We start from the raw sequence: 67,996 nt of genomic DNA, 5'->3' as shown, positions 1-67,996 counted from the left end.
TGTTCTTGGCACACAAACACTAACATCCTCTACCAAAAGCAAATGCATCAATACTTATAAAACTCTACTAAATTTCTGAAGTTCATTGTAGCAACCTTCTTGAAAGCCTGAGAATTACAAGTTAGTGAGCTTTTGGCATTCAAGATCAACAGGAAAAATTTTGATATAATACTGGATTAGTTCAACACCTATATTAACTCAGAAATTAAGCAAGAAATGTCAAGTCCATTCTTAACTTTCTTAAAAAAATTCTTTTTGGCTCAAAGCAAATTAAACTGTCTCAAAATGAAGGTGACCATTTTGGAAGTTTTGAACAAAATCCATTTAGCCTTTTTCAGAGGAGTAGAAAAGTTTCCGTAAGAAAAACAAAACATGTTTGCACTTAATTTGAAAACTGCTTCAGTTTAAAGCATCAGACTCTTAGCTCTACTCAGTTATAGATCTGTCCTTTTGAAAAGACAGGGAAATTCAAAAAAGTTAACGGTTTCCACAGCAGTATTGGTTCAGCCAAACTGCAGTTAAGAATGTACATCTCTGGCCTCAGATACAATGCTGCTCTGCATATATCCATTCAGAATGCTGCTGCAAATATTTTCCTAGCCCTTCACTTTGACCCTCCCACGCATCACCTCTCTACATGGCTCCTCTGCCCCGCTTCTCTGACGCATCAATCACCACCTATTTATCTTAATTTTCAAGGCCCTTCAGAGCCTATCCCCACTCTACCCATCATCTCTCATTCACTAGCAAGATGCCAGTTCCTGCTTCTGATGAGTCCATGCTGCCAGCCTCCATTAGCTACTTGTTAAAATTCTCAAACTCAAATTATGTGTTCTCTCCCATACTGCCCCACGTTTGGAAGGAGCTCCAAGTAAACGCCTGCAAAACTCACTCACTACCCTTCTTCAAATCCCTCACTAAACAACTCCTTTTCCATACACTCTACCCAGATATAACGCGACCTGATATAATACAAATTTGAATATAATGCGGTAAAGCAGTGCTCCGGGGAGCGAGGCTGCGCAGTCCAGTGGATCAAAGCAAGTTCAATATAATGCAGTTTCACCTATAACATGGTAAGATTTTTTGGCTCCCCAAGGACAGTGTTATATCGGGGTATAGGTGTACTTACAAAAAAAACTTGACAGCAATTAGGCAACTGGTGTGCTGAGACCACTGTGCATCATGCCAACCTCTGATGTCTCACCGTTTCCTCGTACTCCTCATCTGCAGGTATTTGTTGGCTCTTATCTTCTATATTCAGCCAATATTTGCTTGGCATTAGCTGGTAATCTTAAGACTGTAAGCTCTCTGTGTTTGAACAGCACCGAGCACAATGGGGTCCTGGTCCATGACTGGTGCTCCTAGGTGTTAGAGCGATACAAATAATTAGCAGCAACAACATTTAACAGCATGAATACTATGTGGCACTTAACTCACATGTTTAAAGCACAGTGCAAACCTTAAAACTCTCTCAAAATCAACTGTAAGATTACCTGTGCAGCTAAATTTCTAACTCAATGCTACATTAATGTAGAGGTCTGCATTTAGAATTTTTACTTACTAATGTTACGAACCTTGAAGTTTTACATTTTTATACTACAAGTATGCTATTGATTGTTTGCTGCTTGAATTTCGAGAGATATAAAACAAATTCATAACAGGAAAAATGTTTCACATAGCTGGAAATCTTAGTGAAAGCAAATGCCAAGCAAATATTGGGTTCAAATCGCTATAAAACGCAATGTACCTAAAATCAAGTAAATTTATTTATTCACTACTGTACATTTTATTCTCCAACCTGCATGACAGTAAAAAGTATATTGGAAGATTTTGTTCTGCTACTACTTTCCCACATATAAAAATTATTTTAATATTCTCTGCTGGGCCCTATCAAAGGGTACATCTACACTACCTGCCAGATCGGGGGGTAGTGATCGGTCTATTGGAGATGGATTTATCACATCTAGTGTGGACGCGGATAAATCAATCCCCAATCGCTCTGTTGTCGACTCCGGAACTCCACGATAGCGAGAGGCGGAAGTGGAGTTGACGGGGGAGCAGTGGCTGTCAATCCGGCGCCGTGAAGATGCAAAGTAAGTGATTCTAAGTCGATCTAAGATATATGTCGACTTCAGCTATGCTATTCTCACAGCTGAAGTTGCGCATCTTCAATCAATTCCCCCTCCAGTGTAGACCAGGCCAAAGAGTGCTACTGTGGTCTTCAAAAGTACTCCTCTCTTCATATGAGTGCCAAGTTTTTTTCTACCTTGAACTTATCAGGACCCCAGACTTCTGTCAAACTCCTATTGCCTTTATTACAAAGACACAGGTTTGGAAACAAAATTCTGTATGCTAGAGCCAAACTCCTTAACTATTTTTATTTAGTACACTGATATCTAATCTTGATCAAGTTTTCTGTAGCACCAAACGTACAGAAGACCGTCTCAGTCCCAAACAGCATATAATCTTGTTAAAAAGGAGGCAATAGAAAGAAATAATATAGTAAAGGAAAAAGTGCTGTTTTTTTTAAATGAGCTAATAGGATACCATGAGAGACTACAATACATAGTAACTAACAAAACACAATTGACAGTGCACTTCAACAAAGTTTGAGCCCACCTCCCAGGATTGAAAAAATGTAGTAGATTTTTGGGGTTTTCCAGAGTGGTATCACCAAGTTGTTAGTCTTAAACCCAGTAAACCGGCCAATATATTCAAGAGGAGAGCTTCCACACAAAAAGGTCTTCATCACAAGAGGTATTCAACTATTCCACAAATCCAGCTGCCTTTTCACCATACCATTACTGCCCCCATTGGTTGATTTATCAGGTTCTCTTCTCTTCATTTCCTCATAGCACAAGAAAGCTCTCAAAGAAGATAACCAGTTTATCCCATATTTATTTCTCATCAGATTTCCAATGTCAAACTTCCCAAGCCTTTTAAAAATAATAAAATGATTAACCAAAAACTGACTATTCTTACAAAATGAGAAATGCTACTTGTTTGCACAGTGCTCAATACCATGAGGCCCTAACTCCCTCTCTGAGGTCCCTAGGCACCACACTAGAACATATTTAGGTAAGATGGGAGACCTATTTGCTAACCAACGTACCCCTTACGCTAACAAGGTAGGACAAAACCCATAAGCTTAACTACTTCAGAAGTTTTAAGATTTTGGTTAAAAGGTTTCTTAACACCTCAACTATTGGATGTCTTTACTATTAGTCACTGTCAGGGGTAATACAGAGGCCATATCTACTCTACAAACCATGGTCAATGCAAATTCCATTAGCATACAGAGGTCAAAGTTTGTAGATCACTTGGGCATGTACAGACCTGGCTGCTTGCATTGGTGCTGAAGACACTCAATAGGAGCAGTTGTGTCTACATAGAAGTGCTGTGCACAGGGGTAGATGCACCAGACAATGGTATGTGGCAAACTGGGTAATTCTTTTTGGGAAGTTCTTGAATGTGTTGGATAAAAAAAAAAAATAGTTGCCTAGTGATCTCTGGGAGCTAGGCATCAAGTTCCTAGCATGCAACTTTCTCCATCCCATAAATCCATCCATATCCCATAAATTTTCATGCCTTTTAAAAAAAATTCCACAAACCCATGCAGCACTTTTCCATCTCCACTATCTCTGACAGAAGCATGGAACTTGCAGAGCTCTGCACTATTCTTATGAACGTTGCAAATACAGGACACATGATCCTCCTGCATTTGCAGACCTGCAGGAAATACTACAACCATGGAGAACATGACAATTTCTTCAAAGGACAGTCTGCCAAAGAATATAGCCAAAAAAAATTAAGGCTATTGGGGGCTTTTCCAGGGCAGCTGCAAATGGTGCATTGCTGCTTCTGAGACCAAGAAAGTAGCATGGATTGGTGGACTTGCATTGTAATGTAGGATTAGGACAAGTAGTGGCTGCAGAACTTTTGGATGCAAAAAGCCACATTCCTCCATCTGTGCGCCGAGGTTTCCCTAGAGCTCCAGCAAAGGATCAGCAGAATGAGAGCTGTGTTGACAGTGGAGAAATGAGTGGGCAATCGCACTGTGGAAGCTTGCAACACCAAATTGCTACTGGTCAGCAGGAAATAATTTTGGAGCTGAAAAATCTGCAGTGGGGGCAGTTGTCATGCGAGTGTATAGGGCTATGCAGGACTGACTCAGCAACGTGCAAGACCACCGGATGGATTATTGTGGGGCAGCAGGCGGCTCCGGTGGACCTGCCGCAGGAATGCCTGCAGAGGGTCTCCTGGTCCCGCGGCTCAAGTGGACCTCCTGCAGGTCCACTGGAGCCGTGGGACCAGCATGCGGGGCGGCGAAATGGCCGTGCGCCTAGGGTGCTAAAAACACTAGTGCCGGTCCTGCCAATGGGGGGACAAGATACTTTCAAATCTTGGTGGAGGGAAGTCTTTGTTTGTGCTCTTTGTTTTGGGTGTTGTTCACTCTTGGGACTAAGAGGGACCAGACGTCAAATCCAGGCTATCCAAATCTTTCTGAATCAGTCTCTCATGTTTCAAAATTGTAAGTAACAGCCGGCAAGGGGATTGTTCTATTTTTGTTTCTCAACTTGTGATGTTCCTTTTTTTGCTGAGAGGATTTTTACCTCGCTTGCTGTAACTTGGCCTAAGGCAAGAGGGGGTTCCTCTGGGCTATATGAATCTGAGTATCCTGTAAAGTATTTTTCCATCCTGATTTTACAGAGATGATATTTTTACTTTTCCTCCTTTAATTAAAAGCTTTCAGAACCTGATTGATTTTTCCTTGTTTTAACGATCCAAGGGAATTGGAGCTGGACTCACCAGGGATTGGTGGGGGAAAAAGGAAGGGGGATGGTAATTTCTCCATGTTTTAAGATCCAAGGGGTTTGATCTGTGTTCACCAGGGAATTGGTGAAGCCTCTCAAGGCTGCCCAGGGAGGGGAAGGTTTTTGGGTGGGGACAAGAGTGATCCAGACACTGAAATTTCTGGATGGTGGCAGAGTTACCAGATCTAAGTTAGTAATTAAACTTAGAAGTGTCCATGCAGGTCTCCACATTTGTACCCTAAAGTTCAGAGTAGGGGAGGAACCTTGACATGGTGAGCAGCAGTGTGTGATTTTTCTCTCTTTCTTGCTGCTTGGAAAGCAGCCTGAGGGCAGAGGTGTTAAGTTTTTTAACAAGGGTCTTTGTCAAGAGGAGGCTTCAAGCTGTGAGCAAGCAGCCAGCAAAAGGAATTTACAAGCTGAATAGTTTTCTTTCTACCTCTCGGGTATCACTAGTTAGAAAGTCTCCGTTAACCAAGCAGCCCTGAGCTGAATATATCCTAGCTTCAGTGAACTGCAGAGGGGTGTGGCCAGCACCAGAAAGCAGGAAAATGAGTACCAGTGGAGCAGCTAACAAACTAGAACTGGTTAAGCTGGAAGCAGAGAAAGACAACAAACATAAGACAGATGGAACTAAAACAATTAGAAATAGCCAGAGAAGAGGCTGCCCACAAAAGAGCTATAGAGAAGAAAGAAAAAGAAAGAGAAAGAGGAGAGAAAGCCAAAGAGGCTGACAACCGGAGAGCTATAGAGATGAAAGAAAAAGAGATGGCGATCCAGAGGGAGGCCCACCAGCAGGCCCTGGAATTAGCAAGGGCAAAGCCGGATGCACCAGCCAACCCTAACAACCCTTCTCCAGGTACTGTTTCCCATCCCAGAAAATTCCCCATCTACAAGGCAGGTGATGATACGGAGGCCTTCTTAGAAAATTTGGAAAGAGCCTGCCTTGAGTACAGCATCTCTACAAACCAATACATGATTGAGCTGTGGCCACAGCTCAGTGGACCCTTAGCAGAGGTGGCAGCTGAAATGTCTAAGGAACACATGAATGATTATAAACTTTTCCAAACCAAGGCCAGAATCAGAATGGGGCTAACACCTGAGCATGCCTGTTGGCGGTTCAGAGCCCTAAGGTGGAAATCAGATGTGTCATTTACCCGACACGCCTACCACATTGGAAAGAATTGGGAGGCCTGGATATCAGGAGTAAGTGCTAACTCTCTGGAAGAGTGTCCTTCCTAATGCAAATGGAACAGTTCTTAGAGGGTGTTCCTGAGGAAATAGAAAGGTACATCCTAGATGGGAAGCCCAAAACTGTAACCGAGGCGGGGGAGATTGGAGCCAGATGGGTGGAAGTGGCAGAAAAGAAAAAAACTACTAGCAAGGGGAGCAAATATCAGAGGGGGCAAACTGAAAATAAACCCCATCACCAGGGGCAACCCAAGACAAGCCCCAGACACCCTATTGTCCCACCTCACCAGTCTCCAGCAACCTACCTTGACCCAGTGACCAGTCAGCTGGGCGATGTTTTAAATGTAATGAACTGGGACATATAAAGGCCAACTGCCCCAAGAACCCCAACCAAGTACAGTTCATTACACCACAATCACACCAAAGATCCCCAGGCACAGATGCCTCTCAAATACCCTCGGAGCAAAGGGAAACCTTGAGAGTGGGCGGAAAGAAGGTTATTGCATGGAGACACATGGGGGCACAAGTGTCAGCTATCCACCAATCCTTGGTGGACCCCAAATTCATCAACCCAGAGGCTCAAGTGACAATTCACCCATTCATGTCAAAATCTTTAAACTTGCCTACAGGTGAATTGCCTATCCAGTACAACGGCTGGTCAGGAATGTGGACTTTTGCAGTCTATGACAATTATCCCATCCCCATGCTACTGGGGGAAGACTTGGCCAACCATGTGAAGCTGGCCAAGAGGGTGGGAATGGTCACATGCAGCCAGGCCAAGCAAGCTTCCACACCCATCCCTGTTCCTGAGCCGTCCACAAGGACCCCGTCTGCATTACCAGAGACCCAGACAGAGGTGGAGCAACCAGATTCCCTGCCAACGAGTGCAATAGCCATAGTGCCTCCAGTCCCAGAACCGGAACTGGAAAAGCAACCAGCACCCGAACTGTTGCCAACACTGACTCCAGGGCTTGCAAACCCATCTACCACTCCAACACCTGAGGGCACCAATGGGCCTGAACTGGCAGAAGCAGCAGACAACCCTACCCAAGAGGCTCAGCCAGAGCCTGAAATATCACATAGTGCACCAGCGGAAAGCAGTTCACAATCAACGAAAACAACCCCATCACCTACATCGCTTCCCGAGGGACCAAGCCCAAGTCGACAATCTAAGGAGGAACTGGTGTCTCCAGCCTCAAGGGAACAGTTCCAGGCTGAGCAGGAAGCAGATGACAGCCTTCAGAAAGCTTGAGTGGTGGTCCGGAGCACCCCACCGCCTCTCAGCTCTTCTAACCGATCCCGGTTTGTTGTAGAACAAGGACTTTTATACAAGGAGACTCTTTCTGGTGGACACCAGGAAGACTGCCATCCTCAAAAACAGTTGGTAGTTCCAACTAAGTACCAGGTAAAGCTCTTGAGTTTAGCTCATGATCATCCCAGTGACCATTCTGGGGTGAATAGAACCAAAGACCGATTGGGGAAGTCTTTCCACTGGGAGGGGATGGACAAGGACTTTGCTAATTATGTCCAGTCTTGTGAGGCTGCCAATGAGTGGAAAGCCCCAAGACCACGTCAAAGCCCCTCTCCAGTCACTCCCCATATTGAGGTCCCATTTCAGCGAGTAGCTGTGGATATTCTGGGTCCTTTCCAAAAAAGACCCCCAGAGGAAAGCAGTACATACTGACTTTCATGGACTTTGCTACCCCATGGCCAGAAGCAGTAGCTCTAAACAACACCAGGGCTAAAACTGTGTGCCAGGCCTTAGCAGACATTTTGCCAGGGTATGTTGGCCCTCCGACATCCTTACAGATTCAGGAACTAATTCCTGGTAGGGACCATGAAAAATCTTGTGGTAAGCTCATAGGGTGAATCACTTGGTTGCCACCCTTACCACCGTCAAACCAATGGCCTGGTGGAGAGGTTTAATGGAACTTTAATGGACATGATATGTAAATTCGTAAATGAACACTCATCAATGATTGTGACCTAGTGTTGCAGCAGTTGCTTTTTGCCTACAAAGCTGTACCACATCCCAGTTTAGGTTTTCACCATTCGAAAATACGTATGGCACGAGGTTAAGGGGCCATTGCAGTTGGTAAAGCAGCAATGGGAGGGGTTTATGCCTCTCCAGGAACTAACATTCTAGACTTTGTAAGCAACCTACAAAGCACCCTCTGACACTCTTTAGCCCTTGCTAAAGAAAACCTAAAGGATGCTCAGGAAGAGCAAAAGGCCTAGTATGATAACATACCAGAGGACCGTTCCGTCAAAGTAAGGGACCAGGTTATGGTCTTGAAGGTGCAACAGGCCCATAAGATGGAAGCATCATGGGGAAGGGCCCTTCACGGTCCAAAAGCACCTAGAAGCTGTTACTATCTCATAGCATTCCCCATCTCAAACCCTAAAGCGTACCATGTTAATTCTCTCAAACCTTTTTATTCCAGAGAATTAAATGTTTGTCAGTTTACAAACCCACGAAGGAGATGACACTGAGTGGCTGAATGTGTCTACTACAAAGGAAAAGTGACACAACCCCTGGAACGTCTGCAGCAGCAACAGATCAAGGAGCTATGCACTAGCTTCGCCCCAATGTTCTCAGCCACCCCAGAACGGACTGAACGGGCATACCACTCCATGGACACAGGTAATGCTCACCCAATTAGAACCCCACCCTACCAGATGTCTCCTCATGCCCAAGCTGCTATAGAATGGGAGATCCAAGCATGCTACAGATGGGTATAATCTGCCACTCTAACAGTGCATGGGCATCTCCAGTGGTTTTAGTCCCAAACCAGATGGGAAATACGCTTGTGTGGACTACCGTAAGCTAAATGCTGTCACTCTTCCCAACAACTATCCAATGCCACGCACCGATGACCTATTGAAGAAATTGGGATGTGCCTAGTTCATCTCTACATTAGATGTAACCAAGGGTACTGGAAAGTACCGTTAGATGAACCCGCCAAGAAAGGTCTGCCTTCATCGCCCATGCAGGGGTGTATGAATTAATGTGCTTCCTTCAGGCTGCGAAATGCACCTGCCACCTTCCAAAGACTTGTAGATGGTCTCCTAGCAGGATTGGGAGAATATGCAGTTGCCTATCTCGATGTGGATACTTTTTCTGATTCATGGGCAGAACACCTGGAAAAAGTCTTCAAGCGCATCAGGCAGGCAGGACTAACTTAAGGCTAAAAAGTGTCAAATAGGCCAAAACAGAGTGACTTACCTTGGACACCAGGTGGATCAAGGAACAATAACTTCCCTACAGGCCAAGGTGGATGCTATCCAAAAGTGGCCTGTCCGAAAGTCAAAAAAAACAGGTCCAATCCTTCTTAGGCTGGCCAGATATTAACAGGCGATTTGTAACCACAGTACAGCCAAATCACTGCTCCACTAAAGACCTGACCAAAAAGACCCAGCCAAATCCAGTTAAATGGACTGATGAGTGTCAAAAGGCCTTTACCCAGCTTAAGGCAACACTCATGTCTGACCCTGTGCTAAGGGCCCCAGACTTTGACAAACCATTCCTTTTAACTACAGATGCATCTGAATGTGGTGTAGGAGCAGTTTTAATGCAGGAAGGACTTAATCAAGAATTTCATCCTGTTGTGTTTCTCAGCAAGAAACTGTCCGAGAGGGAAAGCCACTGGTCATCAGTGAAAAAGAATGCTACGCTATTGTGTATGCCCTGGAAAAGCTATGCCATAAGTTTGGGGATGGCGTTTCCAGCTACACACTGACCATGCTGCGCTAAAGTGGCTTCATACTGCCAAGGAAACAACAAAAAACTGCTTTGATGAGTTCAGCTCTCCAAGATTTTGATTTCAAAATTCAGCACATTTCAGGAGCTTCTAACAAAGTAGCTGATGCACTCTCCTGTGAAAGTTTCCCAGAATCAACTGGTTAAAAAATTATCCTTGAAATGTAGAAAATCTTGTAGTTTTACATAATTAGTAGTATATGTAACAGTGCATGTGTATATTAATCTGTTTATTCTAATGCTCTAGGAAGAAATCACAGCCAGTGTGGTTCCACACTGTCTGAGATTTGGGGGGCATGTCATAAACAGTTAAGGGTTAATGTCTCTTACCTGTAAAGGGTTAAGAAGCTCAGTAAACCTGGCTGACACCTGATCAGAGGACCAATGGGGGGACAAGATACTTTCAAATCTTGGTGGAGGGAAGTCTGTGTTTGTGCTCTTTGTTTTAGGTGTTGTTCACTCTTGGGACTAAGAGGGACCAGACGTCAATCTAGGTTCTCCAAATCTTTCTGAATCAGTCTCTCATATTTCAAAATTTTAAGTAACAGCCAGGCAAGGCGGATTAGTTCTTTTGTTTTCTCAACTTGTAAATGTCCCTTTTTTGCTGAGAGGATTTACCTCTGCTTGCTGTAAGTTTGAACCTAAGGCAAGAGGGGTTCCTCTGGGCTATATGAATCTAAGTACCCTGTAAAGTATTTTTCCATCCTGATTTTACAGAGATGATATTTTTACTTTTCTTTCTTTAATTAAAAGCTCTCTTTTTAAGAACCTGATTGACTTTTCCTTGTTTTAAGATCCAAGGCGATTGGAGCTAGACTCACCAGGGATTGGTGGGGGAAAGAAAGGGGGGTGGTTAATTTCTCCGTGTTTTAAGATCCAAGGGGTTTTGAATCTGTGTTCACCAGGGAATTGGTGAAGTCTCTCAAGGCTACCTAGGGAGGGGAAGGTTTTTGGTGGGGACAAGAAGTGATCCAGACACTGAAATTTCTGGGTGGTGGCATAGTTACCAGATCTAAGCTAGTAATTAAGCTTAGAAGTGTTCATGCAGGTCCCCACCTTTGTACCCTCAAGTTCAGAGTGGGGAAGGAATCTTGACACCTTCCCTTCTCCCAGCATGGAGTGCTCAAGGTAAGAATGCAGCCCACAATGCCACTAGGAATGTTGCAGGGAGTGTAGTAAGCAGCAACCATAGAGCTCTCCAAGGACTGCAAAGGGTCAAGGGTTTGGACCCAATCAAGGTTTGCAGCATTTGGGTTGCTGTCTGATAGGTGTTGCATTTACCTCTCCTGGGATTTTTGGGCCTTTTTCCTGTCCTCTTTCCTTATCCATGCTGTTGGGCATATTAGCTCTTCAAGCCTTTTGTTCATGGTCCAATGCAGCACTGGCATGCAGGATCTCACAGAACGTGTCCTGCCTAGTCCTCTTTCTCATCCTCATCAGGGTCAGATGTTCTGTGGATATCAAGGGGGCACAAGACAGCCACCCCAAGGGCTGCTGATAAAAACAGACATGCCATTGGATTTATAGTCACAATGGAAAAGGTTTCAAGACTCCATTCCCTTATTCCCATAGGCAATTTTAATAAAAAAAAGCTTATTGACACTTCAGCTTTGGTGTGCCTTAGCTCAGGCACTGCCCTCCAGCTCCAACCATGGAGAGTGTGGCCCACAGTGGCGAAGGGCAGGATTTTCGGTTGCACAAAGCTATACAATTTCAGTTGCTGTTCCATGGGAAAGAACATAGGCAATGATGCTGAATACTGCCACTATTTTCACAGAGAGTGGTGACTTTATGATCCTCCTGGAAGAGAGAGATCAGCTAAAGGCACAAAGAATACAGCTGCTACCAGCAACCTAAAGCTGCCTGGGCCTGTATATCACTAATCTGTTTACAGGAATGGTGCAAGCCGAAATCACCATAGAATGGTATGGAAAGTGTCCTATTGTGGAGGAAGAATAAGGCAGTCATCCCTAGACAACCCTTGTGAGAGGATTTATGCCTGGGGGAATTGTGCATTACTGAGCACATGCTGAATTCATGTGTCCTACAGTGACAGATGGGGGTGGGTTGCAGCTGAGTTGGGGTGCAAGGACACATGGGGACAGTAGATGTGCCTGACTAATTGGGAGTCTAGGGGTCAGCATGGGGGAGGCTCCCTAACAATCCCTCCCCTCCACCTGTCTTCCCCCCTCCTCCCCGCAAACCCCTGTTCATACTTTTCCCACCCACACCCAACCTCCAGGTTCACTCCCATGCTTCTTCCCAGCAATTACTTCCCTCTCACTCAGCTCCTCCTTTACTCCAACTCCCCCCAAGCCTTCGAACTGCTTCTGAGGGGTGTGGGAAATACAGTTCTGTACTGTAGGTGAGTAATCATTCATTTAAAGTTCTGTATTAATATGTCTAGTAAGGAATCTGTAAAAAACACATTTCCTGAATCTCTTTTGTTGTCTGAATTGTTAGAGACATACTGACATGTATTTTGAAATAAGTTACCAAAATAATTGAAACTGGCTTGATTATACTGTGTTATTTTAACAAATAAAATATGCAAAATTTAAAATATTGTGCACAGAATTTAATTATTGGCGCAAAATTCCCCCAAGAGTAAGGATTGCAGAGTATCTCTCAGGATAAGAGGGACATCCCAATGTACATTAAAGTGCTCCACATGCCTCCATCCCCACAACTCAACAAGGGAATGAAAAGCAAATGCCAATCTACCTCTACCTCTTCTCATATGAGTAAAATGAAGTTTACACCTGTGTCTTGTTAATTTTGGGGACGTGATGGGTATCATATTTAAATATTGTACGAAAAAAATGCATGCACACACTTACCCAAGTTCCCTTCCCCTTCACTGGGCTTCTCTGCGCTTGTTGGGGGCGAGGGGGGGTAAAGAGGGAGAGAGACAGGCTAGACTGTGGCAAAAAGTCTCAGATCTTGACTGGCAGCACGGAATCCCCTGCTACATCCCTCTCCTGTCCCATTCAGAGGAGGGGTGTCTTGGGCTCATCAGTTGTCTGTGGGGGCACTGATGGGGTCCCCATCACATATGGCAAGAAGTTAGTTGCAAAACGAGATCTGCAGGGCAGCACTAGATCTATTGTTGGCCTTCCTGACCTTGTGGTATCCCCGGCTAAGTTTTTCTGCTTTCAGGCAGCACTGCTGCTGATCCCACCATATCCCTTTTTCTTCTTCCCCTCTGCAAACTGCTTGTGGGTGTCCACATTCCTACAGCTAGTCCATAGCTGTGCTTGCACAGCCTTTTGCCCACAAGCCCAGGAGATCCAATACCTTCCATCTTTTCCCGGCAGTACATGGAGCTGGCATTGTTGAGCACTTGCCCACAAGGATAAGCTGCAAGATGTGCTAGCCAAAGCGGACAATTAAGAAAAGGCATTTCAAAAACACAAGGGGGGAGGTGGTTTCTGCTCTGTGATCTCTGCGCAATATGACTTTACAATTGTGACAGTCACTATCACAGGGAATGGGACAGCTACTGGATGACTGTTTGGGCTGACAAAGGTCATGCACTGTCTACACTCTCACTTTGTTAACTTCAGTAGGTCGACCATGACTCTACACTGTTCAAGGAGGTGGGGGTGTTACCTCGTAAGAGGGCGCTTATGTCAGCCTGAGACAAATCTGAGCATAATCTGAGGGCAGACCATGCACAAATAGGTTGACTTAAGGTGATTTGTGTCAACTTAACTCTATAGTAGCAGCAAAGAATCCTGTGGCACCTTATAGATCAGACGTTTTGGAGCATGAGCTTTCGTGGGTGAATACCCACTTCATCAGATGCATTCTTTGCTGCTTTTACAGATCCAGACTAACACAGCTACCCCTCTGATACTTAACTCTATAGTGTAGACAAGGCCCTAGACTGGCCCAGTTAGACACTTGATGAATACACTTCTAATTGCCAGTTTTCCTCCTATCACTTCCAGTCAGTCTGAAAAGAAGTTCCAAAACACCACCGGTTGCTATGATAAATCTTATTGCTATCAAATCACCACACACAAATTCCACCTCCTAAAGATAAGCTAAATGTACAGACAAATGTTTTGTTGTAGCAGCAAGAATGTATGATGGGATGTCTTTGTTCCAGATCTGCAAGCCCTGGTAGATGTATGAGCGCTTCCCAGGATGTAGTCAGGTCTCTAGTGGAATACACTTGAGTGCTGTGGGAAAGAGGGAAATTGCCTCGCTGTCATATAGGCAACAACCTTCATCCATCTCTAAATAGACTTCTGATTACAGGGTAAGCAGGTTGGTCACAAGTTATCTAGATTAATGTAGAGTCTAAGCACAGATGCAGAAGCTTTTCTTTGTGTTTCAAGGAATTATAAGAACCTTAGATGACAGACATTTTAGAAGTGCCAAGTATTCTGGTCTCATTCTTTTGGATGCAGTTCTTCCATCAAAATGTCCCCTGAGCCAAGTTGTTGAGGAAGGAATCTTAGGCCTTGGCTACACTTGAGAGTTGGAGCGCATTAAATCAGCCCCTAACTCATGACACATCCACACAGGCAATGCACGTAGAGTGCCCGGACTCTGCGGCTGGAGAGCTCCTGGTAATCCACCTCTACGAGAGGCATAATGTTTGCTGCGCCCTGGCTCGAGCACTGTGGTGCCAGTGTGGACACCTTGGTCTATTAATGAGCTCTGATTGGCAGCCATGCAGTGTCCCACAATGCCTGTTCTAGCCACTCTAGTCATCACTTTGAACTCTACTGCCCTGCCCTCAGGTGATGTCAGACCTTCCCTTTAAATTCTCTTTCCTGTTTGCTCAGCAAGGCGTGTAGTGCTCTCAGCGCATCTTTCCAGGTGACCATTCCTCCATGTGCCAGACAATCCTCAGTATGGAGCAATGGCGGGGTGGCCGGACCTCAGTGTTTGGGGAAGGAGCTGTCCAGTCCTAGCTGCACTCCAGCCATAGAAATTATGATACCTATGGGCAGATATCAAGGGCCATGATAAAAAGGGGCCACGACCAGGATGCAGTACAGTGCAGGGTTAAAATGAAGGAGTTGCAGAATGCCTACCACAAAGCGCAGGAGGCGAACCGCCACTTCGGCGCTGCGCCAATGACCTGCCGTTTCTACAAAGAGCTGGATGAGATGCTTGGGGGCAACCCCCACCTCCACTCTGAAGTGCACCGTGGACATTTCAGAGGCAGTGGCAGCCCAGATTCAATAAGCAGGAGGAAGAAAGTGGGAGCAAGGGTGCTGAGGAGAGGGGCCAGAGCCAGAGGACAGCCCAGCATCCCTAGATGAATGCAGCCAGGAGCTGTTTTTGAGCCAGGAGGAAGGCAGCCAGTCGCAGTGGACAATGCTTGTGGAAGGACAAACAGCAGAGGAGGTGCCTGGTAAGTGGCTTTTATTTTGGGAAGGAAGTTGTTTGGTGCAGGCTCTTGGTGCGAGGGTTGCAGAAAGAAGGGTTAGGGCTGCATGCATGACTAGACGCAGAATAGGGCACTAATGTGTCCTCTCACATTGCAGTAATTGGCGTCCGTGATCTCATCCAAGGTCTCATGCAGAAACTGGGCAATCTGTTTGTGCAGGTTCCTTAGCAAAGCTACTGTGCTCCTTGTCCCGGTAAGGCTAACATGTCCATGTCACAGTGCAGTGATGGGCAAGGGGACCATTGCTGCACACAGGCAAGCTGCATATGAGCCAGGACAGAAGACACATTGTAGAAGAAGACCCTCCCTTGCTTCCCAGGTCACCCTCACCAGCGAGATATCTTCCAGGATGAACTCATCCTGTGGAAAATGTGGGGACAGTTCAGTACAGGGGCCCCCTGCAGCTGTTGGCTCTCCCCAAGGCACAGAACCCCAGAGGACAGTACAGCCCTGAAATAATTATTCCTCCTTGCCCCTGTGGTTACTCCCCATTTTGGGGCTCTTGTGGGTTATGTGCGCTTGCTATGGGATGGGCACTTTCTCCTATTGTGTGCACTGTGTTTGTCTAAATTCGGCTGAATCACTGCTCTGTCTAGTTTGAACAATGCTGCCTCTTAAATGTTGCATTTTGATTTTACAGATACAACCTGGAGATCCCAGCCGTCCTGGTTATCAACAGCTGAAAGGCTGCAAAGAAGCAGGAAGCATCCACAAAGAAGCAAGAAGGACCTTCTGCATGAGATCATGCAGCAGCCCCTTACTGAAAATCAAAAAGTACAGTAGTAGTGGGAGACCGAAAGGAAGCTCAGCCAGGAGAATGCAGATCACCGGCAACAAACCACACAGAGCAGCTCCTAAGCATTATGGAACACCAAATGGACTGCAGATGGAGCAGATCTATGCCTGCTCCCCGCCCACCCCCCCCACCCCTTGTCCCAACGCTCTTTCCCTTGTGTACCCATGTCACCGACAACCCACTTTCCCCAACATCTGGTTCTTATTGGCACCAGCTGCCTCCAACACCTGCAGCTTCACCACTCAGCCCTGCAAAACTATGACCCTTACCTACTGCACTCAACCCCCATCACCAATGCCTTTAGCCAGCCTGAAGTGCAGCACTCATTGATGGCACTCCAGACAGGAAGGCTGACTATAACAGGACATATTCAAATCTGTGATTGTCCCGTTCCCACCCCACCCCTTTCCCTCCTCCCACACAGCAGATGCATCATGCCATGTGTGTCCAGAAGTTCCATTTCTTTTCAATAAATTAAAATTTCAGGCTTTGAAACTTTTTATTGCATTAAGTAAAAGACAGCATAGCCCAGGAAGGAAAGGCACTGCAAGTTAGTGCATCATAAGCAACAAACCTAAGTCTACTAGCACTGGAACCACTGCACTTCACTCCTGTGCAGGCACCAAACATTATGGTGACTCTCAGCATCAAAATTTCTCCCTCAAGGCATCCCTAATTCTTACAGCCCTGCGCTGGGCCCCTCTAATAGCCCTCGTCTCTGGCTGTTCAAATTCAGCCTCCAGGTGTTGAACCTCCATGATCCATGCCTGAGTGAAGCTTTCACCCTTCCCTTCACAAATGTTATAGTGGGTAGAGCACTTGGCTATAACCATGGGGATGTCGTCATCGGCCAGGTCCAGCTTCCCATACCGACAGCGCCAGCATCCCTTTAAATGGCCAAAAAGCACACACCGCGGTCATTCTGCACTGACTCACCCTGTTGAACCGCTCCTTGCTCACGTCAAGGCTCCCTGTGTAGGGTTTTATGAGCCACGGCATTAAAAGATAAGTGGTCACAATGGACATTTCGACTTCCCCTATGGTGATCTGGTCTGGGAAGAAAGTCCCGGCTTGCAGCTTTTCTGAATAGGCCTATGTTCTGAAGCTGCGTGCATCAGCCTTCATGTTCATGAAATGCCCACAGTGATCCGCAAGCGTCTGGAGAAACATCAAGAAATACCCCTTTTGGTTATGTACTCTGAGGCTAGGTGGTCTGGTGCCAGAATGAAATGTGTCCCCCATCTATCGCCCCTTCGCAGTTAGGGAAACCCATTTGTGCAAAGCCAGCCATAATGTCATGCACATTGCCCAGAGTCACGGCTCTCCTGAGCAGGATGGAATTAACGGCCCTGCACACTTGCAGCAACACGATTCCCCTGGTTGATTTTCCCACTCCGAACTGGTTAGTGACCGATCAGTAGCTGTCTGGAGTTGCAAGCTTCCAGACTGCAATAGCCATACACTTCACCACCAGCACGGCAACTCTCAATCTCGTGTCCTTGTGCCGCAGGATGGGGATGAGTTCAGCACACACAGTCCCATGAAAGTGGCTTTCCTCATCCAAAAGTTCCGCAGCCACCACTAGTCATCCAAGACTTGCATGACAATGTGATCCCACCACTCAGTGCTTGTTTCCCAAGCCCAAAAGCAGCATTCCACTGTTGTGAGCATATCTGTGAATGCCACAAGCAATCTCATGTCATATGCGTTATGCATGTCATCATCGTTGGACTCCTCACTGTCACTTCGTAGCTTAAGGAGTAACTTGACTGCAATTTGTGACGTGCTGGCAAGACCCATCAGCAAATTCTCACAAGTTCAAGATCCATTCCCACAGACCAAAAGGTAAGACAGAATGTGCAGTACAAAACTGTTGAAAGATTGTGCCAGGTGGGGACAGAAGCACAGGGATTGCTGGGATGCGAAGCGATGCATCATGGGGCATTGGGACAGGATCCAGGATGCCCTGCGCTCCCCCTCCTCCCTAAGCCACAGTGCCAGAATGGGAAGAGGAGCTCTGTGGGATAGCTGCCCATAACATACTGCTCCCAACGCTGCTGCAAGTGCCGCAAATGTGGCCACGCTACTGCGCTTGCAGCTGACAGTGTGAACATACAGCAGCGCTTTCCCCGCTGCTGTCTGAGGGCTGGTTTCACTTCCAGAGCTCTCTACATCTGCAAGCATAGCCATGCCCTTAGAGAAGCAAGAAGTTTCAACACCAGTACTTTGGAGGCATATTAAATAGTAAAACACTTTCCCCAACTCTGGCTGACCAGAATTAAGAATTTGAAAGACAAGTGAAAAAAAATAAGCCATCTCTACTCTATTAAGGAGAGCTCTACTTACCAATTAAAGCCATGTCAAACAACAACAAAGCTTTTCTCAGGTGGACAGATTTAAGCCAGCTGTTGGGAGACACGAAGTTCATTGGAGGCTGGAGTCCAGGACTTAAAGAAAAAGTTATCGGCTGGTAACCATTCCTCTCAAAATGGAAATAAAAGTTCGGGTAGTATCAAGCTATAAAAACAGAGCTGTGATGTATGGTATTCATTTAGAGAGGAAAAAAAAGTGTTTTACTATTGTGACTGGTAGCAAACTCCTGCTGCCTGTGCTATATCTATTGAGGATCATGTATATCCGTCTCCAGAACTCAGACAAAGACTAAGTTCACTTAAGGGAAAAAATGATGGATTAACTCCTACAACAGATTAACTGAATTTCTTGTGTGATGGAAAAAAGTCCATCTTTGTGTTTCAGACCTTTAACATTACAGTTAAGATGCTCCTGGGGCACTGTATGCCATTGTGTGTGTGTACATAGATGTTTGAGCAATTTATGACAAGTTTTAATCTATTTTAGCTGTAGCTAAAAGTTTGATGAGAATGAAATTACTAATCAAAATTGTGTCTGCATCCTATGTTATCACCCTGCCTCACAAGGGGTTAAAAAGAAATGCCCTACATTAGTTTCTAAAGAGCAGTCATCACAGCTTTACTAAATAAAAAATCCATTCTGCACTATAGGAAGCCTGCAAAAGGAAAGGTATGTGTCCTTCTTTACTTCTTTAGAATATATAAAGGTGGCTAAACAAACCCACTGTGTCACTTTTCTACCTCACTGTTCTACTAAATCACAGCCCCCAATTACTTAAGCATTTATTTAAAATGAAAAATATTCAACGACAACCAACTCAGAGTATTCAGGTTTTAAACCATGTTCTGAAGCAGCGCATCTCTAGTACTTACCTATTTCACACCAGATTACTAAAGAGCTTCTCACATTACATTAAGAAAACAGAATTTCTGACAAACAGTTAAATGTTACTAAGCATATAAAGATTGTCACAATACAACAGAAGAGTCTAATGCCAATCAATTATAAGAAAGTTTGAATATTTATAAGTTACACTCAATCTATATTAAACCCTGTTTTTCAAACTATAACCAGAACAAAAGCACAACAATTCTGTAGTGTACCAAGTGTATATTTCAATTTACTGTATGCAATCTAACAACAAATTTGGTCATAATTTACCAGATATACATAAATGATTTAAGTAGTAAAAGAAGATTCAGTTTCAAGAGAATAAGTTCATACCTTGAGAAAAAAGTAAAATACATTAAGAATGTAAAGCCAGGTCCAGTTTCTAAGCATTAAGTGAGCTGTATTCTAATAAAGCAGATTTAGGTGAATTTCATATGTATATATATTATATATATATATATAGACAGATCTATCAATTGTAAACTATGGTTTTAAAGGGGATAAATGGGATGAAAAAAGTCTTTATGCTATACTTACATATTCACAAAGCAGAACATTACTTTTAATGTTTAAAATACTTCTTCATAGGATCTTTGCCCAACTAATTTCTACTTTGGACCCCACCAGAATTACACATTTCAGTCTAGAATGAGAATAAGATGGATTCTTCAGTTTAAAAAAAAAAAAAACCTAGTCATCTCTCAGGTTTATAGTGCTGTGGAAACTACCCATGAAACAACTGGATGATAAAACAAGATGCCTTTTAATACCCATATAACTGTAGTTCAACTTATCTCAGTTTCATCCAGCAATGTCTAACATTAATTCACTGTTCTACTGAAATAAAAGGACAACAGTAAAGCTTGTCTCTTTAAATACATACCAACTTTGATCAGATGGAGCACCATTAAGATTCTGTCCATCAAAGCATAGTTCAAAGTTTTCCACACAACTAGCATAATTTAATTTAGTTACCTGATATAAAATAGGAAAATATACTCATTTTAAAATTAAAACAAAAGCTGAAAATATGGGGACCCTCAATTTTTTTAATACAGTACAGTCACACTGGCCTAGCTATGTGTTATGATAAATGCTGTGCATATTTATTCATTGTGACATAGTATTACATCAAATGCAGTGTCCAATGATCAGCTAATTCATTAGGCTAGATGAAGCGAAGGAGTTTAACCTAAAGGTGCAATACCCTCCCCTCCCTCAGAAAGAGGCCTGAAATCATTTGGTACAGTATCACAAGTTTAGAAAAAAAGTCCATGGCTACAAAAATTCAAGTTTCAATGCCTCCTCAAAAACTGAAGTAAAGAGTGTTGAGAGCGGAGCATTCTAAATGGTGAACTCAAATGAGTATCATTTTGCTTTTGGTTTTGTTTTGTTTTTAAAAATGTTCCATCAAATTAAGCCGCCAGGTTAAACATAATTGAACATTAAACACTAGAAACACCCAGAAAAATACAAAAGAATTAAAAAATTAGATCATGTGTGTTCATTTTAATGAATAACAATGGGCACAACAGCCTAGTGTCCAATTCATACTGCATAACAAAACTAGCCAAAAGCAGGCATTTATTGTAATTAACAAAGTCAGATGTCATATACTATTTCTATGACACTCTCCCCCCCCATTTTGGGGATTCTTTAAGCTTTAAGTTGGACTGAGGTATACGCTGGAGGAAAAAAGATGGTCAACAGGGAATGCTGCCGACAAAGATACACCTAAAACAGGCAGCAATGCCAGAAAGAATTTAATACACTAAAATTTGCTAAGTGGCAAGGAAAAAAAGTTACTCATAACTGAATCACAAACCCCCCAGTATTATTAATCATTTTTTCCTCGTGTGATTATTCTGCATTTGTAGAAGGAGAAATAGCTTTCCTGCAAATTCAAAATTGTCAAGAAATCAAGTCAGTAAATTAATGCCAATATCTTCTCCAGTGCTTGTCACCTATACCACAGGCTGGCTTAAGCAAACCGATATAAGTCGATTTCATTAGCATGTTGGTACTGCCTATACTGCATATTTCAGTTACTGAGGAGTTTAGACCATTAAGGGTAATGGGGATGCAAGAATGGTGTGGAAAAGCCCTATTCTTGGAAATAAGAGCCACTTCTAAGGCTGAAACTATGATTGGATTTGGGGAAGCTGTCATGTATTTCCCTAACAAGATTGTAATTTTCTTCATTCATGTTGAAGGATACATGAATGTGTAACATAATAAGTACAGCTACCATGTCTGAATAGGACCCAAGTAGCTATATCCTATAAATAATAAAAAATACATTTTCTTTTGATAACTGACTAGATGTGAGGACTCTGTATAATTCAACCAAATGGTTGTATGCTGTACAGTCCTGTGCAAATATCATAAAAAATTTAATAATCCTTTTTTGCTATAAGGCTTTGACCCTACAGTTTTCACAGCAACATAACTACCATCCAGCCTGTACCATATTTTGCAAGCCTTCAGTCCATGAACTCAAATTGTCAATCCACAGTATCCAACTGCAGCATCCTTAAACACACCCTCAGTCATCTAAAGGCATACAGACTTCCCCAGATTCATCCCATCGAGATTGGTCATTTTGTTCTTCTACATCATCAACTAACTCTTCATCCGCTTCTCCGACTTCATTTTCCTCATACTCTTCATCCCTAGGGAAGTCTGTGTCCTGCACCTGGTCTACTCCCTCTTGCCCTCCTGGTTGAGATTTATCTGCACAGTCTACACAAACTCCATAGCGTCGAGATCCATGTCTTATTCCAACACTGGCTGCAAGCATGAAGATCTTCTTACACACCATACACTTGTACTTTTTATCCTTTTTATGCACCTGAACAGGAAAAGAAAGTGTTATTTAGAAGAAACTCACATTTGCAACGTTTGGAAAAACTTGCTGAATTTGCATGAATTGTTTGAGGTCAGTTCATGTTTTGAGGTCCTCAAAAGAGTTTTTGACGCAAACTTTGCTAGCCAAAAGCTGAGAAGTGAGACGAAAGGGCCTCTGAAGGCTGAGAGGCAATATTTTCACTGCCTTAGCTGTTGCCTGCCTAGAGATTTTGCAGCTGGTTGGGATACGACTGGCTTGATTATTGTCCGTTTCACTGCTGTACAGTTTTGTATAGACACTTGAAAACAAAGACGCTATAAAGTTACACCGAGTCCTCTTTTCGAAGACTGTTATTCTAAGGGCTAGAAACTAAAAATAAATTAGCTTAAATCTTGCTTAAATTAATGGCGTATGCCCCTTCTTTCCTTAGGAAAGCTTCCCACTTCTCTATTTTCAAGACCTGTATATGGCACTGAACTCCTTATGCATACAAACTGAATTAATATGCATTGTAACCATTCCATTATTGTTTAAGGATATAATATGAAAATATAGTTTTTCAACAAACAAGTCACTGAAACACACAATTTAAAACCAGATGGAAATTTGTCAGAGGGAAGGTATTTCACCATATAACATTTAGGCCTTGATTACAGGGGAATATGTTAACAGTTACAGTGCTGTAATTATACCAGCATAACCACTGTGCGATATTTACAAGAAGAATGTTTTGTTTAGCTTAAATGCCTTCCCATGCAACACAATATAAACAAAAAAGCCAATCTTATACTGGAATACAAGTGAGCCCACAAGAGGTTATACTGGTATAACTATCTGTTTAAATTCTTAGATTATACTGAAAGTTTCCTCTGTAGACAAGAATTAAATTGGTACTCAGTCTAAGACAGAGGATGATGAAAAATAAAAATCCATGTAGATGATACAGTTTCAACTCATGCATAGAATCAGTATAGTTATAAGCACTACTAGATTTTGTTGTTTTCATAGTTCAGACTCACTAGGCTCTTGTCCCATACCTAGGGAACAAACCCATTCCTCAAATGAAATTTTCTTACTGACTAATAGAAACAGCTGCTCACTGCAGTTAAAGTCTCGAGTGGTACTGAAACTACACCACGCCAAAGTCAAGAAGCTGAATAGGGCTTGAGCTTCCTCTCAATGAGGCCCAAACAACCTAGTGGAGCTTGTGGATCTATTCGAATCACACAGAGGGAGCCAAGCCCAAGTCACTCAGAGAAGTTGTAGATGTTCAAAATGCAACCACACAATCTTCCACAAGTGGTGTCTTATGAGGGTAGTACTTTGAAAAATAGCACCATCTTTTTTGCTACCAGTTTGACCCCTGCTTTTATTGCTTCCCTAAAGCTGAAATGTTAGTGCACCTAGGGTTTATACAACCCAAGAATTAAAATGAAACTTAATCTGTCTCATTCCTTGTAAACTACATAGAAAATACCAATCAAAATGCCTAGAATATAAACATCTCTGGTTTCTCACATAAGAGCTCATCTTGAAGGACTGTGATTATCGCCATTTAGATACTCACTAACTTGCCATGTGAGTAACTGTTCAATGGCATTTTACACTGAATCAGTGTCAAAGGCAAGTTTTCATTTTCAGCATCAGGTTGAAAACACTGGTTGCCGCACCTTGCATTTTTAAAGTGCTTAATACATCATCCCATCAGGTATCAGAGGGATAGCCATGTTAGTCTGGATCAGTAAAAGCAGCAAAGAGTCCTGTGGCCCTTACAGACTAACAGACGTTTTGGAGCATGAGCTTTCGTGGGTGAATACTCACTTCTTCGGATGGCCTTTGGATGAACATACCTTCAACTTCAACAAGACACTTCGGAGAAATTGACTAGTGGATTGTCAGTTTGGGCAGAAAATGGTGAAGTAGTAGTACAGAATGAAAGGATGTCATATTCAACTGCTGCCCCATCAAGGGAAGGCTTCTTGTCTACTAAGCCTGTAAAAGGATGCATTTCTGCTCTTATTTTCTGTCACTTCCTCAATCCTCCTAGAACACCTGCCCCAAAATACTCATGCCATCAACATGGAAGACCTTGGAAACAAATTTCATGGACAATAGTGCGATTTTCAGATGGGAATTTAAAGAGACAGTTGCCCTGGAATCAAGTAGACTCAAACTTGGTTACTTCACGGTAAAACAGACACTATTCACATGTCAAATCTCTTATGAAACCATTTCTACCAAAGATTAAGAAACATTTGAGAGTTTTAAAGATGTATACAGAAAATGTTACTTACCAAGGAATGTCTTTTTACATGCTCTCTTCGAGTAAACAGCTTCCCACAGATGTCACAGCTAAAAGATCTCACCCCTGTATGAATGAGCAAGTGTCTCTTTAGTGTTCTTCTGTACTTGGCTACATAATTACAGTGTGGACACTTCAGTTTGTTCATGATTAGAGCAGATGAATCACCTAAAAAAAAAAAGAAGTCCCAGCGTTCAGTAATGGAACAAAATAAAACATCATCATCCTCTGACACATTCTGGTACAGCTGAAACCGCAAAAGGCTTTTGCACCATACAGATGTCAAAGTTACTCAGGTCAAAACAATGTTGCCCTAGGGTCCACTGACATGGGAGGCCCAGTAAGCAGGATTTGACTGTAGGTGCCCATCTAGTAAATATGGACACCCCATGAAGTCTCATTTCTCCTACAAAAAAGATTCCAGAACCCAAGGACAGACCAAGTCTTTGAAGCTGAGAGAAAAAACCCCGTTATTGGTTTTCCTTATGTATTGTCTCCATAGAACCTCTTTACCCTCCCCTTCTTTCACTCTAATTCAGAGCTCAGATACAGCTTCTAGAGGTAGAGACAGCAAAGAGTCCTGTGGCACCTTATAGACTAACAGATGTTTTGGAGCATGAGGTAGAGAAGAACTGAGGTATCATTAGGAGGTAAGATAGCTAGTTATACCCATGGGCCAGGGATGGTAGAGCTCAAAGGCCATGCACAAACCCAAATTACAAGAAATGTTAACATACTACACTACTACATCTCTATCTTGATAACTCTGTCCTCAGAAGCCAAAAAATCTTTCCGTGTTATAGGTGAAACTGCATTATATCGAACTTGCTTTGATCCACTGGAGTGTGCAGCCCCGCCCCCCAGGAGTGCTGCTATACCACGTTATAGCCAAATTCGTGTTATATATCGGGTCACGTTATATCGGGGTAGAAGCGTATATGACAAAAGGAAAGGAATGGGTCCAATGACTATGGTACAGTTGGACAGAGCAGAACTCAGGAACCATGAAGGGGGATGGCTATTCACCCAGGGAAGATAGGAACACAAGATACATGCACATGGATTTAACTGCCACCAAAACTTTTAAAACAGGTTTTCTAGGTGCATGTGGCTATGCACAAGATGGATTCTGTGGCACTGATGTCAGGAAGGAGAAAGCAAAGACTTGTATGTGTCTGAACAGAAGGTACTACTACTCCCTGGGGCAAAGCCTTAATTCATTTGTACGATGGATTTTAAGTATTTCTAGTCTTCAAAAATTTGGCTTTCAACAGCTGAGCACTCACATTTGCTGCATCTTATAGACTCGTAATGTTAACTATTTGAATTCTAGTCACCTTTAAGAAATCTTATTCCAGAACTGACTGAACCTGTACTCTTATGCATCCCGGCAGAGGTAATCAGTAGGCAGACTGCTGACCAAATTCAGACCTTCAGACACTTTTAAATGGACTGCAAAATCTTTTTATTTACTTATTACCATTATTATTGTTGTAGTGTAACAAATTTTTTTTGGCTAAGGTCCTGACTCCAGAGAAACAACTGATTACCCCTGCATCAAGGTATTACATGTTTAAAAGGCAAAAAGACAGCCTCTTAGAAAAAAGAGTACCATGATAATTTTTGTTGGGGGTATTTTTAATTTAAAAAAAGTCTAATACTAATGTATATGGTTATGATTTAGTCACAGAGGACCTCTGCAACAACTTCTGCTTCAGCTGAAGCAGGGGCTGGAGGCAGGATTGTGCACCCCTGCCCAGCTGCAACAGCTCGTAACGACAAGCTGGATATCTGGAATCAAGACCCTGCAGCCCCTGCCCTGTAGTTTGCAGGGGGTGGAGGGACTGCAGTTGGGGCTGTGTACCCCTGTCCCCCAACCAGCTCTGGAGCGGGTGCTGTGACCCACAGCTTCCACTGGGGTTGCTCATACCCAGCCCCATGGCAGGAGCTGCAGCGGGCGCTTTGCGCCCCTGTCCCGCAGCATCTCAGGGCCCTGCCCACTGCGCCCCCCTCCACGGCTAGCTTCAGAACTGGGGCTGCGCTTCTGCCAGGGGCTGCAGCTGGGAGCTGCGCGCCCTTGTCCCGCAGCATCCCAGGACCGTACACAACCCCCGACTGCGGCAGATCCAGGGCTAGGGCTGCGCATCCCTTGCTGCCCTCCAGCCCCACGGCTTCCACCAGGTTTGCATGCCCCAGCCCCATAGCAGGAGCTGCATGCCCCTGCCCCACAGCGTCCCTAGGCCATGCACCCCCTCCTGGATGCGGCCGAGGCTTGAGGGGCACCTGCAGCTGGAGCCATCCACACATCCCACAGCTGTATCTATCTGGAGCAGGAGCTGTACACATACCCCTGAGGCTGCACCCCCCGCTGAAGCAGCTTTGGCATGTCATTCTCCCCCCCCAATGGGACTCAATTTCTCCTCAAGATTTAGCCCTGCCCCAGTTATTTTTAGTAAAGTCACAGATAGGTTACAAGCTTCATGTATTATTGTTTATTGCTTGTGACCTGCCCATGACTTTTACAAAAAATAACCGTGACAAAATCTTAGCCTTACTTATGTACGCTCACAAGGATCGGAGTGTGTGTGTGTGTGTGTGTGTGTGTGTGTGTGTGTGTGTGTGTGTGTGTGTGTGTGTGTGTGTGTGTTGGGGGGGGGGAGGCTGATACAAAACTGAAGCGTAACATTAAGACTCTGCATGAACTATTATGTTGAGGAAGTTTCTCCTAGTAGATAAAATATTGGACTGGGACTTAAGGGACCTGGGTTCTTTTTCCAGTTCTGCCACTGGCATGTGACCGTGGACATGTCATTTCACCTCCTTTTGCCTCAGTTCCCCACCTATAAGTGTCAGTGCTTTATGAAGAAAGGATATTATCCTGAGTTCCAATAAGAGACCCAAGGGCTAGATATTACTACCCATTCCTGTTATGTTCCTAAAACAGCTGCTTTATTGAGAAATGGTATGTTTTATCATTAATATGTTTGTTACATGACAGTGCTTCTTTGTATATTCTCAAAATCTTCAGAGAATGTCTATAACTAACCCCCTAGCTAGATCTCATACAGTGGGAGCGATGGGAGGGGGGGAGGGGAGGAGGGAAAGAGGTTACTCCCAGAAGGGCAAGACCACCCAACATGGGTCTCAAGGGAAGATGCTTTTAGTCATGCTGAAAGGAAATATGAATTGCACTAACCAAAACTTAGTATGTTGAGTGACAATTTTCAGTGTTAAGCATTACATATTTGAAGGTCAAATCTATTTTATCTGTATGCTAATCCATCTATCCTAAATTGATAGTAAGACCCTAATCTTAAAAAACAAAAAACAAAAACACACACACACCCCGAACTGGCTATAGTTTGCTTTGGGAAAAGCTACTGTGACATTGTCAAAGAGAAAGTTTGCTATAACCCAGGATTTAAAAACTTTCATATAACAAGAATAAATTCAAGGAAGTCAGACTAGATGACCACAGCAGTCCCTTCGGCCTTATAATCTATACGATCATTAAATAGTACAAGAAATTGAACCCCCAAAAAAAGAGGGCTATGAAGGGGGAAAAAAATTTACTTGCCATTTTCCCAAGCTTCTTTTGGCCAAGATTCCGGCAACAGTCCATACTTGAAATCATTTGAAGTACCCGGCAACAGTCCATACTTGAAATCATTTGAAGTACCCGGCAACAGTCCATACTTGAAATCATTTGAAGTACCTGTTACAAGTAATGTTCTTTTAACTTGATTCAGACAAAATTCTACAGAAGAGAATTCTCTAAACAGTTATTTTTAAACAAACTTTTCAAGAAGCTTTATGACTAACTTGTGAGATTTGGCAAATTGCAGATTCTGCAATATTAGGCTTCCACTGCAATTTTGACAACAAGCACCCCCATTCTCAGCTCCGAGTGGCTGACAGCAGAAAACTGTTGAAAAGTAATGACTTTATTACTGTGAATAATAAGGTCCATTACTACTTTTCCACAGTTTTCCCTGGCTTGTCTGCAACTCAGTCACAATTTTTTTTATTTTTTTTTTGACAATCTCGCAATTCAAGTAGGGCCTTATTTATGAATTGATTACTCTGATAGTCCCTTATAAGTAAGCATTAACTAATTTCACCAAAAAGTGGGATTTTTAGACTACAGCCTTGGGCAATTTTATCCTCTCCATGCTGACAGATTCTCCCTCAATAACATTAGCTATGTGATAAATACTGACAGCACAGTTGCATCTACACAAGCACTTTTGCCAGCACCGATGTTGAGCAGAAAGCACAATTTTTTCCTCATTCCCAGTCAACACAGTTTTGCTGACAAGACTGTGTAATGCACACCATGCCTTATATGAGTAGAAAGGTGATTTAAACAGGTGTAACTTATTTCTGTAAGTCTACTGTGATAAGTGCCTTTATTTGCACTATAACTACATGCATATTAGGGGTTGTACACTCTTAATTATACCCAGTTTCAAACAAACATACTTAAAGGAGTACAAAAAAAAACCTGATCAGCCCTTTGTTCCATCCAGTCTCTAAATTTGTACGTTTGTGAAAAGTTTTATAAAAAAACTTCCTTATGCAAGTCAAATTTAAAGGAATATGGTCTACTTAACACACTTTGAATTTTGTCCTATTCTCATACTACTTTTTCTTATGTCTATTATATAGCAACAGATTATTTTTATTTTTATTTATTTTTTAAAAAGCTGATTAAATCCATCCATCCACCAAACAAGAGTTCCAGAATTAAATGTAGAATCTGAAGACTGTAGTCATTAAGAAGGGTTAAAAGTTTTAAAGTTGAATCTCCCTTTAAAAATATTATAAATAAAGAGCAGTTCTGTTAAACCTCAAATGAGGATTGCAATTCTATTTTTGGTTTCTAAATCTAAACCCTAGTTCACACATACACACACAAAAAGCCCTACATTCTGTAAATACTGAGTGTATAAGAGAAAGCCTTGAAATACAGGCTCCATCACAAAACAAAATTTTATGCACTTTGTATCATTCTTCTCTTCCCCCATTCAACTCATGTTGTCGCTCCTTCCTCTCTCTCCTGGCTTGACTTGAGTTTGTTTTATTCTTCTTCTAGCTACCAATGATTGAAAAAAACTACACTTAGAAACCATCATGCCTAGAAGCCATATATTGTGGTGATCCTCTAGCAACTAACTGGGTACAGGCCCCTTATCTATATGTTTCTTTAATCAGGCATAAAGGGAATAAATCTTTTACTAAGGGCACATCATGCTGGCATTGGCAGCATTGTACACCATTCTGATACACCAAAATATAGATATGTTTTAGACTGAATTCTGATGGGCAGCCACATCATTCCTACCCTTCTCCTGTGCCTGTTCTTCACTGGTGATGGGTGTTTTAAATCTGGAGGCTTGTAATCCTGTCCTACCCTCTTTTGTAGAGTGTTAAGTCTTGAGCAGAATGGGAATAGCTATGTCTGCACTTTTGTAAATTCCGGCTAACAAATCCATTTGCAGGTAGGGGGTGCACACGATATAAGAAGTTCTGCCATGCTTTGACAGTGCTACAGCCGCAGAGGAGTGACAGTATACTTTCCTTCTGCTGGGCAAGATGTGTACAAGTATCCAACGTACATCAATTTTTCACTACTACTGTACAGTGAAAATCTCCTCACCATCAGATTGTATACATCAGTTCTACCCTGCTGCTTAAACAGCATTATAGATTATGGCTGGCAGTGGTAACTGCATGGGAAGACAGCTCAAAGGGAGCCCAAATGAAGTTTACAGGTGTCTGGAAAAACTGTCACCCAGCTGGGTAGCCAGCTACGATCCATGTAGGATCATTCATGCAACTGACCCTCAGCAGCTCAGTCTCAGTGATCACAAAGCCTCAGATCCCAATGAGTAAAACAGGAAATTGTTCTCCCTCTGCCCACAGGATTTGTTCCAAGGTTGTTGAGGGTATGTTTGGGTTTTGTTTTTGTTGGTTTTTTTTTTTTGGGGGGGGGGCGGAGAAGAGGAGAATTCCAATATTTTAGCTCTCATGCCTGGTTGTTGGAGGGGAAGAAGTGACAACCTAACTTTCCTTTGATTCCTGGGAGCTGAGTGGAGAAAGAATGAGGGGGGAAAGTTACTGTAAGGAAGTTGTTCTTTGAAGTTACTTGCTCATACCAGATCATTCTTATGTCCATGCTCCCACACACACACACACAAAAAAAAACTAGTGAGAACTCCCTCAGCTTGAAGATTATATTGTTGATTCCAGTACAGGCATTTCACAATAGCTCATGTAATGAAACAAGAGACACACATAGGGTATGTAACTGCCTATTCCTTTTGAATGGGTCCAATTCCCATATACACACAAAGTCCTCCCTTTGTGGTGAAGAGGATGGATGAATATATACCCCATTCTTGGGAATTAAAAATCTCCAGGTCTCTATTTAAATAAATAATTAAAAAATAAAGGAACTGGAACGGACAGTGAGGACAGGTAAGCACTTTAAACAGAGAGGATGAGAATTATAATAATGCTCTTAGTCTTAAAGAAAAAACTGAAAGAAAACCAACAGTGGCATCGAAAAAGGAGACAGATTAAGCACCAAACAAAGCTTTATGATCAAAAATTTTAGCAACCCTAAGCAAAAGAACCCCATATCTTCAATGCTGACAATCAAACCCTGTCTCTTGATGTAGTGTAAACACTACAACAACTGCCTTGCAAAGAGATGAGAACAGACTAAAGTTGTGTTGCAGCAGATTAAAGGTTTATGATGGACACGATTCTATCTCAAAAAAATGCGGCAGATAGGGTAACTTGAAATCAGATGAAAACTGATACGTCTTCTATATAGACAGACAGACATCCTCAGTTGTGTTAGAGAACTTTCGATATCGCCAGATATGGAGAGACTTTTGGAAGATATAGTGGGCAACCAGAACACTGAAAGGACAGAGAACTACATTTGCCTCAGCCAATAAGCGACAATTAGGATTCTTACTGCTAACACAGTAGTGCCCAGACTCCTACACAACAAGGAACAGGGTCACTTGGTACAGGGTGTTCCACAAAGTATTTAGTAGGAGATAACTGCCCAAAGATTTTACAGTCATGTTTAACACAAGAGGAAATAAGTGGGTAGTAGACAAGAAAGGCGAGACAGGCAACATTATGCACCCAGAGCAGTCACTATTCAGGTTAAAATGAACTATGCAAACAGCAAATGAGTTAAATGAAGAGGCAACTTACCTAGCAGCTATCAGTTACAGTTTATTGTAGGTATCATGGAGGTGGCTTTTTGAAAGTGACTTAGAAGTAATTTAATGAGAGGGTCAGTAACAATATTATATGCATTAAAGCCATTTGGAGAGGGGAGACAGAGGCTAACTTTGTTGATGGAACAACACAGTAAAGATACAAGAAAGGATAGAACAATGAGGAGTCCTTGTAGCACCTTGGAGACTAATAAATTTATTTGGGCATAAGCTTTCGTGGACTTTAACTCACTTCATAAGATGTATGGAGTGGAGAACACAGCAAGCAGGTATAAATATACAGCACGTGCAAAGATGGGAGTTGCCTTACCAAGTGTGTGGGGAGGGGGGGCAGGGAGGGGTGGGCAGTGCTAATGAGGCCAATTCAATTAGGGTGGATGTGGCCCATTCCCAACAGTTGACAAGAAGGGGTGAATATTAACAGGGGGAAAAATTATTTTGTGGTGCTAACGAGGCCAATTCAATACTCCCATCTTTTCATGTGCTGTATATTTATACCTGCTACCCCTTTGAAAGAAAAGATAGGACAGCGAAACTGGATGGCCTAAACAGCATAAAAGACCAGAAGTTTGATACAGTGGAGAAGGGGAGAATCAGAGATACTGGGGGGAAAAAAAAAAGCAGTGACAAGGTCAGGAAAGCTACTTTTAATCAACAGCTTTTTTAATAGACTTAAGGAGGAGAGATGGATCTCAGGAAAGCCAAAGAGAAGGAGTTTGCTGCAGTTAAAATAAGAGATAAATTCCTAGATGATGAATGCCAGAAAGGGTCAAAACTTTGGAGCGTTGTGAAGGAACAAAGGGCAAGCTATGATGCAGACTTAGTGTCAAGCATAGAGTTGAACACATCCCAGTTATGTGCTATAGTGGCAGATAAAATGGCATTGTCAGGGACAGAGATCTGGATGGAGGGTAGGGGGGAGAAGAAAAGAGGAAAGAATGGAGGTCACATTGGTGTTTGGTTGGAACATTAATTCTGATCATTAAGCCTTTGACTCAGAGGTTGGTCAGGATTTTTGTATAGAGGTAGTTTAGCAAAGGAACCCATAGTAACCCATCTCTAGTGGACAGAAGGAATCTTGCCAGTCCAATCTTTCTGGTGTCATGTGTAGAGCAATTCTAGGTTGTTATAAACCAGCAGTAGGCAACCTGTGGCATGCAAGCTCATTTGCAGTGGCACCTCACACTGCCCAGGTCCTGGCCACCAGTCCAGGGGGCTCTGCATTTTAATTTAATTTCAAATGACTCCTCTTAAACATTTTAAAACCTTATTTACTTTACAAGAGACCTCCTAAAAACGTTAAAACGTATTACTGGCACATGAAACCTAAATAAATGAAAAATCGGCACACCACTTCTGAAAGGTGGCCGACCCATTATAAACAATTTTTTTTTAAGCGAATGGGGACACAGTAAACACCACCCCCACACACACACAAAACTGATTCACTACCCCAAATAAGAGTTCATGGCTTCAGTCAGTGATCAAGTTTTGCTGTCAAGCAAACTAAGAAAATCTATAGAATACTGCTTAGTCTCAAGATTTCCTGGCACAGTTAGTCTATTTACAAGACTGTGACCTTACCATCCACCTGAATCAGGACCACCTTGAGATTACCTGAAGCTCCTCGGTGCATTCAGAACTACCCAGAATATGCAGATGTTCCTGGCAAATCAAATGTCCTAGCCATCTTTTAGACCATAAAGTTTCCCTAGTCCAGAGTTATAGGTCAGTGTAGCTTTTGACAGAAAGGATTTCTTTTAAAGCATGTCAACCCAGGAAGACGAGAACTTCCCTGAGAAGGGCTCTAAAGAGCCATTTTGGAGGCAATTCAAGAGAAGAATTTCTATGAAGCAAAGATTCCATATCCCAACAACGCAGAGCCTTTTGATGCACAAGACTCTTAATATCCCTTTAAGAGATAGGTCCTCTAAGGCACACATCACAGACTTGCTAGTCTTTCTGAAACCTTTAGAAGACCAAGAAGCTTTTGCTGTTTGTATTTAGGAGGCTTGCGCCTCTTGACCCTTGTGTGAAGAGCAAGACAAAACACCCAGATTCTGGATATATTAAGTACTATTTAACCTCTTTGGTCAAAGATAACTGGACAACAACCCCAAGGAAACAATGGGTGGCTTTCATTTTCTTAGTCTTTGAGGGACACTGCCTTTTTTCTTTTGGGAGAAAAATGGTCTCTCTCATAACATGGCAAATCGCCATGCTTTTATTGAGCCCCTAAGAAGGGCTTGTGAACAGTGCAGTCAAGTGTCTTCCAGCATCACAGCCAGAGAAGAGATGCTGTTGCTACCATTTTACTAACAAACTAATACCAATGCCCAACATCTGGCAGCCTCAGTACCCTCATGTGTTACTTTTTGAATTAACCTTGGCTCCCTATGGAAACTATCATCCACACAAGTGTCTTTCTACAGTTGAATTGGTCTTAATCCATTAATAGAAATGTGACAGATAAAGATTGGCCAAAAGGTTATACCAAAGAGTGGATTTACGTTGAAACTCAGTGCATTGGAACTGGGCCCCCCAAATGACAAGTCCCCCCCACAAAATGCAGAACAAATGTATGACAATCTGTCCCCAAGTCTGGGCTGGCAGCACAGCAGGGCTCAGGCAGGTAGGCTGCCTGCATGCCGTGGCCGGTGGCCCCACACCACTCCCAGAGGCGTCCAGCTGCTGGCATGTCTCTGCATGCCCCTGGAGGGGGGGAAGGCAGCTCTGCATGCTGCTCCTCCCTGGGCAGCACACAGAGACCTGATGCCCCCCTCCCCTCAAGGGGCATGCAGAAATGTGCCAGCAGCAGGGCTAAGGTGGCTTCCTGCCCCACCCTCCCTCTGCACAACTCTCAGAAGCAGCTGGCATGTCCATGTGGCCCCTGGGGGGGCTGCATCTCCAGGCGCTGCCCCTGCCCCCAATGCCAACTCTACAGCTCCCATTGGCCAGGAGCTGCAGCCAATGAGAACTTGGGGGGGGGGTTGCGCCTGCAGGCAGCAGCGTATGGAGATCCTCTGCCCCTGAGCCACTGCCATAGGGGTGTGCGCACTGGTTGCTTTGGGAGCCACGTAACCTGAGGTAAGTACAACCCCCCGTGCCCTCCCACACCCCAACCCCAAGGCTGCACCCTGCACTCAAACTTCCTCCCATAGCCTGAACGCCTCACTCCTTCCACCCCAACCCCATCCCAGAGCAAGCATCCCAACTTCCTCCCAGAGCCTGCCCCCTGCACCCCAATGCCTTGCCCCAATCAAGGGACCTCACTATTTTCATTTACATCCCATTACTTATAATATAGGAGGAGGATGAAGAAAGAAAGAATGAAAAACAGAGGGATGGGGAATAATGCTCTTTTTCTTGGCTAGGTCCTGAGGAGGGGACCCAAAAAATGAAGCTGTGCACAGGGCCCCGCTAACTTTAAAATCCGCCACTGTTTTTGGCTGACAATATTATTAGCATATTAAGTCAGAAGTGTGGCTGGCCAATATTGCCTCTGGTCACGGCAACATTCACCACCAGGCTCTCTTACACAAGGTACAGCTGATGGATTTCCTAAGCAGAAGATAATTTCATCTACTCCTTTGAACAATCAGATCAATGGATAGTGCATGAGGTTATGGGTCATCTGTGCTACCTTTCATTCCAAGACTGTCATGTACTATATCAGCTCTAGGGCCAGCGAGCATAAAGGCTGCCAGAGCACATTATTTCATACAAGTTTTTATACCAGGCTCATTAGCACAATATCTGAGAACCTTTCAGTAGTGCACTAAGCAACATGACTATCATGTTTGTTCGCTAATTCTCCCCAGGGAGAAGTGTAAGCAGTGGAGTGTTTTGTTCACATGCACAAGCCATTTTCTCTGGTGCACATTCCCTATATGTACCCGTTTACCGAGCAAGATCAAAATCAAACTTTTTAAATATTGCTCTTCCAACTTAGAATTCAGTTGCTGCACACTAGCTCAAATGGCTCTATTTGGTGAGCAGTGTCGGTTTAAATCAGAAGTGTGCACACAAGTTAAAAACAGTCCAAGTCTATTCACCAGCCCTTTTTTCCTGAGAACTCTCTGGGCCAGGATCACATGATCCCAAAATTTGCACCACCGAAGCCTACTTTGCACCCCAATGAAGCATACCACTTTTCAAGACAACTGAGTATGCATATGGAGTTCAGACCACTTTGAAATGGGTGGCTTTCATTATTTCAAGCTCTTAATATGGGAGCTTGGCCATGAGCTGCATCCCACAATGCTTTGGACCGGACTGTCCCATGCCACTCAAGCAGCATAAAGGGGACAGAAGTCATCCTAAAGTTCCCTGCTGGGTACATCCCTAGAGGAGATGTGGCAGTAGTGCCAGCATGTGGAAAGTTAAGGGCAAGGAAAAAGTATTTTAAATGCATTACACTGCACTTATTTTCAGCTCAAATATGACATCCATGGGACCACTGCAGCTAGCACAGGGAACATTTTCAACTCACAACCAAGCACAAATACACCAACCCCCGCTAGAACGCACGTCTATAAAGGGTGAATTTGCATATAATGCAGTCGCAGCCATGGATCCCAAATTTCTTTAATTGCAATTCATTTTAACGTGGTCCCCACAAATTTCTCACAAAAAGCTATTACAGGAAGTTAAGCACTCACTGGGGTAAGGAGCAAAATGCTAAAGTGAACTGAAAATTAGCTAGGAGAACAATAGGATAAGATAATGGTTTGTTTTCAACATGGCAAGAGGTTAACTGCAATATTCAACCTTGAGGCATCTTAAGACTGGTACTGTTTAAAATATTTATTGATTATCTAAAGGAGGAGTGAACAATGAGGTAGAAACATTTAAAGATGACCAAGTTATTTTGGTTAGTGCAGTTAAGACTAGTGACGGCTTTAGAGGGACTTAGAAGGGCTGAATAAGTAAGTAGTATAATGGCAGATCAAATTCAATGTTTTTCCAGTGCACATTACCCTCACATTTGTGGAATAATTTGAATTCTCAAACTAACTACTCAGGGCAGGGTGGGGGTGAAGAGAGGGGAAAAAAAAAGAAAAAAAGACATCTTTGTGGGCAGCTGAAATAAAAAAGTCTGCTCATTCTGCAGCAGCATTTGATAAAGCAAATAAAATATGTATTAGTATTACACATAAAAATGGGATGAAAGATACTGAACACTTATGCCAGGAAATACTTTTAATAAAACCCACTCAAACTTCCTTCAGTAGCATGGGTTCTATTGCTCTTTCTGGAAAAATTATTTCTAGCAAACTCTTTATTGGTTACTAGCTGGAAACTTTGACACAAGAGTCCATTCTCATTCTGAGCAAAGTCACTAAGCATGGTCTACCTGAAGGTGGCACTACAAAGCAGACTCAGCAGGATCTGAGAATCAAGAATAAAAATGTGCTTGTTGAATTCCCTAATATTAATCAAGCAATGTTGCTGTTCTCCCTCATTCTGGAAATGGAAGTCGTTAACAACTGGGCATTTGCGCGTATCCCAGGCCTGCACAACATGCGGCCTGCGGAGGCTCACTGTGCGACCTGTGACAGGGAATCAAAGGGCTCTGAGCTGCCCACAGCAGCAGGGAGCCCAGAGCCCTTTAAATCCCAGCCGTGGCCGGGATTCAAAGGGCTCCGGGCTGCTGGCAGAGATTCCTTGCAGCGGCTGAGATTTAAAGGGCTCAGGGCTCCCCGGCGTCTGCAGGCAGCCCAGAGCCCTTTGAATCCCGGCCCGTGCCTCCAGCGGATGGGCTAGGGCTGAGATTTAAAGGGCTTGGGCTCCCCTCCACGGCAGGAGCTCTGGTCCCTTTAAATCCCTGCCCCAGCCCCGCAAAGCTCTGATTTCCCCCAGCTGCCAGAGCCCCAGGCCATGTAATTTGCCCCTGACAGCTCCCAGCCACCTCTTCAGCTGGGAGCCCCGATTGATTTAAAATCGAGTATCACCTCCCCACCCCCAACCTTCCTTTTTGGCCCACAGCTGTTCTGGTGGGGCAGCACTGGGGAAGTTGGATTTGTTTCTGCAGGGCTGGAGTGTTTCCGTGGGCCGGGAGGTCCTGCAGGGGGTGTTTCCGTGGGGCTAGGGGGTTTTGGTCCTCAGCTGTTTTGTTCGGAGTAATGTGGCCCTTGCCGGTTTATGAGTTTTGCGGGCCTGGGGTATCCTCATATGTGGAAAGCCCATAACAGCACAGATCCAGCATAACTGCTCCTACACACCCCAAATGCAGTGCTCTCAACAGTGGATAGGTTGGAGCAAGGAGAGGAATAGTTTGAGTATGCTGTGCTCCAGCTATCCCCATCTGGCATATGGTTGCTTAGGGACCATTACTAGCTGAAACTAATTGGAGGGGCCATGGGCTGGACAGACAATTTGAGACCTATAGCTCACCGATTCTCAGCTTCTTTACCCTTTTCTTAGGCTGCCCTATCTGGCTGCATGAGGAAGGAGCAGCTCTTTTTTTGCAAGTCAATCCCTTAAATTTAGGCAGGGTCAGTCAAGTTCCTAGTCTGTTCACCACAAAGCACCTGCAGCTCACCAAGGAAGCAGACAACAGAGCATCCAAAGCAACTCTACTCCCTCATGTAATACAGCAGGCAGCCACCTGGGGAACTACTAAGGAGCCGTTCAGAACACTACTGGCTCACATTACAACTACTCCTGAGAAATGGCATGCAGCTGGAGGTGATCCCATCCAACACTAGCCCATACCAATGCGACTGGCACACCACACCACCCATGCACCACACTGCAAGTGTGGCTCAAAGAACACATTTTCAATTCATAATAAAAAAGTGAAACATCTCTTCAAGGGCCATAGGTTGATCACCACTGGTGTGAAGTCAAAATGCAGCTTCTCTATACACTGAGCAAAGGGATGATCATTCAAAAGATAAGTCACTAGCAGATATCAACCTTCCCACTGCAGGAGAGCATCTGACTAGGCAATTAAACTCAGTTATTTTCAAGTTAGAAGCCAACTGCTGATTTTAAAGCATCATACAGACTAAGTTACACATGGTGGATAGTTGAAATGTGCTAGCCAAGAGAATATACAACTAAACATTTATATAAGCAAAATAATTTTTTGAAAGTTTTCACCAGCTGATGTTACATTGTTTCGTTTATTTGATAACTGGCTCTTGAGGATTATAGAAAGTAGGTATTCACCAATGTGAACCGTAAGTTTTAATACAGCATCTACAAGTATTTTGACAATAGCGTACATCTGCACACAAAACAATCAGCCTTTTTTTTTTACACTAATCAAAACAGAGTAAGCATGTTTACATTAGATAAGACTCACTGCAACACTGTCAGATATTTGCAATTCATTTTGTCTACTGATTTACTGCTTGTTGCAGGATCTTAGCTAATAAGCATTTATAGAAGTGAGGTTATCCTAGAATGGATACAACAGTAACACTTGGATAATCCAATATATTAGTTAAAATTTACCTGGTTCTTCCTTAATAAACTGCAAATCTTCTGGATAGGAGACTGACGGCTGCATCACAGAGCAATCTTCTAAATTCTCTTCATTATTAGGTGGTATATTATAAATAAATCTCTTCGTAGTTTGGTTTTTCCTTCTTGCTTTTCCTGGTTCTTGAACTGATTGTCCCTGTGAGGCCATGTCATTCCACACAAATACTTTTCCTTCACCTTGAGATTCATTTTCAGCCATTTCAGGTGAGCTGTCCTGGACCCAACTACAGTCATTCATTTGATAGTTTTCTATTTGGCCCTCATCAATACAGTAACCATCATTTTCAGTTTTTATACTGCTTGCCAAGTTAGTAAGATTCCGTGTTGCCCAGAAACTGGCAACTTTCTGATCCCTTGATGAAGGCAGACCATCCCGACTAACCGATCTTCTGTTATAATCCACTACTACAGCCTCTGGAGCTTCTGATTTAATGCTTATATTTAAGGCATCTTTAATGAAATTGCGACAGGACTGGACAACCTCAGTCATTTGAAGATAGCTGGCCACTGACATCACTTCAATGGCATTTTGGCTTGTAAGGACAAGGTTACCAGAATATAAGAAGTCCAATATGACAGAAAAACCTTGAACAGCAACAACATCTAAATAGGTAACAGTGATTTGGTTACGGCTTTCTTTGTTTGTAAAGCAGTACAGAGTCTTAAAGAAACGGCTGCCGGCAACCAGGATATTCTTATGAGCTCTGAAGACCCTCCCACTCACCACAATATTGACATCACAAAGAATACCTTTCTTCCTCTGTTCATTTAGTTCTTGCAGCAGCTGATAGCAATAAGAGTTCTCATTTGGCCTACTGCTGTAGTCGCAGTAGCCCTCATTAGTCAATTCCGATGGTATTTCTGACTCCTGCAATTAGAGGGGAAAAAAAGTTAACTCTTAGTTTCCTCACTGCTGCCAACAGGATATGAAAATTAACTTACTTTAAATATGCAACAGAGGAAAATGGGGTTTATATTTTTTGTTTCTTTGCGTCATAAAGGCAACATAAAATACAATTTTCCAGAAAGTTTCCTTATGTATTAGAAACTCAGGCCAGTTCTACTGTTTTTTCAGTTTACAGGAAAAAGGGGGCAGATGAGCTTTATGTATCACAGAAGTTAAATGCAAGCCACTGATGGTGTTTACATGGGTGTTTAAAGTGTTCATTTTTGTTAAAACAAATGCCTGAAGTAGAAGATAGAAGAGATTTGCATTAAAGATTCAACTATCAACTGTTCAGATAAGAGCTATGAAGACTCCCTCACACCATTTCTCTGGTCTTACATGGAGGCCTCAAATAAAAATGGGGAGACAGGACTAACATTCCCAGTATATCCTTCCTCCCTCCTTATAAGCCTTCCACAAACAAATGGAAGCAAAATGAATACAAATGCCACCCTGCTTCCTTTGCAGATCACATTTAGTAATAAACTATATTCTAATGACAATTTATAAAAGCTAGTGCACTACTGGGCATATTTTTTAACTCTCAAGATAATATTTTAACAAGTATTTAATTTTCCAACTATGACAGTTCGCATTAGAGAGACTCGGTGGGGTAATACACATGACTGGAATATTGGTATAGAAGGTTTCGGCTTGCTCTGGAAGGACAGGCAGGGAAAAAGGGAAGAGGTGTTGCTTTGTATCTTAAAAATTAGGTTGAGATGGAATTAGGACACAGACTTGTTGAAAGTCTCTGGGTAAGGATAAAAGGGGTAAAAAGCAAGGGTGATGTCATGCTAGGGGTCTACTACAGATCACCTAACCAGGAAGAGGAGACAGATGAGGTTTGTTTATAAGAGCTAACAAAATCATCCAAAACAAGACTTGACAGTGATGGGAAAGCAATACAGCAGGGCACAGATTAGCCAACAAATTCTTGAAATATATTGGAGAACTTTTTATTTGGAAAGTTGAGAAAGCTATCAGGGGAGAAGCTGTTCTAGACTAGATTTTGATAAATGGAAAGGAACTGGTTGAGAATTTGAAAGTCGAAGGCAGCTTGGGTAAAAGAGATCATGATATGACAGAGTTCATGATTCTACAGAATGGTAAGAAGGAAAACAGCGCAATAAAGATAAAAGATTTCAAGAAGGCAGACTTCAGCAAACTCAGAGTTGGTAGGTAAGATCCTTTAGGAAGCAAGTCTAAGGGGAAAAAACAGTTCAAGAGCTGGCAGTTTTTCAAAAAGACATTATTAAGGGCACAAGAGCAAACTATCCAACTGTGTAGGAAAGATAGGAAGTATGGCAAGAGACCTTGTCTTAACAAGGAGCTCTTCAATTATTTGAAACTCAAAAGAATCCTAAAAGAACCCAGAAACTAGGTCAAACTGCAAAGGATTAATATAAACAAGTATGCAGGGACAAAACTGGAATGGCCAAGGCACAAAATTAGATTAAACCAGCTAGAGACATAAAAGGTAACAAGAAACATCCTACAAATTAGAAATAAGGAAGACCAAAGACAGGATAAGCATGTTACTCAAGGAGGGGTGGGGGACGACACAGGACAATAACAGAAAGTGACAGAGTGAATGCCAGTGAAAATGAAGTAAGACCAGATGCTAAAACAAGGAAAGAACAAGTTACTAATTAGACAGTTTAGAGGTTTTCAAGTTACCAGGGCCTGGTGAAACATCCTAGAATACTCAAGGAGCTGACTGAAGAGATATGAGCCATTAGTGATTATCTTAAATAAATAAATACATTAAATAAATAAATAAATAAAATCATGGAAGACGGGTGAGACTCCAGAAGACTGGAAAATGGCAAATATGGTGCCATTCTACTAAAAAGGGAATAAGGGCAACCCAAGAAATTACAGATCAGTCACCTTAACTTCAGTACCTGGAAAGACAATGGAGCAATCAATTTGCAGACACTTCAAAGATAAGGTGATAAGTAACAATCAGCATGGAGTTGTCAACAACAAATGATGGCAAACCAACCTAATGCCTTTCTTTGACAGGGTAACTAGCTTTGTGGACAGGGAAAGGCAGTAGATGTGGCATATCTTGACTTTAGTTAGGTATCTGATAATGTCTTACGTGACCTTCTCCCAAACAAACTATGGAAATACAACCTAGATAGATACACTAACACCAGAAGAAATCAACATACCCCTAGAGCCCCGACCAGGGTTATTCCATCTACTACCCAAGATCCACAAACCCGGAAATCCTGGACGCCCCATCATCTCGGGCATTGGCACTCTCACTGAAGGACTGTCTGGATATATGGACTCTCTACTCAGACCCTATGCCACCAGCACTCCCAGCTATCTCCGCGACACCACTGATTTCCTGAGGAAACTACAATGCATTGGTGACCTCCCAGAAAACACCATCCTAGCCACCATGGATGTAGAGGCTCTCTACACAAACATCCCACACACAGATGGAATACAAGCTGTCAAGAACACCATCCCTGATGATGCCACAGCACAACTGGCTGCTGAGCTCTGTGCCTTTATACTTACACACAACTATTTCAAATTTGATGACAATATATATCTCCAGATCAGTGGCACTGCTATGGGCACCCGCATGGCCCCACAATATGCCAATATCTTCATGGCCGACCTGGAACAACGCTTCCTCAGCTCTCGTCCACTCACACCCCTTCTCTATCTACGCTACACTGATGACATCATCATCTGGACCCATGGGAAGGAGACTCTGGAAAAATTCCACCATGATTTCAACAGCTTCCACCCCACCATCAACCTCAGCCTGGACCAATCTACACGGGAGGTCCACTTTCTTGACACCACGGTGCAAATAAGTAATAGTCACATTAACACCACCCTATATCGAAAACCCACCGACCGCTATGCCTACCTTCATGCCTCCAGCTTCCATCCCGGGCACATCACACGATCCATTGTCTACAGCCAAGCACTGAGGTACAACCGCATCTGCTCTAACCCCTCAGACAGAGACCAACACCTACAAAATCTCCACCAAGCATTCTCAAAACTACAATACCCGCATGAGGAAATAAGGAAACAGATCAACAGAGCCAGACATGTACCCAGAAGCCTCCTACTGCAAGACAAACCCAAGAGAGAAACCAACAGGACTCCACTGGCCATCACATACAGCCCCCAGCTAAAACCCCTCCAACGCATCATCAAGGATCTACAACCCATCCTGGACAATGATCCCACACTTTCACAGGCCTTGGGTGGCAGGCCAATCCTTGCCCACAGACAACCTGCCAACCTGAAACATATTCTCACCAGTAACTGCACACCACACCATAATAACTCTAGCTCAGGAACCAATCCATGCAACAAACCTCGATGCCAACTCTGCCCACATATCTACACCAGCAACACCATCACAGGACCTAACCAGATCAGCCACACCATCACTGGTTCATTCACCTGCACATCCACCAATGTAATATACGCCATCATATGCCAGCAATGCCCCTCTGCTATGTACATCGGCCAAACTGGACAGTCTCTACGGAAAAGGATAAATGGACACAAATCAGACATTAGGAATGGCAATATACAAAAACCTGTAGGAGAGCACTTCAACCTCCCTGGCCACACTATAGCAGACCTTAAGGTGGCCATCCTGCAGCAAAAAAACTTCAGGACCAGACTTCAAAGAGAAACTGCTGAGCTTCAGTTCATCTGCAAATTTGACACCATCAGCTCAGGATTGAACAAAGACTGTGAATGGCTTGCCAATTACAGAACCAGTTTCTCCTCTCTTGGTTTTCACACCTCAACTGCTAGAACAGGGCCTCATCCTCCCTGATTGAACTGACCTCGTTATCTCTAGCTTGCTTGCTAGCACACATATATATACCTGCCCCTGGATATTTCCATTACATGCATCTGAGGAAGTGGGTATTCACCCACGAAAGCTCATGCTCCAAAACGTCTGTTAGTCTATAAGGTGCCACAGGATTCTTTGCTGCTTTTAACCTAGATAGATGTACTATAACATGGGTGCATAACTGGTTGGAAAAAAACTATTCCCAGACAGTAATCACAAGTGGATCACAGTCAGGCTGGAAGGGCATATCAACATGGGGTCCTGCAGGGATCAGTTCTGGGACTGGTTCTATTCAATTTCTTCATCAATTATTTAGATAATGGCGCAGAGTGTACATGGTAACAGGTTCTCAAGTACATAAACAGTTGTTACAAGGAAGAGGAAGGTAAATTATTCTCTTTAACACAGAGATGGGCAAACTTTTTAGCCTGAGGGCCTCATCGGGAAATAGAAATTGTATGGCGAGCCATGGATGCTCACAAAATTGGGCTTGGGATGCAGGCTCTGGGGTGGGGTGGAGGATGAGGAGTTTGGGGTGTAGGAGGGTGCTCTGGGCTGAGACTGAGGGGTTCAGAGAGCAGGAGTGGGGGATCAGAGCTGGGGCAGGAGTGTGGAGAGAGACCATGCAGTGCAGTCTCCAAGCGGCACTTATCTCAAGTGGCTCCCAGAAGAGTGGCATGTCCCTTCTCCGACTCCTACATGAAGGTGCAGCCAGGTGGCTCTGCACACAGCCCTATCTGCAGGCACAACTGCTGCAGCTCCCATTGGAGCACTGGAGGGGGCCATTGGAGCATGTAGGACCTGAGCATCAGAGCAGGGCCCAGTCGCGTGGTGCAGCCCCTGACCCAGTGCCCCAGCCGAAGCGGAGCCAAGCCACATGGTGCAGCTCGCGAGCCAGCCAGCTTAAAACAGCATAGGCCACAGTTTGCCCACTCCAGCTTTAACCTCTGAAGCTAGGACAAGCAGCAATGGGCTTAAACTGCAGCAAGGGTGGTTTAGTTTGGACATTAGGACTTCCTGTCAAGGTGATTAGGCACTGGAATAAACTGCCTAGGGAGGTTGAGGAATCTCCATCATTGGAGATTCTTAAGAGGTTAGACAAACACCTGTCAGGGATAGTCTAGATAATACTTAGTCCCACCCTGAGTGTGAGAGATTGGATTAGAAGACCTCTACAGGTCCCTTCAAGTCCTATGATTTTATGATTGTACAGTGGCAGCTTTCACCATTAGACATTAATTCAGAAAAACAAGTGGAAAGAGTACTGAAGGTGATTACCGCAAGTGTTAAAATACCACAAAAGCTTGAATTACTAAACCAGGAAACATCTTTAAAATGTTGCACAAGGATTTGCCATTATAGTAGTGTTTAAATGTGTAAATAAGTGTTAACAAGGGAATTACTACAACCTTTGCATTTATATAGCGTTTTTGATAAGGGTATCTCAAAGTTGCTTGTAACAATTCCTGAAGAATAACGACAAAGAGGCACCAGGCAGTGAAGTATTATTACTATAGGTCAATGCAGACAGTGGAAACCTGTAAGTAGCACACTGGAGAGTTTTGAGCTCAAATTTTCTAAAAGGGATGGTGAAGTCAACAGATGATGTGGCAAGAGCAAAGAAGTATGCGCTGAACAAGGAGGAACTGGAAAGAAAATTGGAAAGGGAAGAGTTGGCAGACTGGGATATACAGGGTGGCCCTAATTTAGATGGAATATTGCCAAGAAGAATACTAAGGCGGCAGCAGAAATTTTGTAGCAAAATCAGGCAGAGATGGTCTTTCAGGACATGATTAATGCAACTCTATTTCTCAGTTAGGAAAAGGCCACAGATGTTTCAGAACAGGTTGGACTCTGGCTAAGAGATTTAGGAGGCCACAGGCTAGAATTTCAGTAATCAAAGTGTGAAGAGAAAAACATGCTATCATTGCCAACTATAATTCACACTTTTTAATACCAGAAGGAACATTTATATCATCTAGACTGACTTGTGTGACACATACCAAATTTCACCCAGTTACCCCTGCATTGAACCCAATAACTTGTGTTTGACTAAAACAGATCTTCAAATTAAAACTGATGTCTTCCAGAAAGGCCTCAAGAGATACAGTTGGTTAGCACCATAAACTAAGAAATCATTTTCCACAACTCTAAAATAATGTGTGTATTTTGTTAATAGCTCTCAAAACTCAATCTAATGTGGATCATGAAGAGGATGGCTGCAAGACTGATCAAATCTTCTCAAATCACGTTTCAGCCGCTTCTGTTTAGGTAGCAGCTATTACTCCAGTGGGGCAGAAATGGAAGAAAGATTTATCTGCAGCAGTGGTCAGGATTCTGTCTCCCTGGTGGCTGGAGCACTCAATCAACTCTATACTTTCCTACATCACTACCCTCCTCACAGCTGACCTCATGCAAGATGTGTAAAGAAAAGCAGAATAGTGAAATATAGATAGGTAACTGGAAATGGATGTTGTTCTCTCAGCCACACCTTACAATACCCTTGGTACATCCACTCAATAATATCCCAAAAACCTTCTATCAGAACCATGTCAGACTCCCCACTCAGAGTACCCAACTTCTTGTAACTCTAGTCTCAAAATCCTTTGAGGACTTAGTTGCTGCAGCAAAGGAATGGTGGTCAAGAAACCATTTGTCACAATGTATACCCACACCATACTTGTGCTTAATGCGGTCTCTCCTAAAGGAGCTCTAGTCATCTATTAGTTTATAGAAAAAAAAAGCAGGAAGGAAGATGCAAAGGCATTTCAGATTAATTCAGAAGAAGATGATATGATATATCTAACATATAGCAATTCCTCAAAGTGCAGATGACTGCAATTCCAAAGAAACGTTCTTAAAATGCAATAAGTTAGTGAGAGATCTTGAACTAACACAGAGATCCTTGTTTGGCATCAGTGTCTGCTGTCTCCTGGGAGTAGGAAAGGACCAAAGACTCTTGCACCACCTCTTGCATGTGTGGATGAAGAATAATGGAGTAGTTATCCTTTCAGAATCCTTATATGTTGCTTCATTTGCCGTGCAGCATCTTTCCTCCTCTATCCAATTAGTTAGTTCTTCCCCCATCAGGTAAAGACTACCCGCAAACAAGCCCTTTCAGAAGAAAGAGTGTAGTAATTCCTGGCCACCGTTTTCTAGAAAACATTTCAGAAGGTTTTGCTGTCAGCTGCCATAGAGTTGGAGCATCGCCTACACACAGACCTTGCCTTATTATTTAACATTTATACTGCAGTAGCGCTGAACAGACAATCAGATTGAGCCCCACAGTGGCAAACGCCATGGAAGATAAGAAAATCCCTACTTCAAAGAGCTCACTTTTAAATCAGCAAGTAAAGGTGAGGAAGTAATCCTTAAAACAGGAATACGCAAACATTTATGAATGAAACACCGCCTCCTATTCGTGACATCAAAGGCAATTATGGTTCACGTGCAAGAGTGATACTACATCAACTGTTCTTCTGCTTTCAGAGAACTTCTGCCTTTAACCAAAAATGTATTTGAGACTGAGAGGGAGAATTTGTGGTGTTACCTGTGAAGTCCTAACTTTAAAAAGTGTTAGGTGGAGGGGAAAGAAAACTGGCACCCCTACCACATGCATTTACTGACAGCAGCAAAAGGAACACAGACCACAGTAAAGCATTTCTGCAAAACTTATTAACTAAATAAATCTGTCCTAGTGCAAGAGTCCAAATTTTCAAAACTTGAAGGCAGACAGTCTATCCCAGAGCAGATAAAAATCAGTGATTTTTTTTTAAATTTCATTTCAGACTTGTTTCATTATTTAAATTATAGTACATTTTTCTTTCTAAAAATTAGTCTGTTGAAAATGAAATCTGAAATCAATACAAAATATTTTAAGGGCTAAACTTATAATTTCTTAAAACATTTAAATGAAAAAAATAATGCTGATTCCATTAGCCTCTATTAAAAAATAGAGTTAAAGACCACTTTTCTATATAAAGATAATTTCCACCAATTCTAACTTTTTTTCTTTATAAACATGGCACAATAGTGTCAAGTATCAGAGGGGTAGCCGTGTTAGTCTGGATCTGTAAAAGCAGCAAAGAGTCCTGTGGCATCTTATACACTAAGAGATGTATTGGAGCATGAGCTTTTGTGGGTGAATACCCACTTCATTGGATGCATGTCACAATAGGTCATGTATTTTATTAAGGGTTTGTTTTAATGAATATAAATGTTATATGCCGTTTGTGTATTTAATTAAATTTCAGTTTCCATCCTAACGTAGCTTGACACAGATCATGAGTAAAAACGTAATTATCTAGTAAACAAGCAATCTCATTCACTGTTTTCTAACATACTTAAAGGTACAATTAAGAATCTAAAAATATTAAGCTACATAATTGCTTAAATAAATGTATACAGTTACAGCCTATCCTCCTAAATAGCAAAAAAGATATCAAATCTAGTGTAAAAGCTCTATTTAGTTGTAAATCAACATATTTTAATGCTTATATGAGAACGCACTCTTCTGAAGAAAATTGCAATATAAAAAGGAAAAGCTGATCAAAATCAATTATTTAATTTGAGGCTTTCCACTTAGTGATTTAAATTGCTTTGATTTAGATCAATCCACCCAGGTCTACCACATACTGTAACTGATTTAAAGGCAGGCCGCAGTTTTGGCCTACAGTAATTGTCTATTTAAAACTAGTTTACAAAGGGGGGGCAGGACTTAGGATTGGTGCCTCACTAAAAGGCATGGAATCACAATACCATTGAATTTATAACTGCAGAAACCACTTGTGATGTATTTTGGCATTCCGAGTGAACTGTATCTCTCTAAAAAAAAATTGAAATCACTGCTCTCATTTTTGAGAGTCTATTGCCCAACAGATCTATAGATGTTTCCACTGCTTTAGTGTCTAATACCCACAATTTCCTTTTCTCACTTGAACAATGGCATTATGCCATGTGTGTCTTATTAGCAGCTGTTAAACATGTCCTGCAGTTGAAGCTTGTCAAGTGAAGAATACACATGTACTTTCTCCAGGACAATGACTGAAAGATCTCTCCTAGCTTTTAACTAAGGTTTTGGCTAAACTGGCGCTTTACAGCGCTGCAACTTTCTCGCTCAGGGATATCAAAAAACACCCCCTCCCCTCGCTGAGTGCAGCAAGTCACAGCGCTGTAAGCTAATCCCCTTGGGGAAGAGGAGTACCTGCAGCCCTGGGAGAGCTCTCTCCCAGCGCTGGCGGCACGACCACACTCAAAACTCCAAAGCGTTGCCGCAGTAGCGCTCCTGCGGCAGCACTTTGGAGTTTCGAGTGTAGCCAAGCCCTAACTCTTAAAAGGCTTCCTCTCCCACATGATGTTTCCTCAAAATTTTAGGAAAAACATGCTAAGGAACACAAATTACCTACTTAATATTCCAATGTTCTAAAATTTTAATATCAGGGAATTTTTTAAAGGCCTATTATTTTGGTATTACCAGATTAAATTTAGAGGTGGAGAGAAATCGCATCCCTGTTGTGTTTGCTTAACACATGGGAATGGAAACATAACAGAACCCCCCTCTCCCAGTTTGTTAATTAAGTTTGGAATTAATGGCAAATGCGATTTAAGAGATTTGACTACCCAGTAAAACTACTTATTCTTTTGAACATTCATACAAGTCAAAAACTTGCAGCAGAAAAAAGGGAGAGAATCACACAACAATGGTTCAAGGAAAGAGAGCTCAGTACTTTCCATTTGAAAATTCAACTCTCTAAAGCTACCCTGCAGGGGTGGTTCCCTACTTACTCAGCAACAGTACAAAAGAAAAATCTGATGTTACACCATAATGCAAGTGTTTTCATTTGAGTGAGCAGGTATGGAATGTGGAAAATTTCAAATGTATTAAGCAATATACTTTTATTTTAGGTCTTGTTATATTTAGAAGTGTTTGAAAGATCAGTTTGCTCTCTCTATTTAGAATACTGAAGTGTTACTGTATCCACAAACTCTAAACACAGAGTAGATGGGACAAGCACTGACTGACAGTTTACAGAAGAAACAGATAAGGTTGATTCATGTTATGAAAATCCCCAACACAATGAAGTGCAGGTCTCTGGCTGGTGTAAATGGCTTGAAAGAACTTCAACAGAAGCTGTGACAGTCTACAACAATTGAGGATCTGGCCTTAGTGTTTAAAGGTTTTTTTTTGTTTGTTTGTTTTTGTTTTTGTTTTTTTTACAGAATACAAAAAAATAAGTTCAAATCTGAAGGAAAGCAGTAAGAAGTCTTTAAGATAGATGACCACTTAAAATACACTTTACATGCACCTGGGTAAGGCGACATCAGAAACATTTTCCTTCATATGAAAAATCTGAAAAGCCTAACATATTAAAGAAGCAAAATCCATTAATGTATCAAGAATGGAGAGATACCACTTCCATAAATTACACCAGACCTACCATTACAAAATAATCATCCAAAAACAATTTTAAAATATAACAAGAAGGGATAGGAACTGCAGGATGGCTAAAAAGGTTAACACAAGGAGTAAGGAAATAAAGCAAAGGAAACTGTCAGAATAGAAATTTTAGTCATTTAACACACATCAGTACAAGACAATGGAGACAGAGGAACAAGCCTCAAATTACAGGACAAGGAACAAAGTATGTTTGAGAATTACATGACAGATCACATTAGCAATATCAAAGCATCAAGGTTCTGAGAATGCTTTTACTAGGAAGATAGACAAATATTTCAACTAAAGGTGAAGTTTATAGTATATAATTCAAAAATGCTCAGATAACTGAAGTCACTTTACTCACTTCTGAAGTGAACTGCAACACAACAGAAAGGCATAGGAAGTTCATGTGAAGTGAAACTTGTATATCCTATCCAATTGAAACTGCAGGGGCATCTAGATTTGCTTATCATACCTGTCTTTAAACCCTGACATCCTGCTCAAATTTAGAACACCAGGTCTTGCCAGAAGTGCCACAGGCTCTTTAAAGAGCCTAAGTAGTCAGCTCAATTTTAAATTATCAAACCAGTTCAGCTCTAACTCAGGTAGAAAAGTAGTACTGCAGAGAGGTTAGTGATTCAACAGGATTAGGCATTCCTTTAGTGTCTCATTCACCTCTGGACCAGAGAGTTAGCCCTGCCTAGCTTTGAGAGCTCTAATCAAGATCAAAAGGCAAAAACAATACAGCTGAAGGCTTTCCATTTTTTCAGATGTGCCTTTAGAGAAGTTTATATAATAGAAACTACTTTCCTTATGCTTGACTTACATTTTGTGATCAATTTACTCCACTATCTTGTTAATTTAGCCACAGTGTAAGATACTGTCAGAAATCAACAGTGACAAAGGAAATTAAGTTCTCATTGTAGACAGTTAAGTACCAGGTCCAATAAAAATACAGCTTTTATGTCAAGCACATGTATTTGTTGACATTTCAAACACCCTTTAGATACTTGGTAGATATAGTAAAAGAGTAATGTCAGTGGCCTTGCCAATAAGAGATATAACAGCTTTTGCTTTCAGGGTGATTGGGGATCCACAGAGTTCACCAGTTTCAAAGCATTAAAGGGGTCAGATGGCATATTAACTAGGCTTTCAGGAAACCACATGTTTATCTTGATACAATTGCAAACTCTTTATGCAAAGTAGCAGATGAAATCTAAATCACCTATGTTGGGGAAAAAATTACATATAAAAGCAGATATGAGCACAATACACACCCCCGAGATACTAAAAACAAATATTCCCTCAGATTTCATGCTAGTGTCTAGAGGATTTTGCACATAGCTGGTTTTGGGACACTGTTATAGTTTTCCCCCAGAGAAGAAAAAAGCTGTAAGTAGTTTTAAATATCAGTATATTAACACATTTAAGTGCATACAATTTTCTTCTCCTAAGGACATCAATCATAACAAAATTAACAAATGAAAATAGTCACCCATCCCTGAGCACTTAAGTTATGTTAACCAGGTATAACCACAAGTAAAACTATTATGTATACCCCCCCAGCTAATGTGTCTGGACCACAGGTGCTGGAACTAGGGGCCTTGACTTGAAGTGGATTCCATTACATACAGGGTTTCCAGTTTGATTCAATGGCTCGTCACACCCCCACTATAAAAACTGTTCCAGCACCCCTGACCTAGAAAGGCCTATTCGATACTTCAACCTGAAGCAGAATGCAGGGTAATCTGCATACTGGAGACAGAAGATGTGGGAACTGGAGCAGAATGTGCTCCGCACCCCTATCGGACAGTGAGAGACGGAGGAAACCATTTAAACTACACACGCGGACACGCAGACATGTGAAACAGTCTCCACCAGGGAACTGGGATACCCCCACTCAACACTACCCTGGCCGGTACCCCCAAACACGAATACACACCCCCTAACCCCTGTGGCACCGTACCTGTTCTGCAGTGACCGGTTCGTTGAGGCGGTGCTCGGCGGAGAGGTGGTGTCTGAGAAGCAGGGCTCGTTTGTAGTTGCGGGTGCCCTTGCAGAGCTCGTCGTGCCCCCCCACGCCACCTCCCCCAGCCATGCTGATGTCGGTAGGGGCGGAGGCGGCGGCGGTGCACCAGGCGCAGGACATGAGGCCGGTCTCCTGGCAGTAGTGCAGCCATGGGAACTCCTTGAGCCAGGAGCCCTGGAAGGAGACGTGCAGCTTCTGCAGCAGAGACTTGGGCCTGGCCGCTAGCGGGAAATGCTTGATGCTCTCCCCCTCCCCCGCGCCCACGCTGCTGCCCTCCGCCTCGTCCCCCCCATCGCCTCCAGACCGCCTGCTGCTGCTACAGCTGCCGCCCTCGGCGCCGCTGCCATCGCCCAGGCTGCCCCCCTCGCCGTCCTCTTCGTCGTCACTGCTGTCGCTCAGGGAGCCCCCGTCCTGGACCAGCTCCTTGCCCTCCAGCAGGCCCTCGGGCTCCAGGCCTTCGGCACCCTCCAGCTCCAACTCCTCGTCCGCCCCCCGCCCATTGAAGTGCCTCCGCGGCCAGGCAGGGGCCTCGCAGCCATTGTTAGCGGCGGAGGGGCCGGAGAGGAGCCCTCCGCCGCCCCCCCGAAAGGCCAGAGTCCTGCGGTTCCTCTCGGCGAACATGGGGCCGCTGGCGGCCGCAGGGGAGACTGCGTCCTGGGGCGGGGGCAACAGCAACAACTCCTTCCCCTCGGCGGCGGCCTCCAGCTCCTCGGCCTCCAGCCCCTCGAGCTCCACGTCCTCGTCCGCCCCCCGCCCATTCAGCTGCTCGGGCTCTTGCCGGGCCCAGGCCTCGGGCGGGTTACCCCCCGTGTTATTGTTCGAGGAGCCGCCTCCGGCGGCTCCCCCGCCCGCCGCTGCGGCCGCCGCGGTGACCAGGCCGCCAGCCCGGAACGCCAGCGTCCTGCGGTTCATCTCCGCGAACATGGCGCGCGCGCGCGCCCCCCCGTCCGCCTCGCGCCCCCCGCCTCGCGCTCTGACTCGCGACCGCCGCTCCCCGCCCGCCCGACTCTTCTGCCCGCTAACGGGGAAACTGGGACCCGGCCTGCCCAGGGAACAAAGAGAGACAAAGGGGCGAGTCCGACCCGGGTCTGGCCTGTACCGCCGCAGGCTCCCCACAATGGATCCGGCTCGGCAGCGCTTCCGTCCCGACAGGCCCCGGCCCAGGTCGAATGGCAAATGAACAACGGACTACTCCCACAATGCACCGGGGCAGCCACCGAAGGGGGAGGGGGGTTGAGCGGGCGGGGGAGAGAGAGAGAGAGAGAGAGAGAGAGAGGGAGGGAGAGCGCGAGGCCGAACAGCTGGTGAGTGTCAGGTTCTAGTCAGCGCTCCCTGCACCTCCCCGCGCGGCGCACCCCGCCCCCCCGAGCACAGCGCAAGTCTCTGCCTCCCCCCCACCTCCGGTAGCGCAACTCTCTCTTTTTCCTTATGCTGCCATTACTAGCCACGAGCTGCAGCCCACCAAGGGTGGCCTATGCATGCCGAGCCCCATGTTGTGTCTCAGAAAGGGTGCCTGCAGGGCCCTGATTTCTTATTGTGGGTGATGGTGGCGACACACCGCGCGCCTTCGAGGTACAGTGTGCCAGGCGCGGGTAATTGCTCCGAAAAGCACTGCCCCGAGTGCCTAAGCTACTTGCGCTTGTTGTGAAATGGGAATTCAAAGAAAAGGTCACACACGTGCTGAACTGAGTAGGTATGATTGCCATGGGTCTTACATCATGCAGGCCAATTACAGAGCGCCCTGCGTGTTTATACCTGCGCAGCCATACTCTCTAATAGCATAGATTACCTGGGTTCCATAATTCAGTTCAGGGGAAGGGAGGGGTGGGCAGGTCAATGGTCTCAGTGTGCATTACAAGCAGTAATCATTAACAAATCTGAAAACACAGGTTATATTGGTTATAATAATGGTCTTGTAGCATTCATAGCAGTCCCTGCTGCATTTGTTTTCTAACCTCACCCAAAACTGAGCTAGCATTTCTTAATTCCTTTCCATTTGGGTGCTATATTTATGAATACAGACCTAAAGTTCATGCTGTAAAATAGTTCGGGCCCTATCCTACAATACTATAGTCACCAAATTTGTAGCAGATTCTGTTTTTTGCTCAGAATTTAAACACTTTTACAGGGAAAAATCATTCTAGATTTCATAATTGTGGGAAAAAAACCTTGAAAACAACCCAAAATAAGACGATATCGTGAAATATGCTAGATACAGCATGTGACCTGAAAGTGTTGCCAATGCTCCCGGATTGTCCTGGAGGAATTAAAGATTAATTTTATTATGTCAAGTGATGAAATATCCAGGAATAGGTCCCAACCAAAATCGGCATCTGTACCTGAAACAATAGTTCTGAAAAGCCCATTTCATTGCAGTAGGGTGTTAACTTTGCTTAATCTTGGGCAAGTCTACACTTCAGACCTGTATCAATATAACTACATCACTCAGGGTGATGTAGTTATACCAGTCTAACATCCCCATATGGACATAACTATCTCCTCTTGAGGAGAAGGATTAACTACGCTAACGGGTGGTGATCAATGGTTCCATGTCTAGTTGGCAGCCGGTATCAAGCGGAGTGCCCCAAGGGTCAGTCCTGGGGCTGGTTTTGTTCAATATCTTCCTTAATGATCTGGAGGATGGTGTGGACTGCACCCTCAGCAAGTTTGCAGATGACACTAAACTGGGAGGAATGGTAGATACACTGGAGAGTAGGGATAGGATACAGAGGGACCTAGACAAATTGGAGGATTGGGCCAAAAGAAATCTGATGAAGTTCAACAAGGACAAGTGCAGAGTCCTGCAGTTAGGACAGAAGAATCGTATGCGCTGCTACAGACTAGGGACCGAATGGCTAGGCAGCAGTTCTGCAGAAAAGACCTAAGGGTTACAGTGGACAAGAAGCTGGATATGAGTCAACAGTGTGCCCTTGTTGCCAAGAAGTCTAACAGTATTTTGGGCTGTATAAGTAGGGGCATTGCCAGCAGACCGAAGGACGTGATCATTCCCCTCTATTTGACATTGCTCAGGTCTTATCTGGAGTACTGTGTCCAGTTTTGGGCCCCACACTACAAGAAGGATGTGAAAAATTGGAAAGAGTCCAGCGGAGGGCAATAAAAATGATTAGGGGGATGGAGCATGTGATTTAAGAGGAGAGGCTGAGAGACCTGGGATTGTTTAGTCTGCAGAAGAGAAGAATGAGGGGGGATTTGATAGCTGCTTTCAACTACCTGAAAGGGGGTTCCAAAGGGGATAGATCTAGACTGTTCTCAGTGGTACCAGATGACAGAACAAGGAGTAATGGTCTCAAGTTGCAGTGGGGGAGGTTTGGGTTGGATATTAGAAAAAACTTTTTCACTAGGAGGGTGGTGAAGCACTGGAATGGATTATGTAGGGAGGTGGTGGAATCTCCTTCCTTAGAGGTTTTTAAGGTCAGGCTTGACAAAGCTCTAGCTGGGATGATTTAGTTGGGGAGTGATTCTGCTTTGAGCAGGGGGTTGGACTTCATGACCTCCTGAGGTCCCTTCCAACCCTGATATTCTGTGTTTCTATTCTATGACAGGAAAGCTCTCTCCTTTCGGCTTAGAGCATCTTTATTAAAGCGCTGTAGCAGCATAGCCACTGCAGTGTTTTAAGTGTAGATGTGCCCTTAAAATGCTGCATCAGTGCAGCTGCAGCGCTTTAAAAAAAGATGCTCTAAGCCAGGGGTCTCAAACATGCTGGCCATGGGGTTATTTTCTGCTGCCCACCCACTCCCAGTGTTTACCTAGAATGGCTCTGGCCTGACGCCCGGGGGCAGGGCAGGCTCCCTGCCTACTTCCTACCCCCGTGCTGCTCCAGGATGCGGACAGAACCTGGGGGAGGAGAGGCGCAGGAGTATGTGTTGCTGCTGCTTCAGGCACTGCCCCCAGCAGCTCCCATTGGCTGTGATTCCCTGTTCCCAGCCAATGGGAGTTGCTGGGGGCGGTGCCTGAAGCAACAGCAGCGCACACATCCCTGTGCCCTTGCTCCCCCATGTTCCAGCCGCTCCCCCGAGCTGTGCAGGGGCAGGGCAGACAGGCAGGCAGGGAGCCCGCCCCCTGAACTCCTCCCGCAGCCGAACCTCTAGCCCTGAGCCCCTTGCTGCAACCTGCACCCAGACCCCCTGCCACACCCCTCCCGCACCCCAACCCACTGCCATATCCTGCACCATGACCCCCTGCCCTGAGCCCCCGCTGCACCCCGCAGCCTTCCTGCACCCCAACCTCCTTCCCTGAGCCACCTGCCGCACCCTGCACCCGACCCCCTGTCCTGAACCCCCTGCTGCACCCCTCCTGCACCAACCCACTGCCCTGAGCCCGCTGCCGCTCCCCTCAGCCTTCCTGCACCCCGCATCCCAACCCACTGCCCTGAGCCCCTGCTGCACACCTCCTGCACCCTGAGCCCCTGCCCTGACCCCCTGCCACACCCCTCACTCGTTCTGCACCCCACACCCCAACTCCTTGCCCTGAGCCCCCTGCTGCACTCCTCCTGCACTCCAACCCCCTGCCACACCCCTCATCCCTCCTGCACCCCACACCCCAACTCCCTGCCCTGAGCCCCTGCCACATCCCACACCCCTCCTGCACCCCCTGGGGGTAGGGAAGGGGCAGAGTTGGGTTGGGATTTCGGGGAAGGGGTTGGAATGGAGGCAGGGAAGGGGTGGGAAGAGGCAGGGCAGGGATGGGGCCGCATGGAAGGGGTGGAGTGGGAGGCGGGGCCGAGGGCAGCGGTTGGGAGGTGTCAGTAATGCAGCCCTCGGGCCAATGTACTAGTCCTCATGTGGCCCTTGTGGTCATTTGAGTTTGAGACCCCTGCTCTAAGCTGTTGGGAGAGAGTTTTCCTGTCAGTGTAGTTAATCTGCCTCCCCAAGAGATGGTAGCTATGTTGCCAGGAGAAGCTCTGCTGCTGACATAGCATCTACATGGTGTGGTTCGGTCAGTATAACAACATCATTCAGTGGTGTGGATTTTTCACATCCATAGCAACATAGTTACGCTGATATAGGCCTGTAGTGTAGATAGCAACTATGACAATCCAAATATCACCTTAAAGGTGATCATTTTAGCAGAAACATCCAACTAATGTGCTTGTTCCAAACTGACTTCCAGACCTTCCCGGATGCCGGAAACCCAATTGTCTTCTCCCCAGCTGCAAAAACCTCCCATTCCCCCTCCACCACACACACACACACACACACTTTCTATAATACAATCATATTTTTAGCACAAAATTCTGCAACACATGGTACAGTGTTCTAGAACAGAGTTTTTGCTTCAAGTCTTTGCTTATAGGGCGCTATCACAAGACATTTTAGTATTAAACCTTTTATACTAAAAGGTTAAATACTTAAATAAGCAATTAATTAAAATTAAAGAGGCAAAATAATTAAAATTCAGTCTAAAAGAATCAGTTTGGCTAAATTATGCAAACTCAAACAGCACCAAGGAATGTGGTATAAAAGACAATTCAGAGGCCCTCAAGTCAGCTCTCCCAGCCAACAAAATGGATCAGTTCACAAATGATAGGGTTGAAAAAGGGTAGCATTAAGTATGGAAACTAAGGAAAAGGTTCCAGCATAGGCAAATCAAAATAAGTGGGAGTTGTATTTTAATTAGTTGATGAATGGGAAGCAGAGCACTGCCCAAATTCTAAATGTAATAGTTACCTAAATAATATTCGTATGCTAAGGTGAGATCATGAGAAAAATCAGTAATTGGAAATACTAACTCCCCATCCCAACTCTGAGAGGCTTCAAGTAGAAAATTAGTTTAACACTGTCCTCAGAAGTAGTAGTAGAATTGAGTTCAGAAAGGCACTGCATTGACTGTATTCTTAGTATTGGAGGTTAAAAGCTTAAGGAATCTCACTATAAGTCCATAGATTCTCTGGAGAAACAAAGAAATCATACAATGCATGTCATACATCCATGAGAATTGTGGAGACTACTTGAATCTATAAGAGGAGATAGGAGAGTGGTGGAAAATATTGAAGAGGTGACAAACAAACAGAGAGAGGCAATGCAGGGCCACATATGGACCCCAGGATGAAGAAACATAAGGGTTGTATTGCAAGACAGATACATAGAAGACAATAACCTCCATGTATACTAACTAGAATGTTTTTCTGTCAGAAAATACTGTTTAATTGAATTCAAAACTTTCCATGGGAACATGTCAGTCTTGACAAAATTTTGTTTTGGAAAAAAAAAAATCAAAATGAAGCATTTTGATAACGAGAAAACATCCCATTTTCACATTTTCAGAATGGAATGTTCAGGTTTTAATTTTGAAACAAATTCCAGATTTATTTTATATTACTTTATAAATTATAATATATAATAAAAAGTCAACATTGACATTAAACATTTTGTTTGACCCCCCCAAAAAAATTCAAAAATTTAATTTTGCAGGAAATTTCAGAATTCAATCTGTCATTCTGATTCAAAACAAAAACAATGTTTGAAATTGTAGAATTTCCCATGAAATCGAAATTCTGATTCCAACATAGCTCTAATTGTACCATATAGGCCAAGTCCCAACACAATTCAAAAAATGATTCAAATATAAGTTACAAAGTGGAAACAATTCTCAGTACCCCCAGGACCAAGATGGAAGAGCTATCAAAAGGACACTGTGTGCTTCATGGCATAATGGGTCCAAATTCCGCTGCAAGCACCCTATAATTCTGCAGGACGCCTAAATTCTGTGATAATGTTAAATGATTATTTCTTCATTAAATGTCTCCATGAAATACCCTTCATTTCCATCCTTCCCACGTGAGACATACACGCAACTATGGTTCATAGTTGAAAACACTCATTGATGTAAAATCGGTCAATGATTATTTTTAGCAAAGATTATTTCTGATTATGTATGTTTTTCTATGTGTTCTCTAGACAGCCAAGCTAGTTGGGCTTCAGGAGTTAAACCACTGTCTGGGTGATACAGCTCAGAATCTCCTTCCTTCATCCCATACGTACCAGAGAAGGCTGGAGGATGTAAGTTTCAGTGGTTCATCTTCTCAGCAACTCAGGCCTCAGATGCTACTTCTACTCTCTAGGCAACCTAGCTGCCAAGGGTTAACATCCATCTCCCCTTGCTCCCTGCAAAGTGGTCTCTAGCTTTCTAATTCATCTTTGGCCAGGTTCTATACAACAGAACTCTAGAGACAGCATCCACTTTAAACCAATTAATTTCCATTTGTGGGAAAATTGCAGGCAGGTCTCAGCAGAGCAGGGAGACAGAAAAAAAATGCTGGATATCTGTCTGCTGCAAAATAATGAATTCTGCAGCAAAAATGCTCAGTTCTATGGTGTCTTGGAAAAATGACAGATTCTAAGGCAGGGATTGGAAACCTTTCGCCCGCAGCCTGTCAGAAATCTGCCAGCGGGCCAGGACGGTTAATTTACCTACAGTGTCCACAGGTTCAGCTAATCGCAACTCCCACTGGCCATGTGTTCACCGTTCCAGGCCAATGGAGACTGCGGAAAGCGGTGCGGGCCGAGGGATGTGCTGGCCACTCTTTTCCTAATGGAAATGGAAATTAGGACCCTAAATACCTTTGTGGATCTGGGCCATTTTGTTCATTATTGAATCCAATAACACAGCTTAACTGTAACTATCTCTGTTCTGCAGAAGCATTAACATTTCTTAAAATAACTATATTTTAACAATATATTTTACTGTCACTCAGAAAATCAAACCAGGTTTAACAAATCCCTTGTTTGTTGTGTGAACTATGTTATCAGAGAGGCAGATGCCTGGCCAATAAGGAGCTATGTCAGTACTCACCCATGTATATGATAGATAGCACAATGATGTCCTTCTCATAGCTTCTGCTGCTGCCACCTCATGTGTGGCTCAGCCATGGCAGCTGTAGTTCTTTTCTCCTCTTTCATTCTCAAAATCCTCTGCAGGTGATGCCTTTTACCAAATCTCCCCTTCCTAGGGATATCTGGTCAAATCCATATTGTAGAAAAGACCCATGTTGTCAGATAGCACATTTCAAACTTGGCTTTCTCCTACCCCAGTTTGGAAGCTGGTTTGGTTGTTGACATACATAAGGCCAAACTGGGTTCAAAACAGTTGTCAAAATCCATCTCTGGTGTTTGGAAACACATCCTCTCTTCCCACATCCCACTTACCCCATATCTCATGTAGCCAGAGCTAATGATATTCCTCTTTACTACTCCTATGTCTGAAACTGTCTTATTCCAAAGGCTCCTCTCATTTCCCTTTCCACTACCCTTGAGCAGGGAACCAAATTCTGTTTCCAAGTTACAATAATTTTGTTGAATAGCTTTGTTTCTCTCTGGGCAAACTTGTCCTCACCTAATGTCTCTACCCACTTCACTTTCTTTTCCTCCCCTGTTAATCCTCAAACAAGGCTCATTCATCCTGGAAGAGGAGCCAAAACAAAGCCTGGTTCCTTGGACCTTGGCCTAGTCTACACCTAAAACATAGGTAAACTTAGCTAAATTGCGCAGGGCTGTGAAAAGTTTCATGCCCTGTGCAATGCAGTTAGGTCGACCTAACCCCCACTATAGATGCAGGTAGGCCGACGGAAGAACTTTTCCATTGACCCAGCTACTGCCTCTTGGGGGCGTGAATTTACTACAATGATGGAAAAACCCCTTCCATCACTGTAGTAAGTGTCTATGCTACAGCGACATAGCTGCAGCTTTGTCACTGGAGCACTTGTAGTGCAGACATACCCTGATACAATCCCTCTCCCCAACTGCCATTTCCTAACTGTCATGGAACTCTCCAAGTTAGTTACTATGTCCTTGCCTAACATGGAATGCCAACAGGGATTCCCAGCCCGGAGTCACAAGTTAAAGGGCTCCATACTTGCTGCATTAGAGTAATACTCTAATCATAATTAATTTATAAACAATCCATGATCCTATTCAGACGAAAATATTTGTGGCCTTGGGAATTGCTGGCTGTGAAGTGGGCTGACGTACTTGGGGAAAAGGCTCACCAGCTGTGTGAAATGGCTAAATAAATAGGACTAGATTCACTCATACATTCTGGCTAAGCCCCAGGTTTATGGCTGCTTTGCATCATTGTAGTGGCACAAAGCAACCAGAACATACCAGCGAACCTGGCCCGTAAATTCCAACTTGGGTGCGAGGAAAGTTCATGTCTCCCATGCACAATAACTGTCTTTGCTGAATCTGTGTATGTGCCCCAACTGAGGCCACACTTTCCACAGCGGCTATCAGGTCTACAATAACTCTTGACTGCATATACCCCTAGTGGGACAGATGAACAGGTCCCAGGCTTAGCTTCCATTTCATTAATTAAAAAGAAAATACCAGCCTTCAGTTGCAGTGGCATCCCTAGTCTCTGGAGAAAGGCAATTGGGAAAGACTTCTGTGTATGTTCTATGGAGGTTGTGGAGTGCCCTCACGTTATTACTGACTAACTTCTCAATCAGTGAAGTATGTGTGTATGTCTTAGCATGATTATATTTAAAATTTCTGCAAAGAAGAACCTAGACCTTGGTTTAGTCATTTTGAATAAGATATTTGGGGGGGGAATAAAAATTGAAATAAATAGATAAATAAAAATGACCATTTTACTTGGGGAGAGTGGCAAATTCTTCCACCTAATAGATCTCTTTCTTCTCCATAGCTGAGCTCAAACAGAGCTGTCAGGCAGGGCAACACCATCTTCAGGATATATAGTTCTTTTAAGTGTCTAAAATCTTCTGTTGTTTGCTTTTCTTGCTATAATCTTGAACTTCCTCTCCCTCAGAATGTAGGTTACACCAACCTACATTCACTTTTGCAGATTTAGTTGGCCTGTTTCACCACTACATTGCTTCTTTTTTAAGCTGGTGCAACTATATTGAAATCAATTGATGTATTCCAGCATAAAACTGGAATTACGGAGTAGTGAATCTAGACCAATGGTATTTCACTTGCACCACCATTGATGTCACCACTGATTTTAGCCCTGGGAGTTCAAGAAGTTGCAGAAAAAGTATCAACGGGACTTTGAGTTCGATTTGCATGGATTCTCATTTAACAGTAATGAGAATTTAACAGTCTTACGATTTGTTCCTCGACGCAGTTCAGCTTGTTGGCCTTGACCTAATAAATCCTTTCTTGCTTGAACATAGAAACCACTTCTCTTCTAATATGTTAATCTGGTAGTTGAGGTCAGCTGAGAGTGTTCAGAGTGACAGTTCTTAGGTCATATTTACTCTAGACAAATGGGTGTATTTTTACAAGATAGCTCACACTTTGTAAAATCCTAGACAGGGCAGTTGTAGTTTAACTTGGACATAGCTGGTCCAGGTGAACACTAGGATTTTACGTGTTAGCTATCTCATTAGAAAAACACACCTATTTGTCCTAATGTAGACATAGCCTTAGAGTTGTACTTTGAGGGCAATAGCAGGACATTCTCAATGGAAGGAACTGACTTTTGGGCACCACAAAGCTTCTCCACTTCAGTTTGAGGGAAGTGGAAATATAAATGAGAATCCCAACATACACAGAGGCACAATTTTTTTGTAAAATGAGTTACTTGAGTTTGGGATGTATCCCAAAGAATAATGAGACTAATCCTTTCCAAAGCCTCCTATAGTGGTGTGATCATGAAAGACATGAATCAGTTATGTTTTGGGAAGAAGCAGCAAAAATTTGTTTCACAGACCTGGCCAAAAATGCTCAGGCTGGTCCTGTCAGAGGAGGGCCCTTGAATAAAATTTGTTTCCCGACTCAGTCCAACAGAGTCCAAACTTGTTGAGCTACACGGCATATTTCAAATCTTATCTATTTAATCAACTCTGAGGAGGGGGTTCTTTTCCTTTGTTTGTATAAGCAGGGACAATACTTTTCAGTACTGTTGACATCAAATCAGTGTAGATACTTGACTTTTTTGTGAGTGTGCCTAGAAATTACAATAGAGACCCAACATAAATCGAAATAAATAATTTAACAAACACATTTACAGCCAGTACTGATAGCTCTAAAATGGAATACAGAAAAAAATCAACAAAAAGCTCTCATATAGTCTTTTATTTTACAAAATGACATCTCGTGCCACAGCAACCACTTAGTTAATCTGTGGAGGCTGAAGTTTTTCAAAATTAGGTGCCAAATGTAAAGGCAATTAAATCTGTAGTGAGCTGTCTAACTACATGTTTTAGGCACCTCAGGGTACATCTACACTGCAAAAATAAAAAACCCATGACAGTGAATTGTGGAGCCTAGGTCAACTGACTCAGGCTGATGCTACAAAGCTAAAAATATAGACATTCCAACTTGGGCTGGAGCTCAGGCTCTGAAACCCAGCGAGTGAAGAGAGTCTCAGAACCTGAGCTCCAGTCTGAGTGAGAATGTCTACATAGCTATTTTTAGCCCCATCGCATGAGCCCTGCAAGCCCGAGTCAGTTGACCCAGGCTCTGAAACCTCACCGCCGTGGTTTTTTCCTAGTGTAGATGTACTCTATGTGTTGATGTAGGCACTTAAACAAGGATTTAGGTGTCTAAAACTGATTCAGCAAAGCACTTAACATATGCTTGACTTTAAGCATATGTCTCTGTTCAGCAAAGCACTTAAACGTGTTTAACTTGAAGTGAATGAGATTTAAAAGCAGGTGTTTTAAGTTAACTATATGTTTAAGTGCTGTGCTGACTTGGAGCCTAATACAAATTTGGGTGCCGAGCTTTGTAATGTGAAATGTATATGCAGTTTTAGTCAATATATTTATCAGTAAAAGAAGTTCTATCACTTTTCAGCCTTATTATAAATATATAGACCCTTGAGGAAAAAAGCTATATACATTAATGGTTTGGGAACGTCGATATAATAGTGTGGACAAATATATGCCTCCAAAAGCTTGAAGTTAGGAGAAAAGTTTATAGACCTACAAATGCTCAGCAGAATTTTTTTTAAAAAAGCTTATGAAAATAATTTCTTATTAATGTAATGTCTGTTAGTTGCTGATGTTTTCAACAAGTTATTTCCAATTTTCAATCAAAGTGAAAGTATTTGTGTCATCTGAAGGATTTATTAGGCAATTTAACATGACTGTTATGGTAGATTATTCAACTATTCTCATATATTGGGGCTCTTTCGATTACTTTCCTTTGAACTTACAAGTACCATTTCCTACAAAATGGAAAGCTACGCCAAGAAAAAAATTATAAAAAGTGGGTTGGCTGAAAATCTAATATTCTAGACTCTGCACAATCTAGATTCAGGCCAGGATATGGAACTGAAGCCACTTTAATAGAGTTGATTGATTATTTCCTCCTGTCAGTGGATAGAGAGGAGACATCCATTCTCATCCTCCTGGATCTCTCTGCGGCATTCAGCATTGTCAACCATGAAATACTGCTATCTCACCTGAGAGAGGTGCAGAGGTCAAGGGTAATGCACTAAAATGCTTCCTGGAGGGATGTACCCAAAAAGTAGTGAGGGGAAGCTGTACCTCCATGTGACACTCTGTACTTCAAAAGTAGTACTCTGGAACCCCCATATTCACCATTGTCATATGATTATGAGATGTTTTGTACAAAGTGTGCCTGGTGAGGTGTCATATTAAAAGTCTTGATCTGTTGAACATTAATATCCTGTTGGACTGTATGTGCTATAATTGTATGTGAATTTACGAAGTATTGCTATATGTGCTACTGAAATATGTTGTGAGGTTGGGAACTGCCCACAGCCAGCCTTTCAGTTGCAACAAAGGAGGGTCAGACAGGCATTGATGGCCCATCAAGAAAAGAAGCCACTATCCCAGACAGGGCCGGTGCAAGGATGTTTCACGCCCTAGGCGAAACTTCCACCTTGCGCCCTCCCCCATCCCTGAGCCCCTGCCCTGAGGCGCTCCCCCTCACCTCGGCAGCTCCCCCCTCCACCCTGAGGCGCCCCCCTTGCAGCAGCTCCCCACCCCCCACCCTGCGCCCTGAAGCACCCCCCCATCCCAGCTCACCCCTGCTCCTCCTCCACCCCAAACACACCGTCGCTGCTTCACTTCTCCCACCTCCCAGGCTTTCAGCGCCTAAGCTAACTGGCACCGCAAGCCTGGGAGGCAGGAGAAGTGAAGCAGCTCACCCCTGCTCCGCCTCCTTCCCGAGTACACCATCGCTGCTTCACTTCTCCCGCCTCCCAGGCTTGTGATACCAATCAGCTTAGGCGCCACAAGCCTGGGAGGCGAGAGAAGTGAACCAGCCACAGCATGCTCGGGGAGGAGGTGAGGCAGAGGTGAGCTGGGGCGGAGAGTTCCCCTGTATGCGGCCCCACCCCACTTACTTGCTGCAGGCAGCCGTCCCCGCACTCACCTGCCCCAGCTCCCTCCTCCTAAATGCCGGTGGCAACCAAGGTGGCTGAAGATCCGGATGCCGCGGGCGCTGCCGAAGAAAATGCCGCCCTCCAAATCCTAGCCCCTAGCCCCCTAAATGGTTGCACCGGCCCTGATCCCAGAGACTCCTTAGAGAAGGCACGCAAGTGAAACGGCTTGACCAATGGGGACTGCCTGATCCTCACATCACAGCAAGGATTTTTCTAGGAGCTGGAAGAAAGTATAAAAGAGGGAGAGTGACAGCATCACTTGACCTCTTTCTCCCCGTCCCCCATCTCAACATCTGGAAGAACCTCTGCAAGAAGAAGACTTTGAATAGGAGAAGTTTGGTCCCAGGCTGGAAAGTGGTCCAGTGTGTTTATTGAGGAACTGTAACCTGCTGGTACCTTCTGTTAGGGTGAGACTTTGGTTGATTCAAATCTTGCTTAGTCTGTTTAAGTTAGAATTTAGGCTGCAGATTTATTTTTGTTTCTTAGGTAACCAACTTTGATCTCTATGCCTGCTACTTCTAATCACTAAAAATCTATCTTTCTGTAGTTAATAAATCTGTTTTATATTTTACTAAAACTGTGTGTTTTAGATGAAGTGCTTGTGAAATCTCATCTCAGACTACAAAGGCTAGTGTATGCCTATTTCACACTGAGGGAGTGGCAAACTAGGTAATGAGTTTTCACTGGTCAGGCTTCCTTATTGATGGTTCATGAGTGGCTGAGAGATCATTCATGTAACTCATTTGGGTGTGTCATTGCCTGTGGATATCTGTGTAAATGCAGTATCTGTCAGAGGCTTGTAGCTTGACATCAGCATCACAGTGTGAGAGTTGGTGGGTTTGGAGGACTCAGCGGTCCCACAGTCCAGGACCCCGCCACACTCCACTATTAGCCTCCTCACTTGTGAAGTCTCCCAAAGATAAATTCTCTCTCAGGTACTTTTCAACACCTATATGGAGCCAGTAGGTGAAATGGTCAGATGAAACAAATTCAAGGGCAAGCAATATGCAGATACCACTCAGCTGTAGCTATCCATCACCAAATATGACCATACAATTACCACCAAGATACTTCAGTGCTTGGAGATCAGCTTGTGGATGAAGAACAGCTAGCTGAAGCTGAACCCAAGCAAGACAGAGGTCATGCTGGTGGGTAGAGGAAAGCATTCTGAAGCCAAAGTACAGCATCTTTGTTTGAAGGCACACAACCACAATTGGTCAGATCAGTCTGAAGTTAGGAGTATTCTTGGATTCCTTGCTGACACAAAACTCTCACATAGCAGCATATGCAAGTACACTTTCTATCATTTCAAGTTGGCTAGGAAACTCCACCACATTCTGGCAGATGATGATCTGGCCTCAGATATTCTCATCTTCATCATGTCTTGACTGGACTACAGCAATTTGATGCACTTGGGCATAAAGCCTTCAGCGCTTTGGAAACTCCTGCTAACACAGAAAACTGCAGTAGATCTCTACAGCAACACAGGCTACTGCAAGCACATCAAGCCTGTACTATGCTTATTATGCTGCTTCCTAAAGAATATCAAATCAAGTCCAAGGTCTTGGAGTGCTTTGAAGATAAGGACCAAGGCCTGGGCCTAGGATATCTCAAAGATTGCCAAAAGCCCTGGGAAGAAGAACATGGTCAACAACTTTGCTCCTCTGGATCTACAATGAGGTATTCTGAGGAAATTCTGCACCAAAAAATTAAATATTATGCACGCAATATTTTAAAATTCTGCAAATTTTATTTGTCAATAAATAAATGTGGCTCCAGCTTGGCAGTGGGGAGCATAAGACACTGGATGCATTGAGGTGGGAGCTCACCCTGAAGCCCCCACAACCCCCGGTACAGTGACTCGTGAGGCTGCACCTGACTCTGACACAGTGCAAGAGCTGGGCCTGCCAGAGCAGAAACACCCCAGAGTCCTGCCCCTCTGCGCTAGATGCACCATGTGTGAGTGGGCAGGCTCAGCCCAGCAGGATCCAAATGTGGAGGGGCTTAGTGTGGGGGGATCCAGGTGTGGGGTGAGAGGTTTCTGTGTGGGGCAATCTGGGTGCAGGTGGCCCAGTGGTAGATCTGGATGTACAGGGGCTTGTTGATGGGTTCTGGATGCAGGGATAATGGGACTCTGCAGAGGATCCAGGTGAAGGTGTTTGGAACTCAACAGGGGGGTCTGGGTGTGGGAATATCAGGCTTAGCAGGGGGTCTGGGTATGGGGGGCTCAGTGGGGAGGTCCAGGTGCCAGGGGAG

General features: G+C 43.7%; 1 protein-coding gene across 1 annotated transcript; it reads right to left on the bottom strand.

Annotated features, from left to right (window-relative positions):
• Positions 1-19,444: 19,444 nt before the first annotated feature.
• ZBTB10 (zinc finger and BTB domain containing 10) lies at positions 19,445-53,329 on the bottom strand. Its single transcript, XM_030553331.1, has 5 exons — positions 52,343-53,329; positions 39,112-40,009; positions 27,963-28,100; positions 24,378-24,553; positions 19,445-22,086 (listed from the first exon to the last, which is right to left on the bottom strand). Exons 1-5 carry the CDS (start codon positions 53,327-53,329, stop codon positions 21,781-21,783), a joined length of 2,505 nt encoding a protein of 834 aa, XP_030409191.1. The 3' UTR covers positions 19,445-21,780.
• Positions 53,330-67,996: the final 14,667 nt, after the last annotated feature.

The sequence above is a fragment of the Gopherus evgoodei genome, chromosome 2 (genome assembly GCF_007399415.2).
Source record: "Gopherus evgoodei ecotype Sinaloan lineage chromosome 2, rGopEvg1_v1.p, whole genome shotgun sequence".
Taxonomy (NCBI): Eukaryota; Metazoa; Chordata; order Testudines; family Testudinidae; genus Gopherus; species Gopherus evgoodei.
Note: the sequence above shows the minus strand (reverse complement) of the source record. Positions and strands in the feature narration are given on the sequence as shown.

Bases quoted from the DNA above. Each gene is read 5' to 3' on its own strand.
- ZBTB10 (XM_030553331.1), bottom strand. From the start codon at position 53,329: ATGTTCGCGGAGATGAACCGCAGGACGCTGGCGTTCCGGGCTGGCGGC. The intron at 24,554-27,962 runs GCAAGTAAATTT...TTTTTTTTTTAG, and splicing joins AAAAGAAGCTTGGGAAAATG to GTGATTCATCTGCTCTAATC. The intron at 22,087-24,377 runs GTAAGTAACATT...TTTCCTGTTCAG, and splicing joins ATGTAAAAAGACATTCCTTG to GTGCATAAAAAGGATAAAAA.